This window comes from Gossypium hirsutum, chromosome A06 (genome assembly GCF_007990345.1).
Source record: "Gossypium hirsutum isolate 1008001.06 chromosome A06, Gossypium_hirsutum_v2.1, whole genome shotgun sequence".
Classification (NCBI taxonomy): Eukaryota; Viridiplantae; Streptophyta; class Magnoliopsida; order Malvales; family Malvaceae; genus Gossypium; species Gossypium hirsutum.
Window position 1 is genome coordinate 30,903,323 of NC_053429.1, and position 72,089 is coordinate 30,975,411.

The 72,089-nt window shown below is 32.9% G+C and overlaps 3 protein-coding genes and 1 pseudogene across 11 annotated transcripts; 1 reads left to right on the forward strand and 3 right to left on the reverse strand.

The window, feature by feature from the left end:
* Positions 1-11,546: 11,546 nt before the first annotated feature.
* Positions 11,547-13,659, forward strand: LOC107963009 (ferrochelatase-2, chloroplastic-like; annotated as a pseudogene).
* A 1,219-nt stretch (positions 13,660-14,878) lies between these two features.
* On the reverse strand, positions 14,879-19,475 carry LOC107961657 (far upstream element-binding protein 1). Its single transcript, XM_016897728.2, has 6 exons — positions 19,095-19,475; positions 18,562-18,845; positions 18,361-18,450; positions 18,207-18,278; positions 17,892-18,008; positions 14,879-16,130 (listed from the first exon to the last, which is right to left on the reverse strand). The coding sequence occupies exons 1-6, from the start codon at positions 19,408-19,410 to the stop codon at positions 15,009-15,011; spliced, it is 2,001 nt and encodes a 666-aa protein (XP_016753217.1). The 5' UTR covers positions 19,411-19,475; the 3' UTR covers positions 14,879-15,008.
* A 1,982-nt stretch (positions 19,476-21,457) lies between these two features.
* Positions 21,458-27,955, reverse strand: LOC107961658 (NADH dehydrogenase [ubiquinone] iron-sulfur protein 7, mitochondrial). The gene is made up of 2 exons (XM_016897729.2): positions 27,418-27,955; positions 21,458-21,978 (listed from the first exon to the last, which is right to left on the reverse strand). Exons 1-2 carry the CDS (start codon positions 27,798-27,800, stop codon positions 21,744-21,746), a joined length of 618 nt encoding a protein of 205 aa, XP_016753218.1. The 5' UTR covers positions 27,801-27,955; the 3' UTR covers positions 21,458-21,743.
* Positions 27,956-30,982: 3,027 nt separating this feature from the next.
* On the reverse strand, positions 30,983-37,792 carry LOC107961659 (serine/threonine protein phosphatase 2A 55 kDa regulatory subunit B beta isoform). Of its 9 annotated transcripts, XR_001701341.2 has the most exons (17): positions 37,248-37,792; positions 36,174-36,277; positions 35,946-36,044; positions 35,710-35,829; positions 35,352-35,537; positions 35,120-35,211; positions 34,713-34,831; positions 34,268-34,391; positions 34,011-34,134; positions 33,786-33,854; positions 33,581-33,672; positions 33,414-33,491; positions 33,217-33,284; positions 31,877-32,142; positions 31,525-31,571; positions 31,285-31,398; positions 30,983-31,157 (listed from the first exon to the last, which is right to left on the reverse strand). XR_001701341.2 is itself a non-coding variant. In XM_016897730.2 (14 exons), the coding sequence occupies exons 1-14, from the start codon at positions 37,360-37,362 to the stop codon at positions 32,000-32,002; spliced, it is 1,533 nt and encodes a 510-aa protein (XP_016753219.1). In that variant the 5' UTR covers positions 37,363-37,792; the 3' UTR covers positions 31,036-31,999. The 9 variants fall into 9 exon arrangements, 1 of the variants encoding a protein (XP_016753219.1); XR_001701339.2 differs by having other exon boundaries at positions 31,285-31,571; XR_001701340.2 differs by having other exon boundaries at positions 31,525-32,142.
* Between the last annotated feature and the right edge of the window lie 34,297 nt (positions 37,793-72,089).

The window sequence follows — 72,089 nt, forward strand, 5'->3', positions numbered from 1 at the left end:
GTAACCAAAAATGGCCTGAAAGTTTGATGTGAAAATTGCTGAAAAGCCTAGAAAATTTCTTCTTTTTGTATTCAAGGGCACTTTTGTATTTTCTTTTATTATATTATTTCTATCCTATATATAGACACTATAAGGGGGAGACGGTGCATTTCTGCTCTCAACTTTATTTGGTTTTGCATTTTATTATCTTTATGGCTTGTTAAACTCATATTTTCTAATCGAAGTAATATTCGAGGTTTGATTCTATAAAGCTTGTGAGATCGAATTATTCTTAATATTTTCTTTATTTTTTTGGTATTTGTATGTCTTTTGGTTTAATTACAACTACTCAGGTTTGTTAAATATGTGGTCAATATTTGATAGTTTGGAATGATTGCCTTGTCAATTAGGGATTTAGTCGATTGATTGATTTCTAATATTTATGACAACTACATGATTATTTGTGTAGTGTAGGTCTAACTTAAATAAACATTGGTTGTGTGTTTGTTGGTAAGAACTGAGTCTCTTTTATTCTTAATGCTATTAATAAATTAAATTCCTAAGCAATGATTAATAATAATGGTCTTCATTATCGAGAAGGTAAAAAGAGATTAGGTTACTAGGCGATCTTCGGTAATTATAACTAATTTATTAAATAACATTGAAATTCATATTTGAATCAATGATCAAACCCTCGAATCAAACGGATAATTTACTTTGACTAGAATTTCATCTCAATGATTTTTCCCAAAATTTTGATTATTGCTTTCTTTATTTTTCCTAAATTTTAATTTTTTAAGTTTTCTTTAAAAAACCCTCAATTCCCTTTTTATTTTATTTGTTTTAGTTGAAGGAATAAAATTTCTACCAATCATTATGGATTTAACCCTACTTATCGCTTCTATCAATTATTCTTTTTCAAGTAAGTTTTATTTTTAGAGGCTTCGACAACCATACAAATTTCGGCACCGTTGTTGGGGATCGATGTCGATAATTTTTATTTCTTCGTTATTTTTCTTATGTTTTCATTTTATTTTTAATTTTTAATTTCTTTTCTTTACTTTATCTTTATGCCATTATCTTCTCGTACATGTGAGCTTGTATACGATTCGGAGATTGAGAGAACTGCAAGAAGGTTGAGAAAGGAAGTTAGTATCAACTGAAACCCATTGTTTTCGAGGACAGAATCTGATATCGATAGTAACCATATTTATCATCTAGTGAAATCGAGATAAGTTAAATAGAATAAGTCATGGCTAATAATAGAACTTTGAGAGAATTGGTTGCATTAGTAACTCCTTATATGTCATTGGGATTGGCGTAAATTGGAGTTTCTCAGCATTTTGCTTCGAACCAGATTCATGTCTTGATGAGCCTTTGGTTGGCTTACAGTAACTGATTTTGAGTACCCCATATTTGTATTATTCACCTCATTTTCCTTTTTCCGCTGGGCTGACCTTTTGGTATTCACCCATGCCTCTATCCTTCCAATTCTTATTGCGTTCTCAATCATTTTTCCAATCATTACCACGTCTAAAAAACTTCTTGTGGCACTTCCCAGCATGTGGGTGATGAACAGAGACTTTAGAGTATTAATAAAGAGCATTGTGGTTTCCTTCTCCACGAGCGGTGGCTGAACCTGAATTGCCACTTCCCTCCATCTTTGTGCATACTGTCTGAAACTCTCATTTGGTTTCTTCTCCCTATTCTGTAGAGTAATCCTATCAGGAGTCATATCCGTCACATGGCTATACTGCTTCATGAATGCTTGTGCTAGATCTCTCCATGAACCAATTCTGCTACGACTCAGCTAATTGTACCATTTAAATGCTGCCCCCACTAAACTGTCTTGGAAGCAATGGATCAGTAGTTAATCGTTGTTAACATACCCAGTCATTCTTCTGCAGAACATGGTAATATGAGTTTCAGGGCAACTAGTCCCATTGTACTTTTTGAATTCTGGCATTTTGAACTTGTAAGGAAGTACCAAGTCTGGAACCAGACTTAGATCATTAGCATCAATTCCATGATGACTATTAGCGCTTTCCATTGCCCTGAACTTTTCCTTCAACCATTTACATCGGACCTCTAACTGCTTTTGTGATTCTGTTCTTTCCCTTTCCTCTTCCGCAACTTCATCCAAATCAGGAACCATTGGATTAATTGAGTTATTTCCTAGGTTAGAACCTGAGCTGACTTGATAGTTAATTGGCATTGAAACCCCAGCCTGGAACTGTTGCGGCTTGATTGTAACAGACGGCCTTCGTGTTTGCATATAGGGTTGCGTTTGAGCATTTGCCGGGGTGAAACTAGGGGGGTAGAGAAGTTTTTCATTGACGGATGGCCTTCACGTTTGTATTTCAGGTTACGTTTGAGCATTTTTTGGGGTGAAACCAGGAGGAATTTGAGGTTCTTTATTATTCTCTCCCATATTTCCCATGGGTCTTTTTTCCTTTATCCACCCCAGCCAACAGTTGTGTCAATTGAGTCATCATGTTTCTTTGGGACTCTAGCATTTGGTCCTTCATCTCCTGCTGAATCTTAGCTAGTTGCTCCTGCATTTATGCTTGCATTTTCTCTTGCATCTCCTTTTGCACTTGTTCCAACTTTAATATTTTGTCAATTGCTTTCGTTTTCCTTCTTGTACCATAAGAGTGCGTACTTGATGGGTTTTTGTTGGTTTCCAGATTACTAAAATAATTTTTAGTTAATTAAGCTCCTTTTGTGGACTTTAATGCATATGATGTAATATAACGCAAATTCATGAAATGAATGCAAAAAGGCTTCGATTCTGATTCAATTCCATTTGGAAAACTTTACTAGAAAACAAAATTCTCTACATAAAACGGGCTACAAATAAGGCTTTGCCCTAATGCTCAAAGATTTAATCTTCTTAAGTAATGAAGCTAGTTCCTGCCCTCGGTCTGACTCCAACTCATACTTCACGCTCAGTACATCTACCTACACTGCCAAAGTATGTATATGATCAACCAACTCTCAGATCTGGGCTACAGCCTCAGCTATAATATAGTCTTTATTTCTAATTTGATCTTGAAATCGATGAAGTTGCTCGTTACACCATTCATTACTTGCTTCAAGAAACTCAATCCAGAGCTCACTATTTTGCAGCCCAATTTCAAGTTCTTGAACCTTTCTCCTTAGTTCTTCAATCCTATCTAAGCTCACCTTTAGCTCTATTACAGAGTTGCGGTTACGATGTTGATGAAGCGATCTTTCTAACTCAACTATTCTAGCCTTTAACTCGATCTTTTCATCTTGGGCTTCTGACAGACTCTTTTCTAGGGCCTCATTTCACGTTTGAGCCTCTTGAAATTTCTTTTCCCACCAATCCGCTTTGATCTTTTCCTCTCGAATCTCTTGACGCCACTGTTTTAGGGTTTTTCCCAACCTGGCAGTTCTCATCGATAAGCGTAGCTTCTTATAATCTGTCTTCAAACTATCCAGATCCTCCTCGGCCTTATTTTTCCCTTTTCTTAACTTCTTAGCCTTTGACTTTTAAACATCCACGTCTAATTTCAAATTCATTTTTTCTTCCTCCAACTGCTCAATTCTCTTCCCAAGCTCAGAACTCTTCCTTTCGAAGTCTTTCCTTATAATCTCTAACTCTGATGGGACCACTTGCAAGTATTCCTCCATTGATCAAGTGCCCTCTAAACTCGGCCCAGGGATATTATCATTGATCCTTTTACTAAACCATCTATTGTATTCAAAAGTAGTCATTGAACCAACAGCCAATCTCTTTATCCAACATTCTGTTTCCAAGCATCAGACGAGTATAGATGGATATGTGATTTCCTGAAATGAATGAGGTCTTGTATTTGTTGCTGACAGGATTTAGCTCAGACGAGTAATCCTATTGACCTCATTACAGAAAAGATTTAGCCCAGACGGGTAATCCTGATATAAGTCCTCTCGAGCATATGTTATGAATTAGAATTAGCCCAGATGGGTAATCTAGATCAAGCTCATTAGAGGATATGTCATAAAAAGGATTTAGCCTGGACTGGTAATCCTGTTGTATACATGTGTGGCTCGAGAGTGTACTCTCTGATATAATACCTATGGGTACCATTAGACAAGAATTGACGGATCATGATTTGTACTCCTCGATTGTACTACCTGCGTATCCATCAATGTACCGAACAAATTTAACGGGTGAAAATTCCAGACATGAGAAGACACAAATAATAAAATGAGTTATTACACGTATTCGTCTGAAATACAAGAAAATGATGATGCATGACAAGTGATATATGAAAGTATGAGATGATGATATTTGTACAGGGAAATTGTTTGATGAGAATGTTCATCCTTAATTATAGCCTTGTACACCTTGGGTGTACTACTACTCATGTGACCTTGATATTTCGAATGATATGAATAAAGTTCTGACATGAATAAAGTTCTGACATGAAATAATCTGAACTCAAGATTAACTATTATGAAAATATACTTGTAATATAAAGAGATAATTTATACATGTTAAATAAATACATGTTGTAGAAAGCATATGTGCATGGAAACTTGATTATTGTTGAGCCCATATATGTTTTGATGTTATTATGGAATATATGACTAACAAGGGAAATGAGGATGTGTGTAGGGCTTGAGGTCAAATTGATTGAATATGTCTTACATAGTTACCTCAAAATAGAATGAATGGTAAGTTAAGTATCATGTTATACGAACTTACTAAGCATTTTATGCTTACTTAGTTTTATTTCCCTGTTTTAGAGTAAATTGGAAGCTCATTGGACTGGAAGCTTGGCGGCTATCCATCGAGCCCATGTCGGTACAATATGGTAAAACAATTAGGCTTTCAATGGCATGTATAGGTTATATTGGCCATATTGGCATGTAAATGATAATGATGTTTGTAACCTAGCCATTAGAATAGCTAATAATGGCATGTTTTGATGTACTTGTAATGTCACACTATGGTAGTTTCAAAATGTTAAGTAGTTGATCAAATTATGTCTAACATGTGGACTAAACTAAGGTAAGATTGTGAACATGTACGCATGCAATTATGTGCCATATGAATGATGGAATTTGCTTAATTTGAATACTTGAATTGGTTGGTTTATAGATGTGAGTTTTAGTGCAGGACATGAGTGTGATTTTGGGTGAGAAATGAAACTAGAAATGGCTTTATTTTGTCTACAGGGGTGTGTGTTTAGGTCGTGTGTGACACACGACCAGGTACATGGGCATGTAGTTATGCCCTATATTCCCTGCACCTTAAATTTGAGAAAACAGAATGCTCAGAATTGAGCACACGAGCGTGTGTCTCAGCCGTGTGTGCTACACGGCCCAGAACATGGGCGTGTGTCTTGGTCGTGTGAAACCTGCACCTAATTTCAAAAGAATTTAATTAACCACACGGCCTAGCACACAGGTGTGTGGCATGGCCATGTGCACAAGTCAGAGAGTTACACAGGGTCGAACACGGCCTGTAGCACGGATGTGTTCTAGGGTCACAGGGGCGTATCCCTCGGACCACACGGGTGTGTGTGCCCTGTAACTTGGAAAAATTTTAAAATTTCGTGAAAAATTCTTAGAGTTTTCGATTAAGTCCCAACTCGATTCTAATGCTCGTATTGGGCCTCGAGGGTCCATTTAAGGGATGTTATGAATAATCTCAGAAAAAAGATTAGTGATTGACATGATTTATTTGTAAATGTTCTGAAAGTTCAGGTAATGCTCCGGAACAGGGGTTCCGGCGATGGATACGGGTTAGGGGTGTTACACTCAGGCATCATACAAGAATTGTAGAGATTCAGTGGGAATATATTAGACATTTTGGGAAAACCCACCATAGGTCTCAAAAAATGGAATAAGAAGGTTTATGGACATATTGGGGCGCGTAAATGGGAATTACTATAGTCCTTGAACCAGATCCAAAGAGAAATGTAAAGGTCAAATTCGGACATGATAGCTAAAAGGGAGATGGATATAAGAGAGGAGCTCGAAGAGGTGCTAAATCATGAAGAGTTGTTATGGAAAAAAAAAAGTCAAGGTGTGATTGGCTCAAACTAGGAAACAGGAACACAATTTTTTTCCACAGTCGAACATTGCATAGAAGAAAGGCCAACCACATTAACGCCCTGCTCAATAGAAATGGTAATTGGTTGTATGAATCAGATGAAATTCAATCAAAAGCAGTAGCATATTTTCAACAGTTGTATGGAGAAAAGCCAAATATGATGGGGGGTTTACCTTCCAATTGCTTTCCTCAGTTAGAACAAAGTGACATTAATTTTCTAAGAAAAGAGGTTACAAATGAAGAAATTAAAATGACACTATTTGATATGGCACCGTTAAAAGCTCTCGAGAGTGATGGGTATCACGCGATATTTTTCCAGAATCAGTGGGACAGTATTGAGGGGACAATTTACGAGTGGGTCAAAAGAGTATTCAAAGGAAAGCTATTGATCAAGAATTAAACAATACACTTATAGTTCACATCCCAAGATTACTCAGCCTGAAGAAATTTCGCAATTTCGACCTATTAGTCTATGCTCCATTGTCTATAAATTGGCCATGAAAGTTATAGCCAATAGATTCAAAGTAGTATTCCTAAAATTATTTCACAAGAATAGGTTGGGTATATTGTTGGCCGAGGTATCTCTAATAATGTCCTAATTTCTCAGAAGGTTATTCACTCCACAAAAGGAATGAGTAAAAAGTGGATGGCCGTTAAAATTAACTTAGAAAAGGCATATGATAGGGTACAATGGGACTTTATTGATAGCTCTATAAAGGCAGTAAGAATACTGGAATCCTTACAAAAGGTGATTATGTCTGGCATTTCAACATCCACTATGTAGGTTTTGTGGAATGGAGTCCCCATAGAAAAATTCAAACCTACTAGAGGAGTACGTCAAAGATGCCTTCAGTCTCTTTGTTTGTTTTATGTATGGAATGGTTAGGGCACGGTATCAAAGCAGCTGAGATTTCCAGTGAATGGAGTCCTATTAAGCTTGCACGGACAGGCCAACTTTATCCCACTTATTTTTTGCAGATGATTTAGTAATCTTTTCCAAAGCAGAAACAAAACATGGCGTATTACTAAAAAGCATTCTAGATTAATTCTGTAGTTTCTCATGGCACCGAACCAATGTACAGAAAACGAATGTGTTCTTCTCTCAATGAGTTGACGAAAATCTTAGTAACCAGTTAAGCAGGCTACTAGGCTTTCAGAAGGTCCAAGAGTTGGAAACATACTTAGGGAATCCACTATTCCACAAAAGAGTCACCAATGCAACCTTGGGATTTTTGATTGAGAAGGTCAGAGCTAGACTATGTAATTGGGATGCAAAAAACTCTTTATGGCAGAAGATTCACTTTGGCCCAATCTATTCTTCTCACTATTCCAAATTACTTTATGCAATCCATGCGAATCTCAAAAGGGGTATGTGAAGAGATTGGGTGTCCGACAAGACAATTCATATAAGGGTCTAGTATAAGGAAACGTTGATTAGGGCTCTATGTGCTAGCCTCATGCTTGTGGGGGTTTAGGTATTAGACATTTATGAGATAAAAATACTTCCTTCTTGCTAAAATTATGGTATAATCTCGTCACCAATGAGGAACCTTTATAGGTTAGGGTGTTGCGATCAAAATATGGGATGAGAGAAAGTATCCTTGAAAGCATAGCAAGAGGAAGTTGTTTAGTTGTTTGGGGAGGGATTGCAAAGGTTTGGCCTTTACTGAGAGAGAATTTATGATGGTCCATTGGAACAGAGCCCTCAATCTGCTGTTTGGAGGATTCTTAGTTCCCAAAAGTAAGGTCATTAAAAATGTTTGTCTCTTCCATGGATCAGCCAGTCTCGAATGTTTTATTAAAGACATGGTTGCAGAAGATGAAGTATGGAATTTGCTGGCCTTTAAGGAACGTTTACCAAAAGAAGTTATCAAAAACATTGCAAACATTCCTCCTCCACACCCCCTAGCAGGTCCTAATAAAATCTTTTTTACGCATACAAATAATGGAGGATTTTCGGTAAGACGCACATATCAAATGATTAAAGAAGACACATGGAATGCAAGAGATGTTAGGTGAAAGGTCATTTGGAAGTATCAAGGACTGCTTCGTATTCGTTTCTTCTTATGGCTTGTTTGCAAACAAAGATTTCTTACCAATCAAGAGAGAATTCGAAAGGGCATTGGACAAAATATGTCATGTATAGTCTGTCATCATGAGATAAAAGATATTTTACATGTCCTTAGGGATTGCCCAGTTGTTAAAGATGTTTGGAATTATTTCGTACCAGGAAATTGTTGATGCATTTTTTCTTTGGGAATTTTTTAGATTGGATTATGAAAATTTTAGAGAGTCCGGGATGGACATTAAGAAATAAGGTTCTATAACACCCCTTACCTGTGTCTTACGTCGGGACAGGGTATAATGCATTACCAGACTTAAACACAAACAATCATGTAAAATCGGGCCATAAAATTTCATTTAAATTAAAAAATTAATTATACGCATGCATATCGTCCCTTATTTGGGTCTACGAAGCCCAAAACATACATTGGGAGAGGTCCGGAACTAAACCAAGAACTTTGGAAAGTTTTGGGAAAAACTTAGAAAATTTTTCTCATGAAACAGAGTCACACGCCCATGTGGATATAGGGGCACGCCCGTGTGCCTTTGACACACTCGTGTCCTCAGGCCGTGTAACTCTCTGTTTATGACGTCAACAAAAAAATTGAACCACACGGCCAACCCACACGCCCTTGTGCTAAGGTCGTTTTCGCCACACAGTTGAGACACACGGCCATGTCTCAACCTATGTGGCCAACACTTAGGTTATTTTCCAAGCCTTTATGTTACCCTTAATCTTTCAGATTTATATACACACCAAGGACACATATCATGACATTATTTTAATGATTTAGCATCTCATATTAAGACACATTCACAAGCATTAGAACATAGCATAGATAGATAGGTTCACAACAATAATCCATATGAGCCACACCTCTTGGCCATATACAAATAACTCAATATAGAGCAATACATTCAGCTAATCATAATAATACATATCATAAAAACCAAGCCCTTATACATGCCACTCACTTGAAAACGCTTAATATATATATTCCAAAGGTGATGTCTTGATAGTGTGGTGCTGCCTCCGACAATCTCCAACCCCGAGCTAACCTGTCAACACTAAAGAAAAGAAAAGGAAAGGAGTAAGCTTTATAGCTTAGTAAGATCGTATGAAATTAATAAGCAATTTATCAACTTGCTTCTCAAGGAAATACCACAATATTTGTGTTTTTGCTTATGTTCAAGTCAAGCTATTTTCTCGAGTTGTAGTTACTAAATTATTTATATCTAGAGCTACAGAACTCCAAATTAAGATCCTCTAATTTTTCTAGAAACTATATTCACATATATTTTTACCATAAAATTTCCAGAATTTTTGGTTTAGTCAATAAGTACAGTTTATTCTTTAAAGTCACCCCTGTTTTGCTGTCTGATAGTTTCGACTTCTCTTCACTAAAAATTAATTATCTCCTCAGATGGGATTTACATGATGTTTCCTTTTATTTCTTTTAAAAATATACTCATTAAGGATTCTAATCATATAAATTATAACCCATAATTATTTTTGTATGATTTTTAATGATTTTCCCAAATCGGAACAGGGGATTTCAAAATCATTCTGACTCTGTCTCACATCAATTCAAATATCTCATAATATGAACTTCTTTTGCTTACACTGTTTCTTTTATATGAAACTAGACTCAATAATATTTAATTTCATATTTTATTCAGCCTCTAATTCAATTTCCAAAATTTTTGGTGGATTTTCAAAGTCGGACTGCTACTACTGTCCAAAACTGTTTCAATGCTAATTTTACCCTTTCGTAATTATCTTTAAATAGGCTTTTATGCCAATCAATTTCTCTTTTCATATTCATTTGGCCACAAGGTGAAGGGATAAACATATCATGTCCCAATTTAATTCGACCTAAAAGCCTCACACATAATCATCCATCAAATTTACCACATAATTATACACCATAGGTATCGACCTAATATTTACAAGGATGTCACAAAGTCATTCTCATAGGTATGACTTACTCATTACATTCTTACCAAAAATCCAATATACATCGAGCTCATCACTCATGAATTTCTAGTACATACTTGTACCCTTTCAACATGATCATAAACATAGCTTATTCCGACATAAAACATAAATTTCCCGTTGAACTATTTGGAATACTACAGGATATTCAATAAGCCTCAAGCACAGGGTAAGGTGCTGACGCCATGTCCCGGACATGGTCTTACACTGGCTCACACATCAAAGTTGATGCCATGTCCCAGACATGGTCTTACACTAACTCTCGTATATCGAGGCAGATGTCATGTCCCAGACATGATCTTACATTGGCTCTCATCTATCGGTGCCAATGTCATGTCCCAGACATGGTCTTACACTAACTCTCATATCTCGAGGCCGATGCCATGTCTCAGACATGGTCTTACGCTAGCTCCCATATTCGAGGCCAATGCCATGCCCTAGACATGGTCTTACAACTAGCTCTCATATCTCGAGGCCAATGCCATGTCCCAGACATGGTCTTACACTAACTCTCATATATCCGGTCTATTCCTACGGTTCAACCGAGAGTTTCCCTTATTAATCTCATTATACATTACTCATAGCCACATTCAAACATTTTATGCAAAATCAATCATTAAAAGCATAATAATGATAAAGTTGTAATATTTACGCACATCTTACTCGTTTCAATGGAACATCATATTCCATCAAATTTCCAATGTATTCAATCATCATATAAATGTTATTAACATCTGGCATCACTTTCTCATACTCAATATCATCAACATATAATTCAATACAATCATAGCAAGATAAATTTCAAGTATATTAACAATAACATGGATAACATGCTTATTTAGTCACACGGACTTACCTCGAATGCAAAAACGGCTAATTATTCCCTTTTTGTCCTAAACCATGTACTTTCTCGATTTAAACCCGAATCTCAATTTTCTTAATCTAAAATAATAAAATTTAATCATTTAATCATCACATTAAATTAAGCGTTCCACAATTCATACTTTGGCAAAATGACCATTTTGCCCCTAGACTTTCACAAAAACCCCTAGGCTCGTAAAACGATTTTTATCAAATTTTCTCATTAACCAAGTCTAGCCGAACCTTTATTACTCTTGTAGCAGCTCAAAACTCCAATTATTTCACACAATTCCCATCCATTTAACAAACTTTACAAAATGGTCCATATAAGGTGTTTTCTTGAAAATCCTTTTACAAAAGTTGTTTATTTTACAACCATTACTCATTTTCTTCCATAAAGTTTCAGCTAAAAACAGAAATACTCTCATGGCATTCATCTAATGGATTCAATGGTGTGAATAAACCTTCATCTAAAGCCCTTATCAAAGGACCTTTTCTTAGTGATGGCCTAATCTAGAGGAGAAATCTGCATTTGCAAGCAATTTGAGGGGTGGGGATTTACACCTTCGGTGAAAATGATGTGTGGAATCTCATCACTCACATGCCATGGAGGAAAAAATTGGGGTTCTTCTTTTGAACCTTGGAGGGCCAGAGAGACTTAAAGATGTTCAACCTTTTTTATATAACTTGTTTGCTGATCCTGTACGTCATTTTGCTTGTTCTTTTTTTGTTTTGTGTGTGTTTATTTCATATGAACATTTGTGGGTTTCAAGTTACAATGGTGTTGAGGTGAAGATGTTTCTTTGTGCAGGATATAATACAGTTGCCTGGGCTGTTTAAGTTACTTCAACGGCCATTGGCGAAGCTAATATCTGTTCTTCGAGCTCCAAAAAGTAAAGAAGGGTATGCTGCCATCGGTGGCAGCTCGCCTTTGCGTAAAATAACCGGTGAACAGGTAATATCAAGTCCCTTGATTGTAGAAATTTGCTTGTTACTTTGTCCTGAGCTAGTGGCTTGAAAATGAACTATTGTATTTTCATATGGATATTTTTTTCCAAAACGAACCATGTTGTGCTTTGGGGAAACTGGCAAGTATATTTATAGTTTAAAGAACTCGTTCCAGGCAAATGCTCTTCGAATGGCTTTGAAGGCAATGAATGTGAATGTCAGTGTGTATGTTGGAATGCGATATTGGTATCCATTCACAGAGGAGGCCATTGAGCAGGTTCGTCTCTTAATAGCCTAACAAATTTGCGTGTGTTTTGAACTTGTATGATACCATATACGGAGAGTGAGCTCTTTCTGTTGTGCTTTTGGTGATATTTAAGGTTGTTGTTTAGTTGATTAAATCCTTACATGAGGGATACTCTTATTTGATTATGCCTTTGAAGAACTTTATACTTAATATATTAATTTGGAATTCTCCGTGTAGCATTGAATGATCTATCTTCAAATTCAATTCGGGTTATATACTGATTACTGATAAGCATTTATTATGTGCAACACAGATTAAGCTAGACAGGATAAAAAAGCTTGTTGTGCTGCCATTATATCCTCAGTTCTCCATTTCCACAACTGGGTCGAGCATCCGAGTTCTCCAGCATATTTTCAGGTTAGTGTTGATATTTTGTGTTATAATTTTCTGCTTGACTTCATCCATCAGTGTTCCCCTCTGTGAATGGCTGTAATGCAAGTTATATTTCAGGGAAGATGTATATTTATCGAGACTACCTGTTTCTGCCATCCTCTCTTGGTACCAACGACAAGGTTATATTTGTTCCATGGCTGACTTGATTAAAGAAGAGTTGGAGAGATTTGAAAAAGCCAGAAGAGGTTTGTTTGCTTACCGTATGGTCTAGTCTGTAATCTTTTATGCCTAAAGTCAAGGATTAGGATAATATGTATTCATTTGAACTTCAGGTCATGATATTCTTTAGTGCCCATGGGGTAGGTTGAGGATGCTGGAGATCCATACAAAGATCAAATGGAGGAGTGCGTCTATTTAATTATGCAAGAGCTGAAATCTAAAGGAATTGGAAATGATCATACCCTTGCTTACCAGGTTGGTTTTAGAACAAAGCTTCGGCTGTCACTCGTAAAATAAGAAAAAAGTAATAAAAACTGTTATGCTCAACTTCTTCTTCATGCTTCCATACCAGAGTCGAGTTGGGCCAGTGCAATGGCTAAAGCCCTACACAGACGAAGTGCTTGTTGAGCTTGGACAGAAAGGTGTGAAGAGTCTTTTAGTTGTTCCGATAAGGTACATGAGTTGTTACTGAGGTAGGTGTGATTTGAAATGCATGATTATGTAAGGGAAAAATATTAACTCTAGATCCATCTCAATTCCAACTTTGTGAGTGAACACATAGAAACCCTGGAAGAGATTGACATGGAATATAAGCACTTAGCTCTTGAATCTGGAATCAAGAATTGGGGTCGTGTTCCTGCCTTAGGTTGCACCTCTTCCTTCATCACGGATCTAGCAGACGCGGTAGTTGAAGCTCTACCATCCCCAAAAGCACTGTCAGCATCAAGGGAAGCTGCTGAAGAAACCAACTACGAGCCAGTGAGATACCTTGTTAAACTGTTCTTCTGTTCGATCTTGGCTATTGTTTTGCTACTATTAAGACCAAAGGTGGTATTTGCATTTAGGAATCGTCTCCTTTGATGAAAAAAATCATAAAAAAGGTTTAATTGAAAGAGGGTATAGATAAGAATGAATTACGGAGATTTGTTTGATATACATACAATAGAAAGAGTGAAATAATAGTGGGTAGGCCATCCTCTAAATATTTGGTTCAACCATGGCTGCCATTATCTTTTGGTATGAAGAAAAAAGCAGTGTACAAGCACACTATATCCTGGTGAAGAAGATAAATCTGCCACTATTTACTTCAAATTTTTAAACCATGTTTCATGAATCGAGTTATATAGAGGGATTAAAGAAGGTTACTTCAGTCTGGAACATATTTCTAATACGTCTATTAATTCTCAAGAAGCCTCGTGTACTCGGATGAGATGTGGTTCGAGTTTAGTTTTAGGAAATAAAAATCATTTTCGTTTCTCCAAAAACAACGAAAATTATAAATCAATAAAATATTGTTTTCATTGTTCTCACTAACATACAAAATAATGATTTTGAATGAATCAACTCAATATAAACACAAAAATATCTTTTTTTCTCAACAATTTTTCAAATATTAGATACCAGCCATGTTTTCATTGTTGATAACATTCTTTTATATTTATTTACAAAATGTGTTTTTTAATTTTAAAAATTAGAAAGTAAAAATTGTTTTCTAAAAATAAAAACAGAATATTTTTAAAAACCAAACAAAGCTTTATTTTTTAAAACTATTTACTAAATACAGACTTAGGTACCCAAAAAATAAGTTAATCAATTCAAATTTAAATAGTAGTATTTGAATTAATTCATATTTGGATTTAATATAAATAAACATCGTCAACAACAATGACTAGTCCTCCCATTGTGAGTGCTCTTTGAAGAGGTATATGGTTAATCATAAAATATAATTCATTTTTATAAGCGGAGATCAAGCCCTTAACAATATGATTATGAGGTGGATAACTACCACATCACAACTAACATTCTTAGATTTCAAATTGAGCAGCTACCAAAAAGAAATTGCCTCAAATTGGGAGAAAATGGAGGATCTTTATAACGAGTTCAAGCAAGGCAGAAATAGAATGATAGAAGCATTTAACATATAATTGGAGATGTTGCTATTTATTTTATATAGTTGATGTTCTGCCCAAACAATTGCATTTACGTACAATATCCACTTTGCTTGCCTTAAAGAGGTGAATTTTGGATTCAACCACGATATAAATGCATCATCTCAAATAAACCACTACTAATAACCACCTTGGATTTATACCAAAAACACAAATAAACCAAATCCAATACTATTACCAGCACATTTAAATATTCAAGTAAAAACACTCAACACAGCATTGTCCTAAAAACACTGCAAAAACAAGACCACAAATTCAAAATTATAAAACCATCGTAACGCCAAATCAACTTTTGGGGGATGCCTTGGCAACTCCACCCTGTTCAACAGTTTTAGATGCTGGTGCAGCCTCGTAATTTCCATTAGTGCTCCCACCAGCAATGTTGTCGGCAGGATATGTTGGAGGCTGTGAGTAACTACCACCATAAGAGGTGTTATAAGGTGCTCCATAACCAGCTCCATAGGTTGGGGCTCCATATCCAGGCTGGGCAGATGTCGCACCATAACTTGGTGGTTGTGCAAGTTGTGAACCTGTCTCTGGTTGACCATAACCAGAAGATGGCGGCTGTGAATGATATCCTGGCTGGCCATAACTTCCTGGGGTGCTAGGCGACTGTTGAGCCTGCCCATACATCTGCGGATTGGCCAAAGGTTTCTGCGTTTGTGGTTGTCCATATCCAGCTCCATAACCAGGCTGTGCTGGTGGCTGATTCCCATAGCCAGTTTGGGAAGGCGGCATTCCATAACCAGATTGAGTACTTCCTGGAGGTGGATAACTTCCAGGGTTTGGGTTAGGCTGCTGACTAGTATTATACCCTTGTTGGCCTGTTGCAGACGGTTGGGTAGACGTAGGTGCCTGACCTGAATCCCCTTGACCACCTTGAGTTGGATTTGTCACGTTACCGTAGCTCGAAGCAGAACCATAACTTTGTTGCTGATCGTATGATGATGGCTGCCCATAACCAGATTGATGGTATCCACTATAGCCATACTGAGAATAACCTTGTCCTGGTTGCATATAGCTAGAAGCTGGAGGTTGACTGTAATTGTAACCACTGTTATCAGCTGGAGTTACCGAATCACCAGACGTTTGCTGCTGCTGCTGCTGTGAAGGCTGTTGGTTATAGTAATCATAACCACTTGCAGCAGAGGTTTGCTGGTTTGGTTGTATAGATGACTGGTCCCAACCAGAGGCATATCCACCAGATGAAGGTTGGGACGGGTAGCCCCCATAAGGAGGCTGCGACATGTTGTACTGCGATGATGGGCCAGGATATGCCCCAGGCTGCATATAACCATAACCAGGCTGTTGCATTGGAGGAGCCCCTTGGCCCCAGCTTGAGGCTGGTCTTGCTTGATAACCTTGCTGTGGAAATCCTCCAGCCATTGATGGATTTCTCATACGGTTCTGCACAAGATCAATTCCTCAAATGACCAATATGTACTTTCCGATGATGATAGCACATAAACACATACAACATTACAGAAAATGCATATATATACAACAGGCATATACAATATCAACTCAGCATAAAACTGCAAAAATAAACAAAATGTGTTCAGTGGATTTAAAGGATTTGTACTACAGCATAAACTATGAAGAGTATAATGCCTACATACCGTATGGTCGGAGGAATTATTGAGTTTACTCCAGCAGAAGCCCATCATTTCCCTATTTGAAGTGAATGGGTGCAAAAAGAAAAAAAAGAAAAAAAAAAAAGAACCCCACAGATACTAACAGAAGCTTTTACATCATAGCAAAAGGAACTATGAACCCAATTGCCATATACAGGCAAGAAACTCCCACAGTTAAAAGTTCACTCTATATCATCTATCCAATAATCCAATTGATAAATTTTAGAAAACAGAATATCAGATAAGGAATGCCAACGACCTAGATAGATCAACCAACATGCATTAAGCAAATGATTATCACCTAGAACAGATCCTAGAATTCTCTAAACCAAAGGGGGGAAAAAAGCATTATAGGTATTACACTTGTAAAATGAATATCTGCATTTAGATAAGGCGACTGACTGGTGGTCACAGTCAAGTTATGTTAAGATATCAAAACATAAACAAGGACTTCCCCTTTAGGGTGATAAAACTTCAATATTTTTATCAAAATCTTAGCACAAATCTTTAGGAAGACTGAAGGACAATAACCATCAGTCTTCACCAAATTCGAACCATTCAGTTTGACCTCTATCCGAATAGTAAATGACCATTTACCTTAATAATGTATAAGAAAGCAACTGCATGTGAAGTGCTTGACGATTTGAACTTAACATGTAAAATTATTACTAAACCCAAAAGATTTGATTTCAAGGGTCCCAAGCAGTGAACAATGAAAACCGCCACGTTATCCAGTTCCTAATATTAAGCTAGATCCAGAAGATTTTGATACAAAACAGCTATGAATCTCTTACAAAGTAGAGGACCTGCTCATCTTCCATTGGTCATTGGACACCTACAACAATTTCTCAACCAGCTGCCATAGCAACAAGGGTCACCACCAAAAAAAGTCTGTAACTCTCGAGATTTTACAAGTGGAACAAAGAGAAGAAGAGAAATAGATGATAATATAAAATCCAGTCCATATCTCAAAGCGACTGAATAACTACAAAGGGATAGCAAAAGCAGCTATAGAAGAATTATTCAGCATACTACCCAGAAGAAATATTATAACCTGCTTGTGCAAAATAATATTCTCCCTCAACAGGTATATAAATGTATAAGAAAATCTAAGCACTTGTTAAAATATAGGGTGAAAGTTTCAGAATATTGACCAGAAAAATGATTGACAGGTCAGAATACAATAATATATATAGGAAAGAAAAAAGGTTTTGCTTGCAATTAAAAATGTATGGAGCAACTCTACAATATCCCGTACGGTGAAATCTCTTAACCAATGTTGGAAGCCTCAATAAAAGTGAAATTTCAAAAATCCTATCATTACTAATGTTATCAAGACTAGCCACAAGGTCACAATAATCAACATTCAAATAACAAATTAAACTAGAACAATTATGAATAGAACTAAAAGAATCTACTGCAGTAGGCATGCATGTTAATCGTACAAAACAAACACAGGCAATTCTTATAAAAGTGGCAGGCATAATTTACATTGAGGAAACACTTTCCTCCCAACATCCACTTCCAAACATACCTCACTTGTGACCTCATCAACCAATTCTCTTGCATGTTTAATCTGTTCACTTGTCCCATCTATATGTAATGTCCTTTCTGTTGATGTATCACCTGGGGGCAAGTGCAAAGGTATCACCTGCATAATATTAACAGAGGTATTTCCATCACAAATGGTATGTTTAGGTGCAATCACAACAAGATCCAGAAGAGCATTGTATACGGAACAAACTGATTAGAATACATAAAAGTCAGTTAAAAGTTAGCAGATATAGAACGGCCATGCATCCAATTCCTAATAATAACTTCCAAATATAGATGAAACTAAGATTCAAACCTGAATACGAGCTCCAGTTCTAGCTTGCATGTTTTTAATTGTTTCACCACCTTTACCAATCACCAGACCAACCTGAGATCATGCACTTATTAGTACCATCTTAAACAGATTCATTGAAGTTGAAATGTTGAACAATACTTTTACACCAGTATACCTTGTTATTCGGAATCTTCATTTCAAAATGTTCACTTCCAGCCTGTCCTGTCAATCGCCGGGAAACTATGCCAGAACCCCCCGTTTCAGCCTTGATAAAAAATTAAAAGGTATAAATTATATTGCTCATATTCTGCATAGTAGTAATGCATCAATTTGACATAAATAACAATAATTTAAATAAAAAAAAAAGATAAATAACCTCAGCAAGAACATCATTTATCAACTGCTCTGCCTTAGATATTTGTTCAGCAGTACCCACAAGCTCTACAGGCCTAGTCACAGAATTAGGGTCAGCATCCATATCTCTTTGGACCTGAATCTTTGCCCCAGATTGTAGTTGAAGATATTTAATGGTTTCTCCAGCTTTCCCGATTATAACACCGACCCTGTTTTGAGGAATATCAATCTTTTTGCTACTACCATGGTAGCTGCCATACGAAACCGGTATAGCTGAAGGAGCAGAATTCGAAAGAGGTTTTACATCTGCACAACATCAACGCTTTTAACTTCACCACGCTATGGTAGCTGAAGGAGCAGAGTTTGGTAAAGGTCTTTACATTTGCACAACATCAATGCTTTTTAATTTCAAAAATCATGCAAGGAGAAGCAGCCAAAACTCGAAAGCTATTTTACATCATTAAAAGCTCGAAACTCTAAACACGAAATCCTAGAAGCAACTATCCCATTAAAGAAAAAAAATTTCGCTATCAAAAAATAAAAGGAAAGCTATACCAGAAGGAGCGGAGCTAAACCCCTTGTCGTGATCAAAACCACCGCCGGAGCCGTTTTCAAAACGAGGACGCTTGGGCTCGGCGCCAGCGGAGGCGACGGAGGCAGTCAGGCGAGCAGCAATCTCCTGAGCTCGCTGCTTGGCCATCTCGATGCCATCGAGCGGCGGCGGAACGCTGTTGTAGGAAGGAGGAGCCGAATCTGGGGAGGAGAAACCAGTAGGCCTCCTAGCGCCGGAGGGGAGAGGGGGTTGGTCATCGTATTTACGCTTGTTGCTGCCGGCATCGATACCTGAAGAGTACTGTGCTTCGTCTGCCATATCTGTTTGCGCGAAAGAAACCCTAGATTAAGAAAATGGGAGGATATTATTATGTGATATAGCAAGTAGAAATTTTCATTATTTTATATTTATATTATGTCCTCGAGTGAGCTGGATTTTTCTCCTTCGGTTTGCGGTTGGAATGAACCGGATCAACCCATTAAATTCAAACTTAATAATTTTGACCGGTTCGACCAGGGAAGCATCAAATTGTCATCAGTTATAATCTTCAAAGATAAATCTCAAATAATTTTAAACTCTAATTTAGTATAATTATACATCTTAAGAAAAATCTCAAATTTATATACTAAACTTTAATTTTGATTTAATCATATATATTTAAAAAAATAAATACATCAATTTATTTTTATTTTGGATCATTATAATTATTTATATGTAGTATATAAACATAAAATAATGCTATATTAAATAATTGTATTATTAATTTGTGATAATCAGATTAAATCAAAATTCACATATACAATTACACATTAATTAAAGTATCAAAATTCACATATACAATTGCACATTAATTAAAGTTTATGTATAATTTTAAAATTTATTCCTAATATTTATAAATTGTTGTTTAATCATTGTTAAATAAATATTTAATTGATTAAATTGAGAAGAGATAATATAATTTATTTAATTTGGATGTTAAATTTTTACCATTTTTTAAAATTGAATCAGCGATCGAATTAATCAATTTATCGATTCAATTAAAATAAATTTGTTCAATTAATCTATATCGATTTTTAATCTATTTAAATTCAATGACTAAGTCACAACACTGATTTTGTTTCGAGGGTCCTATTATTACTTTTATTTTGCTAGTCCCACATGACACATGACTCAAGAGTAAGAGAGTTGACTTCTGCTCTTGCCTAATTTGATCTCAATCTTTATACTTTTACAAATTTAAAGTTTAATACCTTAAATGTTTAAGCCTCAAAAAAAAATCACTTTTACTTTTTTAATCTCATGATTTTAGATGTTATATACTTTTGATTTAACATCCAAATCTAGTTTGATAACACCATGAGCAATTTTTTTTTTAAAATGTGAATATTTAAATTTAATGAAACTCTTTTCACAATAATTCTAATCAAACTTTAGTTATTAAATTAAAAGAATAAAAATACCAAATTTTAGAAATTAAAAATAAAAGGATTAAATTTAAAATGTGTAAAGAGTACAATGATCAAGACCATAATTAAACCTTTAATAATTACGATTGAATCAATTTCATAAATTTTATATATTTTTAATTATTTATTCAAGGATTTAATCACTATTTGAGGCATGAACTTGGCAACAACTCCTACATAGGGTTTGAATTTTTTTTGTTCAAGTTAATCCCTAAACTTTATAATTATTATTTTATTAGAATCTAAACTTGGTAATTGTTCTCACATTGGAGTTTGAACTCTTTTTTTTGTTCAAATTAATTCCTGAATTTGACAATTGTTCCCAGATTAAGGCTTGAACTTGACAACTTATCTTACTTTGAGGCTTAAACTTTATGGTTTTCAAGGAAATATCAAGAATTAATTTGGAGAAAAAAAATTCAAATCCCAATATGAGATTAATCGACAAGTTCAAAAATTAATTTGGACAAAAAAAATTCAAATCCTATGAAAGAACAATTGCAAAGTTCAAAAATAACTTAGACAAAAAATTCAAAACCTTATATAAGAATATTGTCAAGTTCAAATATTAATTCGCATAAAAAAAAGTGCGGTTTCACCTTTTAATTAATTATTGTAAAATGAATAATGAAATGAAGCGAAAATCAATAATTTGATATTAAAACAAATTGGATGAGTCCTCAACTTCAAGAAATGGGCGACATTCTATTTAATTTCCATTAAGCTCATTTTGTGGATTGTTTAAACAAAACATCACTAAGCTCCTTTAGTATTGATTTAACATTATTATTATTGTGGTTAATTTTTTAATTAAAAAATCATCATGTATTAGTTTTAAGAACACCTCAATTCCAAAAAAATAAAAATAAAAAATATTGAAAAAACCATCGACAAGCATCTTCCCACTCAACCAACCAACTTCTTAGTTGACTTCAAAATCACTTTCTAAAAACATTTTTCACAAGCTTAAACATTCTTTGATCAATAGCACAAGTAGTCAAATACAAGAAAAGAGTCACCAAAAACATGTAACACAAGCCTGATTTGTGGAAAACTCAAGCGGACATTATATTTAAAACCAGCTTAACAATCATCTCCATCTACATTTCATTTCAGCAGAGAACTAGTTTATTTGTTCCTAACAGTGGGGTCCAAAAAAGTAGTCCAGAAGCAACTCCTGATACTTTATTTGGACCACCAATGGAGGAAATCCTTGCGGCGGTTGATCTTTTTCTGCAATTGAAGAACTCCGTACAGTAATGCCTCGGCAGTGGGTGGGCAACCAGGGACATAGATGTCAACAGGGACAATTCTGTCGCAACCTCTAACAACGGAGTATGAGTAGTGGTAGTATCCTCCACCGTTTGCACAACTTCCCATAGAAATAACCCACCTGGGCTCTGGCATTTGGTCGTAAACCCTGCAAAAATTACAATAGGGTGATCAAATTACCAAAGCTCAATCAAATTTGTACAACTGAAACAGGAAAATAACAGGAAACAGGAAGGAAGCAGTAGAGAGAAGAGAACGAACCAACAGCATTGGTAAAAAAATAAGGTGTTTATTTGGCACAACACGAGAGGAACAAATCAAAATGCCAAACCACCATTGAAACAACCTTTGCATAATTCACCATCACACATTAAGCCTATGGTCCTAATCAGACTCAACCACGACTCAAATATGACAAGCTCTGCCAAGGTATTATGTAGCTTTTTACGACTAGACACACGAGAAACTAGTTATATAAAAGTTCAATAGAGCAAACATCAATGTTAAGTAATCTATTTATAATTTGTAAACCTAACTACTAACATAACAAACCAGGTAGATCACACAAACTTATTCAAAACCATTCAAGGTAGCTCCATATTGAACTTCAGGCTTTACAATTAAAACTTTAAAATCAATGTTCAGCCAACCAAGATAAGGGCTTGAAAGATCACAGATAAAAATTGTTGTAATCATAGTTCTTCATATTCTTGACTCTTGAACAAGTTCCTCAAAATCAGAAGGAAGCTGAAAAGTTCAATAGACTAATACAAAGCCGGAGTAGCAACCACAATGTTTTATGTAAAGAAGCACGAAAATGGCAATGTATAGACTGAATAAGAAACAAACTCAGGTGGATTTCATATCATTCTTATTTTATCTACCATATTCCCAAATAAAAATCCGTAAATTCAGATATTGTAACACCCCTAACCCGTATCCGCTGCCAGAACAGGGTTTCGGAGCATTACTACCATTTGCAGATCACTTAAAAAAATTTTAAATACTTACCGATTCAATGCATCATAAAAATAAATATATTACCATTCAATCAACAGTTTGGCACTTGTATAAGCATCAAACAACAATATTGCTAGTATACTTACACATATCTCATATAAATTCAACATTGATATATCTATTTTCTCGACATATCGTACTTGAGTTTAATAATAGTCTCAACTTACATAATTTCCTTCTATCAGCATATCAAAGTTAATCATATATGTACATGTCATGAAACATATCATGCTATTACCGTTTCTTCATAAGCATATATCATTCATTTCATTATATCAATATTTCATGCTCCATCATTTTTATATATTTTATGTATATTTATTCCGGTAATAGCTTATATCTTAACATAAATTATATTCCATGTACTTATACTTATTTCGTTTATCTATCTTCATAATTATTTCATACAACTATTTTGTACATATATTTCCATATGATCAGTTCTTGTAAACATTTCACACAACCATTTCATATAATCATTCGTCATCTGATACATATTACCTAAATATCAATTGTTCAACAGATGTCATAGCGTCTCCCATCCACGGCCTTATTTATCTTTGACATGATGCCATAGTGCCTTTCAACTATGGTTTTACTCATTTTCTGTCATGTTGCCATGGTATCTTTCAACCATGATCTTACACATTTCATATCAGGTTGCCATGGTATCTTCCAACCATGGTCTTACACATTTTATATTGCCATGGTATCTTTCAACCATGGTCTTACACATTTCATATCAGGTTGTCATGGTATCTTCCAACCATGGTCTTACACATTTCATATCAGAAAGCACACTCCCGCGAACCTCATCCTTAAAGTGGATTACCAGTCCAGGCTAAATCCCTGTAATATAACTCATAGAGTATTGTCGGATTACCAGTTCAGGTTAAATCCCCTGCAACGACAATTACTCTAATGAGCTTGGATCTGAATTACTAGTCCAGGCTAAATTCAGACCCTAATTTGGATTACCCGTCCAGGCTAAATCCATTTTACATATATTCTTCGGGAGGGCTATATCAAGATAAGATCACCCGTCCAGGCTAGATCCTTTTTACCGTCAATTCTTTTTCAGGGATCCATCAAAATTTCATTTCATTTAACCAGGATTTCTTCCCCTTTTTATCAAATATATCAATGTTTCATTAATTTTCATACAATAAACATTCAAATCATATTCACATCAATAACATACAATCTTAAGCATTTAAGAATATAATTCAAGTTACACGAACTTACCTCTTTGCTTGTTTGTGTTTATAATTTCATTAATCCGATATCTTTTTTTTTCCACGATTAAGTCTCATATTTGAGTCGTCCGGATCTTTATAAATAAATTTGATCATCATTTTCATTCATTTCATATTCTAATGCATTTAATTAATGCTCTAGGAAAAATTACCATTTTGCCCCTAAACTTTTAATTAATGACGATTTCATCTTTAGGGTCAGGAAAATAAAATTCTTGCAATTTAATCCTTATTTTCAGCTATTATTCTCATATATATTGATAACAGTCCATGAATTCTATAAAATATCAGAATTTTCCATAATTTCAACACTTTTCAATTTAATCCCTAAAACATGTTTTCCCCCGATCTTGAACTAAATTAATAATTTCATTTAAATTTTGTAATTTAAATAATAAAATAATCCATTTCATGCAATTTGGTCATTTCTGATATTTTTACAAAATTGCTCATAAAGTTTTACTTTTATTCAATTTAGTCCCTAAGCCTAAAATATACAAATTAGCCATGCTAGATGAATATTCATACATATTTTTCCTCCTTCTCCTCTGCATTCCACATCCTTAATGTAGATAACACACTTGCAAGTAACATTATCCATAATTTTTATTATTTACTTTTATGAATATTCAAGCTGTCTATCTACGTCATAGTCACTAAATTATTTATATCTGGAGCTATAGAACTCCAAATTAAGATCCGCTAATTTTCCCTGAAACTAGACTCATATATATTCTTACCATAAAATTTTCAGAATTTGTGATTTAACCAATAAGTACAGTTTATTCTTTAAATTCATCCCTATTCTGCTGTCTGACAGTTCCGACCCTTCTTCACTAAAAATTAATTATCTCATAGTACAGAACTCGGATAATATTCCTGTTGATTTCTCCTGAAAATAGACTCATTAGGGATTATAAACATATAACTTTAAGCCTCTAATTATTTTTCTCCAATTTTTGGTGATTTTCCAAAGTCAGAACAGAAGAACGAATTCATTCTGACATTGTCTCACAAAATTCATTATATCTCATAATTTACAATTTAATTGCTTACACCGTTTCTTCTATAAGAAACTAGATTCAATAAACTTTAATTCCATATTTTATTCATCCTCTAATTCAATTTTTACAATTTTTGGTGATTTTTCAAACTTATACTACTGCTGCTGTCCAAAATAGTCTTAGTGCAAAATGTTGATTTTCTACTTTTAATTTCAATTTAATCCTAACTAAATTCACTTACTTTTCTATCTTAATTCATACTTTATTTCTACTCAATTTTTAACCAAACTTAGATATAATTATCTATTTTTCATCATAAAACCATAATTTTGAAATTCTTTCAATTCAATCCTTAAAGCATAAAACTTATGAATCACTTTACAATTCAATTCTTATTTCATTTCTAACTTGAATTTCTATCAATTTAGCCCTTAATTCATCTTTTTGTTCAACTTAATCAACACATAAAAATTCATTAACTTCCTAACTTTTGATATAATTCATGTAGTACTCTTCTCTAGAGTTCCATAAACATCAAAATTGGAAGAAAAGTGATCAAATTGACTTACCTAGTAAAGCTTAAGGCTTCAAAAAACCCCAATTTTCCTTTTTATTTTTCTTTCCTTCCTTTCTCTCATTCTCTGTTTCTTTTTCTTTCTTTTTCTTTTGTTTTACTTTATATATATATAATATATAATAACAATAATAATAATGACTTTATTAAATATCTACTTAATATCAAATATTTATTTTACACTTGGGCATACATATATTATTACATTTGTATTTCATCCTCACCATACACTTGTCATTTTACATTTATTTATCATATAAATATATTATAATATAATTATTTATTTAATAAATATCTTTCACTAAATAATAAATATCCATTTAATATCAAATACATATATTACAAATGTATGTATTTTTTTATTAATACATTTGTACCAAATCATTACCATACACTTGTCTTTATTTAATCTATTCATCATATAATATCAATTTAATAATAATAAATACATTAATTATTTACTTAAATAATAAGTAAATACATACATGTATTACAAATGTATGTATAATACTTATTACACATGTATTTTATTTTTTCCATACACTTGGCACTCCTTTGGCTTATTTATTTATTTAGTCCTTTCAATTTTTTTATCCTATAATTAAACTTTCACACTTCATTCAATTTAATCCTTTTATTTAATTATCTTTATTTAAGCTAATTTGCTTCATTAAACTTTAATTAATCACTCTCTTAACTTCGTAAATATTTATAAATATTTACGAATCTATTTTTCAGAAACGGAGACCCGGAAATGCACTTTTTTGATAACTATAAAAATTTTCAGGGTATTAATCTTTCAGTATTTGAAATTTGCTCCCAACTTGAATCAAAGGAAAGAGTTAGCATCATTGGAATTCAGTCACAAATCAATTTATAATTTTACATGATTAAAAAGATAGGATCATCTAAATATTTCCTTCACAAATGGAGTTCTCATGAATTAAAAATTGCAATTAAGCCTGTATTAATTAGCCCAAAAATGTAATGAGATAAAACAATTGTTTGGACTCCACAAAAAAGAAAAACTAAGGAGCTTCCAAACCTAAAATATAGAGATGGAAAGAAAAGGACTATTAAATTCTTAGATTGCTGTTGAAATATGCTGCAAATCCCTGTATTTGAATGAATTTGAGACTTTATTCATTTACCTACAAAATTGAAAATTAAATCTCTTACCTTTTTATTTAAAAATCCTAATATAGTTTCCTTTCCTATCAAAACTTACCATCAATCCACTCATATTATGAACTTAACAACCATACTAAATTACAATAAAATACAATCAAAACCCGTCGGAATCAATCATTACAAGTACTAATTGGAATCAAATCGACAAACCAGAACACCCACACGCATGGTAGGATAAAAGTAAACTTAATCATTTACTTAAAACATAGAAATTAAATCTCTTAATTTTTATTTAAAAATCCTAATCAAATTATTGATAATTTTCATCAAATTTTACAATCCATACACCCATACTATAATTTCATAAGCAAATTGAACTCAAACTAACAAACTAAGTACACCACATGATAGAATTTGAAACTAGACCTCAATTTCCCGATACCTTGCCATTAAGCCGCCTCATAGGCACTTACTATAATTTAAATAGTAATAGAATTTTTTTAAAATTTTTAACGTTTTAAATCTCAAACATTATCAAACTACAAAGGCAACAGATTTTGAGCTAAATAAAATACTAAGAAAGAGATGAGATTGTAACATACTTGCGGAGAGCAGGGGCCATTTTATTAGTGAGAGTGCCAGCAACGATCATGCAATCGGATTGGCGAGGGCTAGGCCTGAAAATGACACCAAAGCGATCGAAATCATAGCGAGAAGCGCCGGTGTGCATCATTTCAACAGCGCAGCAAGCAAGGCCAAAGGTCATGGGCCAGATGGAACCACGACGGGCCCAGTTCAAGAGGTCATCGACCTTGGAGATCACGTATTCGGCGGTCTTGGAGATGCCAGGGGGAGGACCGGGGGTAGAAGGAGGAGGAGAAGGGCGAATATAAGTGGTTGGGGTGGTGGAGGAGAAAGAGAGAGCCCGTTGTGCAAAGAGGAGGTGGGGGAGGCGATTGGCGGTGGCTCGGGTGATTAGGGACATGGGTCGGTGAGTTTTAGAAATTTGGGAAAGCTTTGATTCGGTGACAATTCTCAATTCTGGGCTCACGTTGCTTCTGCTGCTTATCGTTTGGTTTTAGTAGTTGTTTGAATTTGTTAGCAAGCACGCCTGGGCTGGGCCGGGCTCGTCTCAGATCCGGTAGGAAAGGTGGAGAGGTTAAATTTATATAATTTTATATTTATTGATTTCTTTATAAAAATACTAAATATTAAAAAATTACTAACTTTTTTATAAAATTATTAATTTAAAAATAATTACTGAATTTCTTATCATGTAAATTACTAAAATTCTTATAAAATTATTAAATCTCCTACAACTTTGTAATTTTTATTTATTTTTGTATTTTTTATAGCTACAAGTACCGTCATTTGCCTTATAATCTCAGTATTTCTCAGGCCGAAAGTAATATTCAAAGTGAAATTATCTCAACCAATTTCTTATCTAAATATCTAACAAAAATTTCCATATATTTTAAATAAAATAAAAGCTTCAAACTATTATTTTTTGCATTTTTTTTAATCTTATAAACCAACATTTTATTTAATTAATTACTTATATTTCAAATTTTGTATAATTATTGTATTCACATAAAACTAAAAAAATTATTTTTTATAAATTTCATAAAAGGAAAAATTAGCATTTTTGTAAAAGATTAAGAGAAAGTAAAATCTTAATATTTACAAGTAAAATCTTAATATTTACTTGTAGTGTGTGTTTTTTTTTAACTTTTTTTTAAGTAACAGTACTTGTTTTTTTTTTTTTTTGAAAAGAAAGTAACAGTACTTGTTGTGAAGTAGAGAAAGGGAACGTAAAGAAATATTTAAATTTATTTTATTATTGAAATAAAAAAAATGGACATAAAATATATCGTTTTAATTTTTTTCAAAAACATACAAAAAGGTTTTTTCCACTTATTGCTTATTTGAGCTAGCATTTTTACCAGGAGCAGTGGTTTCTTGAATGTATTTGATTGAGTGGAAAAATAATAAGATAAAAAGAGAAAATGTAAAAGTGTAAAAAGAAACAAAAAAGAATAATTGGTTGAAAAGAAAAGTGAGGAAATAAATAAGCGAGATTCAACTTTTCATTTTAATGGATAAAAGCAAATTCTCTTAAATTATAATGATAAAAATGATAGAAAATAGAAGAAATGTGCATATCAATTCAAAATTACACATTTTTCAAAAGCTTCATATTTTTTCCTCTCATTTTTTAACAATACCAAGCAATAGCAAAAAAAAACCATTTTTTTAGAAAAAGAAGAGAATAAATTTCTCGTTTTTATACCACATATCCTATTATTGATACCAAAAACAAAATGATTTTTAGAATTTTTAAAAATCAATTTTTTTTAGAAATTCACTTTTAATAAGATTTGAGTATTTTTTTTTAATTCTCTCACCTTTCGTATTAAATATAAATATGAAAAGATAAATTATATTTTTCAAATTTCTTGTTTTGTATTCCTTCAATTTTCCATTTTTCCACCCTTTCCACCCTACTTTATTCCAAGTCTTTTGGTTGAATGGGAATGGAACATATTGTCCTAGTATGTGCTGCAAACGCTAGCAATGCTTGTACAAAAAGGCCAGAGGCACGAAATGTACATTTTACTGTTTGGTTGAAATTAGACTTAAAACCATAAATTATTATTTAAATTACACAAATTTTTAAATATAATTAAATTAATATTTATTTATTTTTATTATAAATGATACTTAATTTATACTTCATTATTCTAAGAAGTAATTTTAATAACCATATAATTTGAGTAGCACTTAAGAAAAAAATAGTTAGATAAACTACACTTAAAGTCACTAAACTATTAGTAAATTTATGTTTTGGTCACTCAATTTAAAAAAGTTATAAAAGCGGTCACTAAATTATTCACAAAAAATTATTAAATCACTGTGATGTTAAAATCATTGTTGTATGATATTCTCTATTTGCATCTCTTGTGCCAATCAAAAACTCACACTCTTATTTTTTTACAGTTTAATTTTTTTCATGAAACAACTTTGAACATCACATATCTAGAAACCAAAATCCAATTAACTTTCTTCTCCAATATTCGACATTGACCATCAAATCTATTCGGATTTAAGGTAAGTTATACTAATTGATGGGTACTGATCTACCGTACCAATCGCCAAATCATCACTTAAAACTCGTTAGCTGAACTTTTTTAAAAAAAACTTACCAACCCAGTGACTTAAATAATAACTTCTGAATAATTCAATAATTTAAATGAAAACTTTCAAATAATTCATTGACCATTTTGTAACTTTTTGAAGTTAAGTGATTAAACATAAACTTACTAATAATTTAGTAACTTTAGATTTAATTTACCTAAAACAGTTTAAAGACTAAGATGTAAAAAAGACATAATTTAAATAGTATTTTGTGGTTTAAACCTCAAAATTATTATATTCTAGTAATATTTATTTAGTTATATAATATATAAGCTTTTAATATATAATTTAAGCCCCATTTGGGGGTTTAAGCCTCAAAATTGTTATATTTTAGTAATATTTATTTAGTGATACGAGCATAAAAAAGTTCCATTCTTTTAATAATGAAACTAAAAAAAGAATACTTAACTATACGATCCTTTCTTGCATGGGCCCAACTTGCCTAAAAAAACATGTATTTGTTTTGGGTAAATAAGATTAATGCTTTACTTCTTATTACTGATTATCATAAATTTAAAAGGACACTAGATACACTCGATATAAAATTATTAGCAATAGAAAAAGAACTTTTTATTGACTTGAAGCTCACATACCCAACTTAAAAGAAAAAAACTTATCAAACCAAAAAACTTACCTAATGACTTAAATAATAACTTTCATGAAAACTTTTTAAAGTTGAATGATAAAGTATAAATTTATTAATAATTTCATAACCTTAAATATAATTTATCTAAGATAAGTTTAAAGACTAAAAAAAGAAGAAGATATATTTTAAGTACCAGTAATATATAAACTTTCAATATATTTAATTACAGCCTGCATTATTTATTTATTCATTATATTATATAAGATCTCGCAATTTCAATACATAAATTATATTTACAAAAGAAAACATTACGGAAAAAAAATAACTTTAATTGAAATTATACTTTAAGTTCAAAGATAAAAAGACACTCTATATGGCATTTGATATTTTGTAAAAAAATGATTTTTAATCATTTTTCAACTGAATTAATATCAAGAACTAAAATATAATATAAAATCATAAATAAATAACCCGGGAGATAACGTGGGTCAGACAGAGAATGGTTTTTAACGAGAGCTTCTACTTCATCCCAAAACCAACAGAAAACAGCAAATTCTATGGCTACGGAGGAAGAGAAAGGAAAATAGTTAGAAATTAAAAGAACAATAATCATAACACAAATTAAAGTTGAAATAGTACAAGATTTAAGCACAAAGGGCTAAAATTATATCAAAGAGATTTGATGCACCTGTATAGCTCTTTTTTCCCCTTGGAATTTGGGTTTAAGATCCCCATTGGTCTCCAAAACCCAGCAACATTTTCCTTGTCATCGCCATTGCCATTTCCAGCATAATTAGAAAAGCTGTTGTTTAAGTGTAGACGGAGTGCTAATCATCATATTTTCTCCCACTAAACAAAGTCAGACTGGGAATACCACTGTGTCTATCCCTATAAAGAATATTAAATGTGTATGAAAGGACCAATTTACCTCCTCCACAAATCAACAACAGCAACATTGGACTTCTGGTGTTGCAACTTGGAAGACATTAGACATGACAGAAAGTTAGCTTAAATATAACAAAAGGTCCCCAAACTAAAACCAAATGATCATTCAAGCCCACATCATTTTATTGCAGTTAATTAAAATTTCAAACATCTATTTCCATCAAATTGAGCCCTAGATTAGAGGTGTCATCAGTTTCCATCCAATCTAGAGGTCAATTAAGTAAAAATAGATGTTTAATTGATTGTAATAAAATGATAGGGGCTTGGATAATTATTTAATTTTAATTGAAGAGATTTTTTTTTATACTTAAGCCTAGAAAATTTCAATAAATCACCAAGAGTATTGTGATAAACCGCTGCAGCTTCAGCGTCATTAATTAGAGAGGAAGGCGCAAAGCAAAAAGCAATCAGCAAAAGCCCTGCCCGGGAAAAAAAACATTAGCTCCATTGGATCATCTTCACGCATAGTACATGTATAGACTGTTTGATGCGGCACAAGCGATGGAGTTTTCAGTTGGATGCCATGCTAGGTGTAGCAACTTTGTTGTGAAATCAAAAGTATTTCCATTTGCATCAACTGCTGAGTTATCTGCTCCTTTCCCTAAAAAATGAGACGAGATATGGATAGCTGAAAAAGATGTGAAACAAAGCTCAAGTATAGCCATAGGGTGTAATCGAGCCAAGCTGAGCTTGAGCTCGACTCAAAACTCGGTTCAAGCTTAACCGAACCCTATCATTTGAGCTTGAACTTGGCTTGAAAAAAAATCAAATTCTTTGAGCTCAGCTTGATTAAACTTGTTTACACAATTTATATACTCGAGATTGAGTCCAAGCTCGTTTCATATACAAATTTTATCTTAAAATAATGAAATATGAAATGCTAAGAATTCATGGGAAAAAGGATTAGCAATCAGTGTTCAAACCGAAGTTATTATATACATTACTAGTCAGTGTATTGACAAAGATTTTTTCCCTGGAATTACCAGAACTACAATAAATAGTTGAAACCAAACCAAAGCTACATAAAAAAGTAAAAGCAAAAACACAAAATACAAATAACAAAAGCAAAATACAAAGTTGAAATCAAATCTGAGTATCAGCAAAACAAAACCCAGATCTGAAAATATAAGAGCTTAAGAAAAAGAAAGGAAAGAAAGTAAATCATTGTAAATAGCAGCAATCAGTATTCAAATTTCAAAAGTAGGAGACGCAGACTTGTTGAGAAGAAAAAGAGGTGTTACAGGGGAATGAAAAAATGACAGATAGCTGTTAAAGGAAAAAATAGTGAAAAAGCGTAGGGTCTGGATTTTAAGTGCATATATATGGGGTAAGATACTAATTTAATTATAAAATTTAAAAAATATATAGTATAAATAAAGCTCTGATTAGGCTAGCGAGCAGCTTGAATTGAGTATTAACAAAATTCAGTTCGCTCAAGCTTGACTCAACAACAACTGAATCAAGTTAGAAATTTCTTTTTCAAATGGAAGTTGAATAGCTTGCGAGTATAAGTGTCTCACTTACAGAAGTCAAAAACAATTGTTTGGAAATTGGATACTTTGCGGGAAAAAAAGAAGGCTATAATCCTAATTCACTAATGATCAAGCAAAATCACAAATCGATGATTAAAACATCTCAAACTTTTTGGATTCTAAGAACAATGTGAAATGCATACCTCGTCTAACAACACCAGAAGGACTACCAAGAGATCTTGAAGGTCTTGATGCTGTCAGACCTTGTCTTCTGGAAATTCATTACAAAAATAAAAATGTCATTCTTTTGATTCAGGATTTTCCAAACCAAGAAAGGTCAAACAAGTTCCTTTAAAAGCTACTCAAATCATTCCACCTACAACAGAATATTGGAACATACCTCATGGGGTTTTTGTTGGCTTCCAGTGTTGTTGCTTTCTTGCTACCTTCAGAACAACCAAACACCCGAAACAGATTGCTGGAATAACAGAAACCACTAGTTTATGTATCGTCCAGGTCCTGGCATATTTGACTCTTTATTTGAGATAATAAAAAGAAAAACTGTACCTGTAGGAACCAGTAGCCACTCGAAGTCCATCTCCACTTAGACAACACTCAAATTTATCAAAGATGGAATCATTTTCATACAAATCACAAAGCTGCTCAAGGTCCCAAAATAATAACAGAAAAACATCCATCATACGGGTATATATAGGGTCTCTTTTTAAATAGTATCTAAACAAAATAGAAGAGCCTTAGAAGTACACATTACCTTAGGCCTAAGGTATTCATGAACTTGGAAGGTTGCAACTGGACCAGAATCCATATTTATGTCCCACAGCTGACACAAAGAAAACCTTGTTACCAAACAATAGAAAAGGAGGAAGGAGAAAACAAATATAGAAACTCAGCTTTTATGCAAGCATCAGATGCCTACGACACAAGGGCAAAGTGTTATTCAAGAGGAGAAGAATTAATTCCATAAAAACATATCAACCTTAAGGGTCAAGTAGTCACGACTTAGTATGTGTCTTCCATCCTTGGCAAACTTGATGTCTGAGATTGATGCTATGATATCTGTGAAAAAAGACCTGGAGCCTGGAGCTTCTTGTTCCTCAAACCTGTACCATCAAGAAACTTCAAAAACCAGAAAAAAGAATACAAGGAAATGCGACAGAAGTATCATACAGCAAAAGATGACAGTTAAAACGATAAATCAACCAAGAAAAAACAGAAATACCACGGGTCACTTACAATTTAATGTGGATATCACACAACGCAGACTGTCGCATATCAATAAGACGAATTGAACCCTTTGAACTACTGTAAGCTAACATATTACAGTGTATAGGATGAAATTCTGCTGAAGTTATCACCTCTGCAAGTATATACTCAAGCAAATGAATCATGCAAACATGAAAAATACATAAGAGTATTATATTTTACAGAGAAAAACCCATAAATTGATAAGAGTAACATTGTGAAACTCAAAGAGTGAGATGATGATAGTCAACTAGGAAAAATAGCAGGGTGTAGAAAAGAGGAAGAAATTTTTGCAGATGGATAACCAAAAACAGAAGGAAAGCAAGAAGGATTAGGATAACAGAAAGAACAGACCTATCAACCCATAAGCAATAAAGGAAATGTATAAAATAAATATATAAATCCATGATGTCCAATTAGAAAACTGATTCCCCACCAGTCAAATCCTCCATGTTTGCAGGTTTCACATCAACAATGTTAAAACTTTGGTTGCTAATTTCCAGGTTCCAGAGATTAATTCGCAGGTCGTCAGCCGAAATAAAAGTTTCACCATCACTACAAATAAAGAAGAAAGGAATAATAAGTATTTCATAAAATCAGGAGCTAGCTTTGAAGACGAAGTATTTCAGGTTCAAAAGTTGAGAAATTACTCTCCCAGTTTATGATCTTTCTAAATGCACTCCCCACCTCCCAACCAACAGACAGCAAATGTAAACAATTCAACTCAAGAAAGTAGAAACTCAAAGGAAAATAAAACAAGATATACATCATAGTCCATATACAAGGAATAAGAGGGAGATGGGGGCCAGTTGTGGCTAAAATCAATCAAATAAGTATATAGACCTGTTATTGGATATGGAATTAATATGATAGTCATGCGCATGAGAATATATTCTTCGACATCTGGCCATAAGTTTTGTCTCAAGAGTAGTTACCTAATTACAACATAAGCACTATGTGTCAGATCAACAAACCATATAAACAACAATTTGGCGGATCAGACACAGCCTAAACATTAAAAAATGACAAAAATAACATAATAAGTTCTTAAGTATTCATGATAGACAACAACTACCATAGGCAAACGCAAAGATGGCAAACCCCCATTTGGCAATGAAAAGTCATTGCTTGTACATCCTCCATTTGCCATGTATTGTTTGGAGCTTGTTGATATACTTGAACCAACAATAGGACCATTTCCCATGGCTTTGGTGGAATCCACATTCAAGTCACATACTTTTTTGACCTGCTTCTCTTGTACCTGTCCAAGTTTGAAATGACATTAGAAAGACCAACCGGATAGCAAGGTTAGATGAGTAAATTTGTTGTACTGCCACTTTTGGGACATAAATGTTGGAAAAAGACAATAAACACTAATCTGTGTACAACTTTATAATTGTAAAATCTAGGATATAAAAGATGCCTTTACCTACCTTCCAGAACTTGATTGTTTTGTCATTTGTCGACAAAAGAGAAAGAGCACCGTAAGCCGACTGGCACCACCTAATTTTGTTAATTTTCTCCTCAATTTCCAAGCTCTTGAGGTAGTCAAACTGTATTAAAACAATATCGTAGACATTTCAATGAAATTCAAGTCCAGAAATATTTTAGCATGTAAACAGTAAACCCAAACATTCATTATGTTTCTGGCATAACCAAACACAAATACCTCAGGTTCATGGCTCTGAAACTCTGTTTTATAGCGAAATAAAGGGTGCCTATTAATTGGATAATCCATCTTCTCTAGATCTCTCCGTTGCCCAACATGCTACACATTATTCAGTTTTGTCAAAGAACAAACCACAAAAGATGAGAACAGAACACTGGAGCAACACAGTGAGTGAAACAAACAACACAGCTTCAGAAATATAAAAGAAGGAAACAGTCAGCAACATACATCTAGAGTGTCTGTCCTTTCAAACAAAACCACCCGACCTCCTCGATCTCCGGTAGCAAGGTGATCTCCAGTTCTATTAAATTCAATAGCGGAGATGATATCAACTGAAAAAAAGAAGCACCATGTAATGAAGCGAGCAGAGGAATCAGAAATGCAGGACAAGCAAGTACCAAGTACAGCATACCCATAACTGTTTACTTCACACAAGCAGAATCACCAAGCAAAGAGCATCAGGGAGAATTATATCACCAAATATCAATTTAATCCCTCCTAGCATTGAGGACAATGAAAGGAAGGTGTCGTAAAGAGCAAACTTAATAACAGCGCAGCTGAAAATGCTTCACACAAAGATATTATATGTTTCCCACAGGACAAAAACAACAGTAATTCATGGACCTAGTCACTTACATGGAAAGATTCTAAGTCGGACAATTTGATTAGTTCACTTGGACCTTTTTCCATTTTCTACAACTCCTCCGAGATGAGAGACATAATGCAATAAACGCTAGTATACTTTGACAATGACCATGTTAGTCCAGAAATCACAACCTAAAGTCAAGTGCATCAATCACGCAAGCAAACTCAGTCACTTGCCACCAAAGGCTTGTTAAATACCTTTTTTCCCTTTCTTTTTTTGGGCACCAAACTCCAAGACCCTAGTAATTAGAACAACTTGCGGAAAACAACGGCCAAGCATATATGAAATAATATTTTATTGATTAATTATTTCAATCATTTAGTCAATAACAACTAACCTCAGCTGAAACTCAAGCGATAATTATAAAACAGGAACAAATTGATAAACCACAACTTACACACCGTTGTTTCATACCACACTTTGAAACAGTTGTGAAGCTAGACCTAGATCCTAACATTATAATGCAATCCAGCCGAATGTTATATCAAATTGAAGTCACATATTACCAATATAAACAATCGAGAAAAGAAATAGCAATGAGGAAAAACGACTAAATAATAAAACTTGTAGCTATTTGGATTAAAAAAAATGAAACTCTAAAATCAATAATGAATAACTCTAAGAGAAACCGAATCGAATAAATCCAAATATTGTACCATCCTGTATTTCCTCTCCGGCAGTTCGCTCTCCGAACACCTGCGAGAATTTCCACTCCAGTGGTTGTGGCCCTCCCACCGGAGCCACGGCTGCTTCAGCGCCGCCGTTGTTCATCGTTGTCTCAAAAAAAAAACGATTCCACCTCACGAAATAAAATAAAAAGCAAACTCAATGCATCAACGAGCCGATCTGGCACTCAGATTCACAACAAAACCGAAACACTTCATCGATTTAAAACAATCTCCATTTCAAAAATGCAAAGCTTCTCGATCGATCATCTATATATTCCACAAAGAAAATTCATCGGTGTTCCTTTATCACTCTTTTTTTTCTCTAACCGGTAATGAACATCGATTTGATATATTTTTAAACAAAAATAAACATCGACGAGATTCCACTCTATCTCCTTCAATTAAAACTTTCACAGTTTACTCTCTTATGTTTCTTTTAATTCGGGAGAGAAGAAAGAAAGAAAAATGTAAATTGGAGGATGATGACAAAGCTGGAAATGCGACGAAGCTTTTTGGCCGATTATTGGACCCACTCCCCTCTCTCCTCTTCTTTCTGGTCAATTTTTATGGAAGGTCCCTGTACTATGTTTTTTTTTAATATTAAGCACTTACTATGTGCTTACTATGTTTTTTTTTAATATTAAGCACTTACTATGTGCTTTGATATTTTTATTTGTTTATGTTTTTAAAATGTGTATTTTCAATTTTGAAATGATTTTTTTATCAAATAATTTAAAAAAATATTTTTGAAAAATATGACATCTATAAGTTAATATTTTTATATAGTTTGATAAATATTATCATGGTTTGAACAAGATTAGAGAGATTGGAAAAAAAATTAGATTCGTTTAAAATATAGGTTGAACTTAAGCTTGAACATTTAATGCTAAAGTTCGATCCAACTCAGTCTGGTTTTTTAAGTTTGTAATGTTTTATATTATTTAACTTATAGTACAAAAAAATTAAATATATAATAATATATTATTATAATGTAAGCATTAAAAAAAATGTTAAGATAACTATATATAAAATTTTAATAAATAAAAATATATGGAATTATTAAATATTAAATTGAAATGATATAAATATATATTTTTAAAAATTAAAAAAACTGAATTTAAAATAAGTTTGAGTTATCCATTTATAAATATAGGTGGACTTTAACAAAATTTAAGTCTCATATTTCGAGTTGAACCAGACTTAAGCAAGGATAAAATATGTTAATATCATATTTAGACTTGATCTATTAACACTTTTAGTTTGAACCTATTTCATCTAGTTGTTAGACAAGAACTTTGACCACTACTTCAAACAAATTTTGATTTTTTTTTAAACAATAACTAAGTGTATATATTACTATTGAAGTGTGCTTTTTTAAATAATCAACATCAAATTATTTGATAAATTAATAAAATAAAGTCTATTGTAAATCTAATTCTGAAAAAAAATTCTCTAATTTTTTAATATTTAGATTTTAGTCCATTTATTTTTAGTTTTAAAAATTTAGCTCTTTTACTATTTAAATTTTAAATTTCGAATATAATTATTAACATCGTTAAAATTTTTTTAATTATTTCGTTGGTGCGATATTTTGAATAAAAAAATTATTTAATAACTATATAATAAAAATAATATTATCATAAACTTGAAATTAACAATAAAATTTTAAGGTGTTACATTTTTAAATCTAACAAAGTAAAAAGACTGAATTCGTAAAGCATGTTTTAACTGAAATAAACATGGCAGAGGAACTCTTTTAGAATTTGACATATTCTTTTTCTGGATTATATTTTGGTGATTAATTTAACTGATTTGGAAATAGTCGATGGGAAACTATTCCTATTTGGTGATAAAACGACGTCGACTTTTGTTTTCTCAGCTTTATGGATGAGGTTGAGGGCATTGCTATGTTTAGCGTAGATTACAAGGCTCTCTCCTTTCTTTATTTTTAATTTCTGTTTTTCTTTAATCAATGGCCCTAACAAGAAAAACTCAAAAATAAAAAATATCAGCAGGAAGAATCTTCGTCTTTTGAAAGATCTTTTAGAATGGAACAAAAAATGTATAATTTATTTTATTGAAATTAACAAAAATGTGGAAAAAAATTTCTTTGTGTTTTTGAATAGGTAAAATGAGCTAAACATAATATTAGAAGGGTTCATGAGACAGGGCTGGGCCAAACTAAAGAATTATGCTGTTTGTTAAGCCTAGACCCACTTAAGAAATAGGTTTAAATTTTTTTTAAAGTTTGGTCCAGATAAAAATATTAAAATTTGGGTTCAACTCAGTTCGATCGTATTAATTCATTTTATATAAATTTTAAATATATAATATATCAAAAATACTAAAACATTAAAATAAATATTAAATATATATATACATAAATAACACTAAAATAGATACAACTTAACAAGCAAATACCTCTAAAATAATAACAAAATTAACAATAAAACTAGTTTTATAAAATATCCAAACAATATAACAAAATAGTAGTAACATAATAGTGAAATGATAGCAAAATAAGGAGAAAACAACAAGAATATAACATTAAAATAACAAAAAAAGTAGTAGATTTGTTTGTATTTCTGTGAATTCGGATCGGTTCGAGTCCGACCAAAAAAATGTCTTACCCGAGGCCTGACCCATTTTTTAAACAAGCATTATTTTTTTTATCCAAACTCATTTATTAAGCTTATATTTTTGTCCAAAGCCTTTCACTTTTCAAACCGACTTGTGATCAATCTCAATTGATATTAACCAAAGGATTTGAGTTCAAACCCAATATCATTTTTCTAATTAAAGTAAATAATATATCCTTTTACTTATCTAAACTGGTTTATTTCTTATAAGTTAAAAGCTTATTTATAATTCATTTAATTATATTTTATATTTAAATTAGTAAAAATAACTTAAAATATTATAAAAAAATGAATAAAAGAAGTAAAATGTAAAAGAAAAGGTATAATCTTTGCTGTAAGTTACAAGATAAAGTTGATTTTGTCTAAAGAAGGTTAAAATATGAATGGAATATTTTCCTCTTTGGTAAACCATGTAACATTTATGAATGGAATCTGTGGAGCTGTTAAATGACTGGAATATTTTACTTGTAATTTTCAAGAGACTTTGAATGAAAGGTATAGGACGGCATATGCTTTAGATAGCATTTAGGTTCTTTATTGAAAAAAAAATTAATTTATGTGCATTAGATGAGTGAATAAAACAATTATTCTATTATAATTTAGTGTTAATAAACTTTTTAAAAATCAATTAAATCTTTTTAAAATTTAAAATTAATTAAAAATTATAAAAATTATAACCAAAATTTATTAAAAAGATAATTTTTTATGAAAATAATAATATCAACCCAATAAAATAAAAGATTAGGGGTCAATTTTTTTTAAAAATCTTATAACCATTAGATTTTAATGGGTCACTATTATTATTTTTTAATAAAATTTTTATAAAATTTTAATGATTTTTTAAATTAATTTTTAAATTTTAAAAGGGCTTAATTGATTTTTTTAAAATTGTTACTAAGGTCTTTTTGACTCTTTAACTTTATTAGTTTAAAATTTTTCTAATTTACTTCTAATAGAAGAGTAGGGGTTGAATTGAATAAATATGTAAAAGTTGAGGGCTAAATTTGTTATTATACATTATATATATAAACACCAAATTTTAACAAATGGGTTATTTTGCTCACTCATCTAAGTCCAATTTCTTAGCGGAGGGGCTAAAATGCAATTCAATGTATAATACAGGGGGCTTTGCAGTACTTTTACCTATGATTGTTGTGAGAATTTTATATTTTGAAAGTCGATAATTTTGATTGGTTTAAACAAATTATCTTGTGTCATGTTGTTTAAATTGGATCAGATCGGCCGATTAGATCAATTAGATTGAGAATCAATCCATCCGCGAGAAAAATTGGAGTAGTTGATCCGCAAATCACTCAAACTAAGTTGAATTGAGTATTGGTGGTTGAACCGATTTTCTTTATTTTTTTAAATATTTTTTATTTTAAAATTTTTCTAATTCTTTTAATAATTTCTTTAATTTATTCTAATGACCGATCGAACTGAAAACTGATAAATTGATTGATTCAACCACTGATCTAATTTTAAAACCTTAAAGACAATAATGTAATATTATTAATAGTTCCAAGATTTGGTATTTAATATGAAAGTAGTCTCAATTTTGTTTATTCCTTAAGTAATGTAATATTTCGACTGAAATATTATTTTTATAATAGTTTTATTCTTATTATTTTATCAAATTTTTATTAGAATTTTACATTAATAAAAATTTTATATTCCAACCAAATAAATCAAACATAATAATATAATCTATTTCAAGTAAATTATTGGTAAAATTTGTACTAATTTTAATCCACAAGTATCTTCTAATTATGAAAAAAATGACAAATAAGAAATCACAGTACAATATATTTTCTTTCTGTGTTTTTAAATAAATAAAATTTGTATTTGATAAACCGAGATACAATCCACCTCGTTAATTTTTTTAAAACATATTACATTTAATAATCTATATTATTATAATATTTTTACTAAATTTTGTGAACCTCACTAACTCACTTAAAAAATCAAAAAGCCAATAAATAAGTAAAAATATATTAATATTACTTCCTATTATTTATAAATTTAAATATGTCAAAAGTTTTATGCTCTTCTAAAATTTAAACTTTAATTTTACGACAATAAATCTATATTTTTTATTTAAAAATTTTGATCACTCCATCATTTCATAATAAAGGTAAAATAAGGGTTTGTTTGATTGGTTAACTTTATTTCCTAGAGCACATTTTTATAATTTTTGGTGTTTGATTGAGTAAAACAAACCCAGCCAATGAAAAATAACATGTAAGTCAACGGAAAAAGTCACCCATTTTCAATAAAATGACTTATGGAGTAAATTTTCAAAAATGCCATTTTTGAAAAGAAATTATTGGATTAGAATATTTTTTTATGAAAATTCACGGGATTAGATTAAATTGACGAAAACGTTTTTAGATGCTTTCAATTGAAAGTATTTTTAGTGTATTGACAAAAAAAAATGCTTCCAATTGGAACCACTTTCTGCCCTTAATATTTTTAATTTTTTTGATATTATCTCTTGTAAAAATAAAATTTACAAAATAAGTATTTATATAGGCTTCAAGTCTTATTTCCTTTATTATTTTAAGCGATATAGGATTTGGGTCTATATAAATTAATAATCATTTGTAGTTTGTTTTTAAACAATAAGAGATTGCTTATTCTTTTAACTAGTAACATAAGATTAAAGACTATACTTAATTTTTAAAAATTAAAGATAAAACTTTGTACAACATTAAACTCTAACAAAATGAAACATTATAAACTTTTATATAAATATTATCGTTGTAAAAATAGTCCAATAAAAAAAGAAAGACAGACTTACACGTATAGTAACACATAATATTTTATATATAGATATTAAAGTATAAAAATTAATAGAGGTTATATAGTGACACATATTTTAGTTTTTATTTTTGAATATGTTAAAAATAGATATTATTTTTTCAATAATTATATATCTTTTTGTATTAATCCGATATGTTTATTTTTACATTTCCCTATATTTCTAAAAGTAAAATGTACATTAGTCAATAAATCATTCAATGACAAAGAATTTGTATTATTATTTAGTCTTCTATTAACATATAATTTTAGATTCAAACATGAAACAACTTTACCTCTCTTCCTATAAAAAATAAAATAAAAGAATAATGTAAATTTAGTGTCGAGTTGAGACTAAATTAATCAGGAAAATTACTTAAATAATTTTACATATTTACAAAAAAATTATTATGAGAATATTTTTATTTTTTTTCTTATTTGTAAAAAGAATTGCAAGTGTAAATAATATTTTTAAATATAAATTAATACATGATTATAAACCAAAAAATAACAAAAATATGGTACGAATGTATAAAATTTTCATGATAAAAAAATGAAAGAAAATAAAAAATTATAAAATAAATAACATGAATTATTTACCCGAATTACCCAAAAAACAATTTAAAGATAATAATTAGTTATTTAATGACCAACCTCCTCAAATTATAATCTAAACAATCTTGAACAAAAGGGTAACATTTAAAGATAACAAAATATATTTTATTAGAGTTTAATGTTGTACAAAGTTTTGTCTTTAATTTTTAAGAATTAAATGTAATATTTAATTTTATATTGTTAGTTAAAAAAAAGTATTTAAGGAATTATTAAGGAAAATTGAAAGATTTGTTAGTGTGCTGCGAGGAACCAAAAACAAGGTGTGGGTCCTAAACTCATAAAATTGTTTGAAAATGTTAAATATCATGTTATATTTGATAAATTAGATTGCTGATTGGATTGGCTTAATAGCCAAATTATTGATTTTGTGAGTGGCTGAATCAGGTATGTTTCAAGCCTTAAAAGATTGACATGTTGGCAAAATTACTAGTTTGATAGTATGAATGTTTGATTAAGTTTGTAATTGCATATGTGAATTATGAGATATGAGAATGTTTGACTGAATGATATAATGTGTTGAGATATTAAGCTTATGTATGATTTAAATGCATGAGATATTTATTATATTGTGTACTGAAAAGAATGCTATTTATGCACAATGAAAATCTGTAAAGTATGTGAAATTGAACGATATTAATTGTAACAGCCTAATTTTCAGTGGTATTAGGAATAGAGATTTGAAATCAATAAATTCGACGGGTGAGTTGAAAATTTAATAAATTAATACCTATAAGTCAAATGTGAATATAAAAGCATTTTTGAATTAGTGAATTTGGTGATTTAAAAGAATTAATTAGGTAAATTGGGTCGAGAATGAGGTATCGAGACCTCGACTTCATAAATCGAGCCATAAATATTTTTAGAAATATTTATGGAGTGTTGGTCAGGTAGTAATAAAATTTAGTCAGAAAATTTTAACGTTTGGGTGGTTAATTAAATAAAAAGGACTAAATTGAAAAGGGTGTAAAAGTTTCTAAAAGGATTAAATAGCTCAATTGTCAAATGAGGAAGGACATAAAGTGAAAATAAGCCCAAATGAGATATTTTGGGCGGCAATAGCTGAGAAAAATCAGGAAACGGGTGAAATAAGGGCAAAATTGGAAAATTGACAAAATTGGCTAAATAAAAATGGGACTAAATTGGAATATCTAGAATTCTCTTCATTTCTCTTCATATTCATCAGCTGAAAAACAACCATGGAGGAGGGTTCAAGCTAGTTTTCATACTCTAGCTTCATGTAAGTTTAATTCTTGCTTTCTCCTTGACATTTTTATGTTTTTGGACTTTTACAATTGGGTCCAACTTACTATTTCATTAGTTTGTGATTCCATGTCTAATTTTTGAAGTTGTTATGGATGGGTGCTGGAAGTATATGATGATTTGGCATGGAATTAGAGCTTTAAATTGTTTATATTCTGATTTTATTGAAAGAATTGAATAGAAAGTTAATGTTTGGGACCTAATTGTAAAAGAGTTTGAAGTTAGAGTTTTATGTGGAAATTATGAATCTCAAAAGTTATGAAATAACTTATAATGTCTAGAAAAAGTATTAATTGAGAAAATTATCTTAATTCAGGGGTTAATTGAGTAAGGACTGAATTGTATGAATTGTGAAATTTGGGGTAAAATAGAAATCAACATTTTGCACTAAAACTGTTTTGGGCAGCAGCAGTAGTTTAAATTTGAAAATCACAAAAAAATTGTAGAAATCGAATTAGAGGATGAATAAAATATGAAATTAAAGCTTATTGAGTCTAGTTTCTTATAAAAGAAATTATGTAAGCAATGAAATTGTAAATCATGAGATACAATAACTTTTGTGAGACAAGGTCGGAATGATTTCGGGTTCCCCTATTCTGAATTTGGAAAATCATCAAAAATTGGATAAAAATAATTAGAGGCTTAAATTTATATGTTTAGAATCCTGAATGAGTCTATTTTCAAGAGAAATAAACGGGGACATCATTCGAATCTTGTACGAGAAGATAATTAATTTTTAGTGAAGAAGGGTTGGAACTGTCAGATAGCAGAACAGGGGAGACTTCAATGAATAAACTGTATTAATTGGCCCAACCAAAAATTATGAAATTTTTATGGTAAGATTATATATGAATCTAGTTTCAGGGAAAATTAGCAGATCTTAATTTGGAGTTCCTTAGCTTCAGATATAAATAATTTAGTGACTATGACACGGGTGAATAGCTTGAATAATCACATAAGTAATTAGTGAAAATTATGGATAAGGTTACTTACAAGTGTGTTATTTATACCAAGGATGTGGATGTAGAGCATGAGGAGGAAAAATATATGAATGACTCGTGTATAAATTGATCACATGCCCGATTATAATAAATAAGTGTTGGATTAGAAAAGATATAATGTTTTATTTGGAATATTTATTATGAAATTATGATTATCGTTATAATACAAAAATTTTATATGGCTAAATTTTAGTGATTATTTGTTAATTTTATGAATTTCATGATGTGTTGTTTCATATGTGTTGATGATAAAATCGTGAATAATGTAAAAGCATGAAAATTGAATAAATGATCAAATTGAGCATTTCAGTTCAGTGACAAGATGAATCGAAGGAAAAGACCATGGTTGGACCATGGCAACAAGTGATAAGTGATAGCCTCGGCTACACTTATCTGATCAAGGAAAAGTGAAAGTGATAAGTGATAGCTTCGGCTACACTTATCTGATCAATGACAAATGACAAGTGAAAAGTGGTAGCTTCAGCTACCTGATCAGTGAAAAGTGGTAGCTTCTGCTACCTGATCAGTGAAAAGTGGTAGTTTCGGCTACCTGATCAGTGAAAAGTGGTAGCTTCGGCTACAAGTGACAAGTGACAAGTGATTTCCGTATAAGACCATACTGGGATATGGCATCGGTGTGATATATGCTACTGTATAAGACCATATCTGGGATATGGCATCAGTGAGATATGTGATACGTGTAAGACCATAACTGGGCTATGGCATCGATATATGAATATGTGAAAGACCATAGCTGGGCTATGGCATCATTATTTAAAGATGTGTAAGACCATAGTTGAACTATGTCATCGAGAAAACGAAGTACTCAATTTCGTAAGACGTTCACTAATTTGACAAAGTTTGGTAAGTGTTACATGGAATTATGTGATACAAGGAAGTACGAGTTGATAAGATACGAGTATAGAACTTGGTTGATAAATGAATTCATTTGTGATTATATAATTGTTCATCTTGAATGTACTGTCCATATGTATTGATAATTCAAACGTTTTAATGAATAAAATTCCGATATGGAATAGATTGAACACGAGACAAATAATTATGAAATTGAACTCAGAATTCATGAACATAACGGTTATTGATATATGGAGATATGAGACATTGATATATGAATATGGAAAATGTTTGATAAATGTGTTTATTCATAATTATAGAATTATATACCTCATGTGTACTATTTGCATAAAGATGATATTTCAAATACTTTGGTTATTTAAGCTTAAATAGGAAATAGTCTGAAATCAAGATAAGTTGTTATGAAAATATATTTAGATTACAGAGATATGGCTGATATATGTTGTATGATTACATAACGTGAAATTGTGTATATATATGAGAAATTGAATGAGAATTAAGCCCATACACGTTTCTTGTTATTTATATGAAGTGTACGACTGACAAGGGTGATGAAGTTATAAACAGAGAGTTACACGGGTTGAAAACACGAGAGTGTGACTCTCCAAAGTGTGAAAATTTTCTAAGTGTTGCAAAAGTTTCATATGTTTACGGTTTGGTCCCGAACCACCCTGAATGTATGTTTTGGGCCCCGTAGGCCCATATAAGGGATGTTAAACATATGTATGAAAGTTTTTAATTTAGAAAAAAATTTTATGGCTGGTTTTTTTTTACATGATTGATCATATTAAGTTTGGTAATGCCTCGTACCCTATTCTAGGCTCGGAATACAGGTAGGGGGTGTTACATTAATTGATACCAACACAATGGTATTTTGAAAGATTGGAACACTATTTCCATTTACTGAAAGTATGTGATTATTGAGGATATGCTGAGCATGTCAAATGAATGTGAAAAGTATTGAGATGTGATTATATATGAGATTGTGTGACATATTGCATATACATTGGGTTGGGAATTGCGGTTGACGAAGAAGTTTCGTGGAGTACCGGCGGCATATTAAGTCCGCATTATTTGTAGTTAGTGTATTGCACATGGAGTACCGAGGGGAATGATGATTTATCGCAATTTTTATTGGCAGCTTGTCTACATTTTTACTAGCAGAATTTTCTACATATTGTTATCGGTGGTTTTAACCACAACGGGCCTAAGCCCATAATGTTTTGGAGTTCAGATGACGGGTTCTAGGGAACTCGTTGTGTGTAGCGGATGGTATGGGTAGGAATGTAATAGCCCATTTTCAGTAAAATCGAAACAGTAATTTCAAAACCATAAATTCGAAGTCATAAAATTTATTTTAATATTACTTTATTGCCTACAGCATGATATTAGTACCGTATAAAAATTTAGTTAAGAAATTTTACTGTTTACATGCTCAATTTGATAAAAAGGACTAAATCGTATAAAGTGTAAAAGTTTAGTTCTAATAGCTAAATGTACTAAATAGCTATAGAACTTTAAAGTGGAAGTCCTTATATGGTAATTAGACCATTAGAGTTGTTAGTGGATGCACATGGTTTGGCAAATGTGTAAATATTAATGTTTTTAAAGGTTAATTAAGTAATTAAGTAATTAAATGATAAAATAAAATAAAACAACAATTAGGTTGTCATCTTTAACATTTCTTTCAATCGAAAATCAAAGAAAAAGAAAGCCATGGAAGCTTAAGATTCGGCCATTCTTGTTTCCCTTGATTAGGTATGCAATTTTGTCCTATTTTTAATGATTTCTATGTTTTCGAGATCGTTGTAGCTTAATCTAGCTAGCTTAAGGACTAATTTGTGAAACTGTTAAACTATTAGGGTTTTATCATTGATGCATGTACATGAGTTTTGAAGTTTGATGTTAGAAAATGGATGGTTGTTGTTAGATAAACAACTTTTGTAAATAATTTTTTGGTAAAATTGTCAAATAGGGATTAAATTGAAAAATAGAAAATTATATATGATGAAATTGTGAAATAAATGAAATATAGGGCATGCTAGGGACCTAGTTGATATTCGACCATAGTGGGTTATGGTGAAATTGCATGAATTTCCATTTTTATGAGCTAGGGGCTAAATTGTAAATGAATTAAAAGTATATAGGCGAAATAGTAATTTTTCAAAATATGTTTTTGGCCTAAATTGAATGAATTTTATATTAAATTAAGTTAAATTTATTCGTATAGATCAAGACAGACCTCGTACGGCTTTAGATCAGGGAAAAGAGAAAATCTCGGATTAATCGCTTCTGTATCTACGTATAATTATTGAGGTAAGTTCGTGTAATTAAATCGTTTTTATATGTCTTTAACTGAATTATACATGTGTTGGGAAATGCCATACAAATATACTGATTGCATATCCAACGACGTACGATGATTACTGAGCCTGTTTGAACCTTAGGATTTTGTAGGATACAAATGACATGTCATTAGGGTTTACATGATTTAGGTGCTAGTCCTGAACGTCCTACCGATGGCTAAGGTCCGGCATGTGTTGCGAATTCTCCACAGCTCGTATGAGCAGCATCGGGTAGCTATGTTCCGACCCATAGCTCATGTGAGCATGCTGATTTACTGCTCGTTTGAGCATATATGTACATGATTTGACCGATTACAATTATATGATTTAACATACTATTTGTGAGTTATCCCGGGTATCCAACAGTATTAGAAACGGTTCAACGGGCTAAATTCTTATACGAAATGGTAAGAGTTCACTACAGACCATTACCAAGACACATGAATTACATGAAAATATTATTACATGGTATATGGAAGCATGAAATCGATGATACATGTATATAGAACTTGATCAATTGTTGTGTTCATCCATGTTTATTGGCTTATATATGTATTTACATGGCTAACATGGTTGGTGTATATGTGCTTAGGCATTTGGCCAAATTGTGTTGGGTTATGCTTTGTTTACTTACTTATTATATGACTAAATGGTAAGTTAAATTCTATGTTATATAAACTTACTAAGCTTAAATGCTTATACTGTATTATTTTCCGTGTTTTACAGTGTATTGAAAGCTCGTTCAGGTTGGAAGGTTGTCAGATCTATATCACACTATCTATTGGCTCTTTTGGTACATTCAATTGTTTAGTTTTGGTTATAATGACATGTATAGGTATTTTGTCTATTATTGGCCTATATGTTTTGTTGTGAATATGACCATTTGTTTTGGCTTGTGTTTTGGAATATTTTGGTATGAATACAAGTAGCTTTAAAATGGTTGATAAATGACTTAATATGGTTGATTGATGGAAGATGGGATGATAGATGAATATGCATAATATATGTGGCTTGTGACTTGTTGAGAATTGGTACTTTGTTTGAATAGCTTAAATGACTATTGATGCTAATTATAGAATAGCATTTTGGTACCAAATGGTTGTGTTTTAGTAAGTAAGTTATATACTATGTATTGATGCAAATATGCATGCAAGTTAGTTGATTATTGGGTCAAATTGAATACATGGTTATACATGTTGCATATTGTCATTAAGATGCCTAAGGGCATATTGGTTGTATGATGTTATACAATATATATGACTTTTTATGCTTGATTTGGATGCCTTGTTATGGCTTGTAATTATGTGTAATGTTGTGTGTAGGTACATACTAAATTGGGTGAGAAAATGGCTTGTAAAATGGCCTATTTTCGTCCGTACAGACGTGTGCCTCAGCTGTGTGTGACACATGGCTAGGTAACATAGTCGTGTGTCCCTTGTAGTTTTCAAAGGGTTGCAAGCCAGGCTGTTACATGGCCTAGCACACAGCCTGACACACGGGCGTGTAAGTTTACTTTGAAGGGTACACGGCCTGGCACACAAGCGTGTGGCTTGGCTGTGTGACCAAGTCAGTGAGTTACACGGGCACGGGCACTGGCTGGGACACGACAGTGTGTCCCTACTTCGAATGCCCACATGGCTTGGCTACACTGCCGTGTAACCCCCGCAGTGTTGAAAATTTTCAATGTTTTCTGAAAAATTCTCTGAGTTTCCGATCTAGTCTTGATTTGTTTCTAGTGTGCTTTTAGGGCCTTGAGGGCTTGTATAAGGGACCATATGTATGATTTGAATTGGTTTTAATATGTTTATTGATATGATATAAAATTTTTGAAATTTTTATCTGTTTGGATTGTAAACTCCGATAATGCTCTGTAACCCTATTCCAATGACGGATTTGGGTTAGGGGTGTTACAAGGAACATTTTTGCATTGCATTATGCTCACGACATATTTGAATGTTATTGATTTATGATATGTGTTGTATTGTGTTATATTAAATGGTATCGAAATTAATGATTGTTACTTAAATGAATGATGTCCCATGCTCATACATCGTTTGACATCGATATTGATAATTACTATGTAATGATATGGAATTCCTATGATGGTTCTGTTTCCTTCTGTTAAAGCTAACCTGTTTTACTGTATTCGATTTTATGTTTGTTTAAATAGCTATTCGAATCACACTGAGCTTTTCATAAGCTCACTCCCAATAGTGTTTAACTTTTTAGGCAAACCTCGAAATTAGGGTCGGACTCAGCATTTGGAGAATCACCTTGAACCTCGGACTATTTTTTAATAAGTATTAATCAGTCTCTATTGGTTTTGGTTTGTAATTTTTAATGATTACTAGTCTGTGGTTTGGTAACTTTTCTTTTAGGGATTTTGCATGCATGGATTACTCAAGCATAATAACCGGATAATGCATGATATCGAACTTAAGAAAAATTTGATATTGTTCCCTAGTTTCCGCTGCATTGCAAAGTAATTGTTTCTGAAAAACAAATTGATAAGGCAACTAAGTTTCCAAAATGACTTGAAAAATGATTTTTCCATTGCATTAGTTTAACATCGAGTTTTTTTAAAGAAGAGCGACAAGCAAACGGTTTTTCTAAAACAACACTATCAACAATAAAATAAATCCTAAGTATATACGACCTAATTTAATTATTATTAAATTTTTTTATAAATTTAATTTAATTAATATAATTTTATAAAAATAATATATCTAGAAATTTTTAATTTTATAATTAAATATTATAATTTAGTAACATATAGTATTAATATATTTAATAGAATAAATTAATATATTATTTATAATAATATGATTTATTTCTTAATAACTTTATAAATATTATGTCAAAAAATAATATTTGAAAATAAATAATTTAACATTTTATATTTAATAATAAAAATATTATTTAACAATAAATTTAATTTTTTAAATTTAAAAATAAATCTAAAAATCATATTTAAATTTATTTTATTATATTTAAATATTTAGAAATATTATTAAAAACCTACGTATAAAAGTATACAATTTTATTTTAATATCACTTTTATCTCTTTCTTTTCTTTGGAGTTATCTGGTTCTCTCCTCTCTCTTTTTCTCTGGTCCCCTCTCTCTTTTAGGTATTTTTCTCTCCAAAGCTTTATATCCGCCTCTTCTTTAAAGTCATCATCTAAAGCTTTATCTCCACATCATTTTTCAATTTTTTGGTTAGTTTATCCTAAAAGCCCACCAAAACCCATAGATCTATACATGCAAATCTCCACTTTGTTAATCTCCCACCGTCCATCATAGTTTTTTTTATTTGGGTTGTTTTATTTTATTTTCTAAATCTCCCAACGTCCACCTTGTGTTAAACCTGTAAAAACAGTATTGTTGGATGAAATCGAAGTTGGGAAAGCATTGAATCGAATTTTATTTAATGATTGGGTTTTAATTTCTGTTTCTTCTTGATTTTTCTTCCATGGCTATAATCCATCGATTGAAAATGTGGGAAATATGATGTTTTTGGTTTGGGATATTTTTGGGAAAAAATTTGGTGGCTATTCAGTGAAAGTCTGAAATGGCTATTCTTTGGTGGTAGCCATAATGGCTATTCGTGAGAAGTCAAAATGAGGTCGTAATACTATCCGGTTGTTTCACTCATTCCGTCAAACCAAACAATGGAATAGGGTTATTGCGCTAAATAAGGCATGAATGGAATAGTCATTCATGCCAACCAAATGTATGTAAGTGATTTTCAGAAAAATTAATTTTTATCAAGTAAAATTGAATTAATCAAATTAATATGATATTTTTGAAAATTAATTTTCAAGTTAGACAATTGATCCAATGGGTAATTGAACTTGAAAATTAGACCTGAGATCGAAGATTGGGCCCGAGAACCAATAATTGAGACCGAGACCCAAAATTGGTCAAATCGAGCCCAATATGTGAAACCAGATAGACTGAGCCGGATCTGTCAGGCCAAATCGATTGGGCCGTTACTAGCCTAGACCAAATCGGCAACAGCAGAACTGGCTCCAGGATGCTGTGAGGGTGTTGCTCCTATAATGGCACTACTAGACACAATGGTGCTGACAGTTGTGACGGAGACATTCTGGTGGTAGGCGGATGGTTGGCGGCGGCGGTTCTTCGATGATTGAGAAGTAGAGGAATCACACTGCTACTGAGACTCTATCAGATAATTTGATTTATGATTAACTATTCCAAAAATAATATTATTTTAATAGATTACTTATCTTGAGAGTATTTTATTAATTTAATTTTAAAGTTTTTATCTTAAATTTAATATTTATCTTGTAAATAAATATTCTTTTAATTTAATAGATTTAATTTTAATTTTAATCTAATATTTATCTTGATAATTGAGTTTGGACTCCAATTGAGAGGTAACTAGATGTGTATGTGAGAATTAAACCCTGTGTAGAGTTTTGCAAGATATTGACATGAATTTGATACATGTTTTAGTTATTGAAAGTGTCAAACCTGGATTCCTTTAAACCCGAAAAATTTAGAACATTTAGGGTTTAAATTGAAAGAGACTGCAAATTGGCGGTCTCTATTAGAAAATTGAGAAAAGAGACTGAAATTTGATAGGGTTAAGAACCAAGTCTGGTTCGATTGATATAGAACCAACCGGTATCTTATTTGGAGACAAAATGATTATGGATGAATGGTTGAGATACGGTTAGATACCGCGCATGAAGGGCTATAAATCGTTAAGTGATGACTTAGTGGGAGACTTTTTTTCCAGTCTATTTTGTTTTCCTTTTTCAACTTCTTTAGTAGCTCCTAGAGGAGATGGTTACAATAAAGCTCCACATGGAGCAATGATCATGAGGTTTATGTCGAAAAAGTAGAGAATCTAGTAAGCTGGCAAGGTCCTGAACCCTTTAGTGTATGTAAGATTTAAAAACCAAAGTTAAGGGCTTCCAGAAACCATTTTATGGATTCTGTATGTTTCTGGAAAACTAAGTTTTAAACAGGGATTACTAAGTTTAACCTATGAAATGGTTGTCATGCTTAGCTGCTACTAGGAGAACGAGAGCCCTGGCGTTCGGGAAAGCTAAGCTGACAGGGTGAATAAGCATCAGGTGAGTTTCTGTACTCCAACCCCAAAAAAGCTAAATAAGAGCATATAGGTATATGGGTGTCCATCATGCAATACTACATGCATGAATCAACCATGTTTCATGATATTTCATCTATGAAATGCATGTAATGCATTTTTATAATAGTGAACATGTAAGGGAAAAATCGTCAGGATTAGATGAAGTTAGGAATGGAAAAAGAGGATAATTTGTCAAATACCACCATACGGTGTTGTTGTCTGCACCTGTGTTGTGTAAAGCTTTAGGCATTACGGAGGTAACACTACAGTGCTTGAGCATCAAGGTTAGGAATGACGAAATGGAGGAAGAGATGAAATGTGACAAGGAAGGTGAATAAAAGATCATGGGTAGGCCATGGGACCAATTGGAGGCTATACTCCTAAAATGAGTAAGATCATAGCTGAAAAATGCTATGGCATCAGGATAAAAATGAGTAAGACCATAGCTAAAATATGTTATGGCATCATGATGAAAATGAGTAAGACCATAGCTGAAAGACGCTATGACATCATATGAAAACACGCCAGAATGGCTGAATAGGACTAAGACCATAGCTGAAAGACATTATGACATCCTTTGAAGGTCTTCTGGGATGATAAACATGGAGTTATATTATGTAAGACCATAGTTGAAAGATGTTATGGCATCATAGTTGGTCTAACGAGACATTTGACACGGGATAGTCTACCGGGATACTGAAAATCGGACAGTCTGACGAGACACTAAATACATGATGATCTACCGGGATGGTAAAGATGGGGTTATATCGTGTAAGACCATAGTTGAAAGACACTATGGCATTGTAGATAGTCCACCGGGATGATAAACACGAGACACTGAAGTGAAGATCTATAGTTAGACTATGGCAAATAATGGATCCCGCCAGGACATTAAACATGGGAGGGGTATACTGTGAAAGACCATGGATTGACTATGGCAACATAAAGAGTTTGCTAGGATGATAAATGGGTTAAAAATCAAAACAGAAATTGTAGGACAGCCCACATTAAGGAAAATTTGTTATAAGGAAAATGGAAGTATGGGAATGCATTAGATAACCATCAGGTAAAAGGAGTTTGCCGTATATAGAAAATGTAATAAAAAAGAAGAGACAAATTGCGAGAATAGAACCATGAAAGACGACAAGGCATAGGGGTGGAAACACAGTATGAAGCGGTCAGGAAAAAGAGATACCAGTACGTACCAAATGTACAGGCAAATAAAAGATTATTTAACCAAGGACCACAACCAAGGATCCACCAATACGGTATGCCAGGTATTGCTTAGAGAAACTTGGTAGGTCGGGGGTTCAATTGTAAGTACCTTAGATAGTCTATCGGGTAAAGAGGGATAAGTTAAAACCCATTGTTTGGAAGAGATAATAAGGAGGTAAATCCATGAGACAAATTTGTTTGTCAAGATTATTCCTCTTTGAAGGGAAGGAATTGTGTAAAATTACCAACCAAACAACTAATTTGGTAGGGAGCAGATATGTAGGGAAAATTATGAACTTAGGTTGCCTCTTACTTAAGAGTCTATTGAGTATCCTAGGAAAAATAGTCCATAAAAGCACATGTCACATTTAAAAGTAAGGTATCGCGAACAAAGTAGGTTATGAGAATATAAATCGATCTCGATTTGACCCAAGGGGAAATTAGTCCACCCGGGTGATCAGAGACCTCGTTAGCTTATCCTAACAGAGGAAAGTCAACAAGCCTTGCGAGACTATGGAAAAATAAGAAGTCAACCCTGGGCTGTACAGGTGTGGAGTATCCGTAAAAATGGACATAACTAGGAGAACCTTCAGCTGGTAGGTCAAAGGACACCCTAATAGCTAAATGGTGTGTAGAAGAAATCCACTTTGGTGATGAATGGAAGAAAAAAGATGGAAAAAAAAACAAAAAAAAAGATATGGCAAGACATTTGGAAAAGCTATTAGGGCTGATTAAAGGTCGATAGAATGGCGAGAATGTGGCCACTCAACTATTTGTCCACCCATTGATAGGTTCGAGAATAAAATGGTCCGCTACAATGAGTTTAATGGAAATGTTCCTAAGAGTTGGGAGTTTTTTCATTTATTACTATTTGAACCATGACAAGGCAGGGAATATTTAGTACAATAAAGAAACTTACTAAGTTCGTTCAAACTTATATATGGTTTGACTTGTGGTTGAAGGAATTGCTAACAAGGAACTTGAGGAGGGACCAAGCCAAACCGTGTTGAGTCAAGGGACATTGAAGGAACGTTTCATGCATAAACGATGGTACCTTTAGGAATATCGCCAAGAGGGAAATCATGTAGTATTTGTCTAAATTTCCTCAAAGCCCTAAAATTAAGACAATAAAATTTTAATTAAATTTAAACTCTGTTGTAAGTTTTTATTAAATAGGTAATACAGTCTAACTTTAATGTAGTAAGATTTTAATAGGAGCAATAGCCTATTTTAGTTGGGGTGCTCACACCCGAATCTGGTGATTGTGTCGGATGAGGGTGTTACATAAAGTTTCGTGATAACATGAATATCCTGAATCCTAAAAAATTGCTCCTGGTAGCACATTCGTGCTCCTATTCCTGTTAGCACTATGGTGCTCCTGATAGTATATTCGTGCTTCTGTTTGCATTACGATGCCCTGACTACACATTTTTGCCCTGTTATGCACTCCGGTGCCCTGACAAACACTTCGGTGCTGCTATATGCACTCTCATGCCTTATTTAACATTGTAATGTTTCTCGATATTGTAATCTGTCTCTTTTACTATTGTTTATCGGGCTAATATGGTTATATAAAAGAGTTTAGTGACCTATTAATATGAATTAATGTTGAGTAATAGTACTGAATTGATTGAAATGTTGTATTGATTGACCTATTATATATGATTTTAAGAAAGATTCACTTGTTTCTCGTGAAGTGAATTATCAGAATTGAGAATGCCATGAAAACTTAATTGTATAAAATGTATTTCTTATTGTCAAGGCAAGTTATTGTACATATTATTATATGAACTTACTAAGATTTTTATAAAGCTTACTCGATTTTGTTTCTTGTAGTTGACATTTTGCGAAATAAGACTATTGGATCAACTCCCGAGCTCACACTATCAAGCTTTTGTGTTGGTAAATTTTGAGATAGTTTTTAATTTGATTATGTGGCATGTATATAGGCTTAATTGTGATCATATGTTTTGAGTTCAAGTGATGATGTTACAACGGTTAAGGAATGGTTATGATGTAAATGTTGGTTTTGAAAGTGTATAAGGTATGTTTGGTTGATATAAACGATGTATGTATGTCTAGTGGTTGTTGTATATGGTGTTGATATATTTAGTTGATATATGTTCAATCTTGAATCATGTATAAGTTTGGCAATTGGTAATGTTTGGATAATAGCTTGAAATATAGGTGCTAAATGATAGTTGAAGTGTTTGGACCTATTAGGTTAAGTTGGTTTTGTGATGCGGTAGGTTTTGGCATGTTTAAATGTAGTTGTATGATTAAGGCCTAAACGGTCAATTTTAGTTGGTGTAATGGTAAACATAGGCAAGTTTTCTTCGATGTTATGTGAGGTTGAATTATAGGTAATATGTTTTGTAATTGAAATGATATTTGGAAATATTCTACAACTTGGTTGTGATGGTGTCAAAATGAAATATTGGTTAGGCACCATTAGGAAGCTTTTGTGATATGTTTTGGCTATAGCATTGTGGTGTTTTGAACATGGTTTCAAGTGTTTAAAATGCATTTGAAGTTAAATTAATGGTAGGTTAAAATTAAGATTATAAATGACATGTTTTTGGTTCGCACAATTTTAGACACGGCCGTGTGTCACACATGGCTTGGTGGCATGACCGTGTGCCATTGGAAAATAGGTTCTAATTAGGTCACACAATCATATTTGGTTACATGGCCTATTCACACAGTCGTGTCACTTATGTTGAATTTTTTCACTTTGATCTACATGGTCTCAGTAAGATACACAGCCTAGTCATACGACTGTGTGACTCCTATTTGGCAATGTTGCCCTTTCTTTTCTGAAATGTTTCAATTCAATCCTCAATTGTTTCTATATTGATTCTAGAGTTTTAGTAAGCTTGGTCTTGTTTGAAAAAAATATTTTTGTTTGAATGATAGAGATTTAATGAATTTTTTGATGAATCTTGTTTTAAATTCACATGTTCATGTTCTATTTATTATTGCAACATTTTGTTACCTGATTTTGGCGAGAGAGACGGGTGAAGGGTATTACACATAATATAACCCATACACATCACATTCTGTACAAATCTCATATCCTACACCAAATGTGTTGTCTATTCCTATTGGCATGCCAATTAAATCACGACTAAGAACCACCAAAATACTAGGGCTACTAACAATTTTCCGTTGTTGGTGTGTAGGGATAAAAATAAACTTATGAGAAATTAACAAAGGATTCAAGGTGTGTATCAATGCCACTTTCTTTAACCTTATATTTTCCCCAACCTATATCATGGTGTGTAAAAGAGTTATTGGAAAATGAACCTTGAGGATTCAATAAAACTGAATGGCTGTCTACATTTTGCACTGATGGAAATAGTCCATTGAGCACTGAGCGGAGCATAGCAAGGATGTTAATTTCTATAAAGAATTTCTACATAGAACAATCTAGAAATATAAAAGATTGTGTGAGAATAGAAAGAAATTTTGTTTCTTTATTTTTAGGTGTGTCATGCAAATGAAATTTCACTCCTATTTATAGGAGGTCTCATGTCTCTTCATAGGGACATAACTACCCAAATAGATAGTTATATCGTTAGCAATAAACATAATAATTCAATAGATGTCTACTTGAATAATTATAACTATTTGTTAATAATTAAGTGACATAACTTTTGGTTACTTATAACTTTTTGTTTGCAATTATTGGAACACTATATATATATTCAAAATGTTTTAACAATCTCCCCTCCTCTATTTTCAAAATGTTCTAGATTTTGATGATATTAAAAAACAATTGCATAAATGAAGGTGTCTTAGGATTGAACTTTCACTAAGTGAAAACATGTTAAAGTTAAAAAAAAAATCATGGTAGACTATGCTTTGAACCATTTATTCCATTTGATTAATCGAATACATCACACACAATGATTTCAACACCAGTTAATGCACAGTATCTAGGGGCACTATTATGTCCATATGTTTGTAACCTCTTTTCTTGAGTGCTGTTAGAGTGAAGCCCTTGAGCTCCTAGAAACGACCACACTTCTACTCACATAAATAGATCCTATTGAGAGTGTTCCCATAATTATAACACTCTAACATATTTATGTTATGCATCTATTAAGAGTATAATACTCATCTGTCCCCTTATCATTACAGGCACCTAACACGTTTTACCTTGGGATGACATATTATATTATATTTTATAGTTCTACCAGTTACATACTAATGATGTTCTGTCTCATTGAACTCAAGACTCGATGTTATACCAAGCGTTGAGTTTCCATCATGGATGACTCAAATATTATAGACATGTACCTCATTCTTAAATTTCCAAATTTTCAACATAGCTATGTTAATTATCTATACGAAATGGTGAAACTTTATATTTAGTTGTGTCTTGAAAATTCACAAAACAAAAACCCCATCATGTTTAATTACCTATTCTTTCACAAAAGAATGCTATCGAGGATATCATTTCTAGTATTGTTACATTACAGTGATCACGTTATATTTTCTTATCATGACAATTTCATATTTAGCTATTTTCTTTATTTCTTGATATCTAAGAAATTAATTTCACAATCACCAAATATATGAAACCATACATCATGTTTTTTTCCCTAAGTAAGTTATTGTAAAGAAGTTGTAACACCCCTCGCTTGACCTAATTGGCAGGTCCAAGCTAAAAGATGCTACAATCGATAATGAAATAATTAAGGAAATTTAATGAATAAAATGATTCAAAACCCAATAATTTGAACCATTAAATACAATTTAAAACTTTTCCCAAGTCTCATACGAGCTTACGTAAGCTTTAAAGTTGACTCAGGATCGAATAAGGACCAAATTGCAAAGAATTCAAAATTTCAAAATGACATTGCGACGTGACTTCCCCCACGCCATGGCGGCACCAAAATAGTATGTCATGTCACGACATTAGACCACTTGACATTGGGATGTCACAAACTGTTGGCCATCGTCGTAATGAGGTGAGTTTGACGTCAGGACGAGGAATTTGTTTTGTGCAAAAATAGGCTATGTAACACCCCTACTCGACCCATTCACCGAATCCAGGTACAGACGTCACCAGCGAATCGACTTAATGCACATACTTAGCATACATTATTTTAAAATCAAAGTATTACTTATTTCTTGAATAAACTTACAAAAGAGACAAAATTTCTGAATAAAGTTTGTTATCATTACTCCAGCCTAAGTGAACTACTTAATTACAATATATTCGCCCCCATGGTGAAGTTCATAAAAGTGCCCCCTTTCTATGTGCATGACTCTACTCAAATGAATTTCCACCCGATCAAGCTTGGTCCTTCCTCAAGTTCCTTGTTCCGTGAGTCCAGCAAAACACATGCCACACTTTGATAAGTTTGAATGAACTTAGTGAGTTTCTTCATTTCACAAAATGTACCTCACCTTGTTAGGGTTCAATTAAGTAATAATAATACAGCAATTCCCGCTTGTTTGGGGTATTTCTTTCAAACCGTCGTAGTGGCCTTTTCTTATTCTCGATCCTATCCACTAGTGGATAAATCATTGAGTGATATCCTTCCGATCATTCTCTCAGCTTTCGTTCAACCTTTGCAAACTCTCTGCATATCTCGCCATCTTTATGACATTTATCCTTTCTTTTAACTAACTTCTTTCTTCCACTTATCCCCAATATAGATTTCCTCTTCCCACCATTGTGACCTATTAATATATCCTTCTGGCTTACCTTTCTAAAGGTCCTTGGTGAGTATCCTCAATCTATTTAGTTTGTGGGGGACTCTTACCTTATATTAATCCCGTTTAACTAACTTCTCCTTATCCTTACTTTTTACAAATAGTCCCAAAATTCCTAAGCTCTTTAATATGTTAATCTTGTACATCCAATGGGTTGGTTTCTTCCTAACGTAGAGTAGCTAAGATCGCCCACTAAATATTTTTACCTTCACATTGGTGAGGTATTGAGATTAACACTCAGATTTCGAAGTTCTACTCTAATGGTGATGAAAGCTTATCAGCCTTTCTCAAAAAGACTTGTCGCTAAACAACCTTATGACTTGTTCTTATAGGCAAGGGCTAGTTGATATTCCTGCATTGGGAATCATAAATGATTTCTCTTCTTCTTATGCCAACAGGTGTTCCTCATATATTGGTGGCTCCTAACAGTTACTTACCATCCATTAAATTTCCATGACTTCCCTTATATGCTTTGGGGCTATAAATAGACTAGAACATTAAGGGGAAGTTCATAAGCCTATCGTCCTCTGACTCAACCGATCTTCTGACTACCTTTCACCTCTTTTCTTACTATCGTCTTTTTTCTTGTCCATATACATTCCTAGGGTAGAGTTCCCTCATTATTCCAAAATTAAGATCTCTAAAATAACTCCTCCATCTTTCTGTCTTCCTTATTGGTCTATTAATTAAATCTTCTATACTATAGGGGATACATGCAAGACATTACTTTTTAACTTACAAGGATACACCCATTGAATACAATATGGCGGTTTACCTACTATCCTGGAAGTCCGATTTGCTCACCTTTTGTTCTTGGTGTGGGTTAAACGAAAGTTCATCTAGGCGATGCTGATAACTACTTCGTTTGCTCATAGAGAAAATGTTCCATTGTAGGAGATTATACGTCTATTTCTTTTATCAACTTAAAAAAAGATAGGTTCTTACCTCAAAAATTTGGGAAGTTCCTTTTCTCAACTTCTCAGTTTCTCCTAAGGGCTTAACTCGTTACAACTCCTACTATAACACTACAGGGAAACCATATCAGCATTGCTCAATACCCCATCACATCAACCCTAATTTTTCTTCCAATCTTCGACAGGATGGCTACATTCTTGTCTGCCTTTCATAGTGGAAGTGAAGCTAGGTGGGTTGATCCTAAGGGGTCACCCATTTTGGCGAATTGCATTACATATAGATCCTAAGATTCGTAGAAGTTTTCTGATAGAGTTAGGCGTTTACGTATGCTCACCCTTAGCTCTTATGGGGTGGTTGACAGGTGAAGCCCGACAAATTCCCCTTTATCATAGTCCAACTCACATTTATTTCTTCACCCCCTTTTAGAGGATTTAGGTGGAAGCGCCATTAAGGCAGCCACTCACTCAGCAAAAGCTTCAAATTTATTGTATCTCTACCTTAATATTATATTTACTTTTTTAGAATTTGTACCTTTCAATCAATATATCTACTACTTCTTACTTTCATTGTATTCCTTTCCAGACTCATCCATTTCTACTGTAACCACCATTCGCCTATTCGGGCGAATTCATTTACTTGTATCACATATCAACTTAACTAAACAAGGACTCGTAGGACTAAACCAGATCAATCTTCATGTACATAAGGGGCATTCCTCTAATTTCCTAAGTCCAAAGGACAAACTAAACTATACTCTAATTACCACTAAAATTGTAACACCTTTAGCTAACCTGTTCACCAGATCCGGGTACAAGCATCACCAGTGAATTGAGTTAATGCACATACATAGCATACATTATTTTAAAATCAAACTATTTTACCTATTTCTTAGATAAGCTTACAACATAGATAAAATTTTTAAATAAAGTTTGTTATCATTACTCCACCATAAGGGAACTACTTAATTACGATATATTCACCCCTACGGTGAAGTTCTTGATAGTTCCCCCTTCCTATGTACATGACCATACTAAAATGAATCTTTGATTCCATTCAATCTAGCTTGGTCCCTCATTATGTTCATTGTTTCGTGAGTCTTGCAAAACATAGGCCACACTTTGATAAGTTCGGATGAACTTAGTGAGTTTCTTTATTTCACAAAACATACCCCACCTTGTCGGGGTTCAATTAAGTAGTAATAATACATCCATTCCCTGCTCGTTTGGGGCATTTGTTTCAAACCTTCGTAGTGGTGTTTTCCTATTCCTGATCTTATCCACTGGCGGATAAATCATTGAGCGACTTCCTTCTGGTCATTCTCTCAACATTTGTTTAGCCTTAAAAAAATCTTTGCATATCTCACAAACTTTGCGGCCTTTATCCTTTCTTTTAGCTAACTTTCTCACAAACTTTGCGGCCTTTATCCTTTCTTTTAGCTAACTTCTTTCTTCAACTTATCCCCAATATGGAATTCCTCTTCCCACCATTGTGACCTGTTAATTTGGCCTCCCAACTTACCATTCTAAAGGTCCTTGGTGAGTATCCTCAATCAATTTAGTTAATGGTAGACTCTTTCCTTATATTAATTTCGAGTGACTTGCTTACCTCCCATCTTTTGGCATGACTAATAAGGTCCTATGCCTCCCTAGCAGATTAAATCATATTTAGTTTAAACAGTGGTCAGACTACTTCTTTGTAGTCCGTTTAATCGAATTAGCATACCATTAAGCGTAGTAGGCCCTTTTACTACGGCCCTTAAATCACAAGAGGAAGCCTTTTTCTTAAACATTCAAGGAAGGACTTTTATCCTTGAAAGAGGCTTTGACCCTTCTGCCTTATATTGCGAAGAAATTTGGGATTTGATTTGTTTTTATCAATGGATGAATCTTGTGGTGGTGCCAACTACACCTGCGATAATACCAACAGTTTTGGGGTTTTACACCAATTTAAAATTTTCTAGAAAGAACAATCTGTATGTTCGGTACAAGAAAGTCGATATCTCCCTACAAGCAATTAGTGATTATTATGGCGTCCCATATTATGTTAGTGACAGGTTGTCCTCTGTGGACCTCGAGAAGCTTAACAATGTTGATATGGATGGTGTTTTAGCGTACCTAATAGAGGGTAGGGTTGAATAGAGGTATGAAGGGTATAATAATTACCCCCTATCTTTTAAACAAGCTATAATGTTTCCAGTTGCTAAAATTTGGATGCAATTTATATGTACTCATATCTCACCCTTACTTAACACTAATACTATTAATGTGTTTTGCGCTGCTTTGTTGTATTATAGTTTGCAACGAAAAAGAGTTAGCCTTGAGACTTGGGTAAACAAGGGGATCAAAAAGTGTATATCAGGTAAAAGTCAACATATATTTTCCTCACCTAATCACAGATTTGTGCCGTAGAGCTGGAGTGGTGATAGAAACCACCGAGTAATTTCATCACCCGGCTACGATCATTATTGGAGATACCCTACTCCGCCAATTCAAGGAGTTGCATAAGAAGCAAATATAAGAATGGAACTAGCGACGCAAAAACAAAATGGAAGTGCCTCTAGTGGTGAAGAAGAAAAGTGCCAAAAAGCACACTAATGATGAGCCTATATAGTGGGAATGTAGGCTGAGCAGAGATGTGCATTACAATATGAAACTACTGGAGGCCATGAAACCATTCGTGGACAGCTTCATGGCAAGCCAAGGGGCACATATTTTACAATGGCCCAAATAATCAAACGATTCATTTGAGGGCAATACAGTCATGAAGGTGTAAGAAGAGGAAGTTGAAGAGGAAGAGGATGATGAGATGCCTAAGGATGATGACTTCACATCCTGTGACAATAATTTCCAGTGTGCTTTTGCATCCACGCAACGACCCACGGGGGGCCTCGTCAATCGTGAGACTAGTCACAGACCTGAGATGTCTTCTGCATGGTTAGTTGTGAGGGAGAAAGGCAAGGGAATTGCGGGATCGAGTGAGGTTCCCGAGGATGACTTGTATTAGGTACATGTTTTTGCATTTCACTTTATTTTTATTTTTATGTGGCATGTAAACTATAAACTACTTTTGGATTTTTTCTTGCTATTTTTATTTTTCATATTCTGTTTGGTTGTTATTGTTTTTATTTGTGTTTTTTATATGCAACGAATTACCTTGAAATACTACACAACATTACGAGCTTCAACGAGGAGGTGGACCCCCGAGCTAGTCTGACGTTCTATTCTAGGGAAGTCCAGTAGCCTCTTATTTTTTTGGGACACATTGGGGATAATGTGTAGTCTAAGTGTGGGTGGTGCACATAGTTTTATGTGTTTTATTTTTCTTGCTTTTATACCATTTTGTGTGTTATTTTAATTTTTTGCCTTTTTAAAAAAATACAAAAATTCCAAAAATATTTGTCATTTTTATTTTGTGTAGTTGCAAGGTCTTGAACTATAACTAGGAAATAAGTTGCTAGTTGTACATATTGAATAAGTACATAGAATTGCCAAATTTGTAAATTTTGAATGATATTAAATAATTTCTTATTCTTAATTGTAGACTAATTAGTTCAAATAGTTAATGTGTATAATGAATTAGAGGTAATAACCTAAATGAAAATGTATAAAGTGTACCATAGGATGAATAAAGTATACAAATCATAGGATGTGAAGTAGGATGAATAATAGGATGAATCTTTGGCATTGCTTGAAATAGCCTAGAGCCTAAAAGCTTACCTGTTGCTATGCAGCCCTAGTTCCTATATATTTGAGCCTCGAGTACCCTTTTCTTGTAAGCCTTAATAATAAAGCCTCGAGCCTAAACGAGTCTAGTCCTCAATCATTCTTTGTCCTATTATTTAAATGCACTATGTAATGGACATCGACCCATAGACATTAAGGGCTAGGTAGAAACATTATGGTGGCATTGTCTAAAAAAAGAAGAAAGGATTACATGAATTAGTATGTTAAAAAAATGGGTGAACAAAAGAGTGAAAAATAAAGAAAAAGAAAGATAAATCAAAATTAAGCTCAAAAATGAAAATATTTCGATTCACAATTATAAATTTTGTAAGTACTCATCTCGTGTAATACCTTCTAACATTTTGGAAAAATAAGGTAGGCAATAGAATGAGAAATAAAGAGGTGAGCTTGTAAATAAATTAGGAACAAGTAGGGATCAATATAATGTGCTTGACCGTTTATAGTGCTTGAACCTATTTTGAGTATCTATTGTTTGAATTCCAAACCATCCTAAGCCTCAGAATGTTACAAGCCTAGAAGACCTTTGGCACTCGAATAATTCCCTAACGTAATAATTCGTGAATAGCTGCATTTGTTTGAATAAACATGAGCAATTCTTTTTAAATATCTATGAGTGGTCCGCATAATTTATTTTGATGGATAACACTTGTACCTATGTTCATTTCCATTGCCTCTACATCTATTGACATTTTAACTTAGTGAACTAATTATGTTTGCATTAGGAATAAACAAGTTAACTAGATATCACTCTTAAGTTGTATGTGAGGTACTTCTCATATGAGTTTGATGTTTTACCACTATCTAACTTAATTGTCTGATTTAGTCCAAGAGTTGTCTTGTCTTTTGCATGTTTGATGTGTTTGCTAGAGGATAAGCAAAGAGTTAAGTGTGGGGAGTTTGATCTACATCTTGAGCAAAGTATTCTTAAGGAGCTTATTGTCGAGCAAAATAGCATCTTTTTCATAGTTTTTCATAATTTTTAGATTTTTAGTTAATAAATGTAAATGTTTCATTTTTACTCATTTTGTAACCCAATTAGGCTAATTGTGCCATTTGGGGGGCGTAACATGTGGTTGAGTAGTGTAGAGACATTTTGGAGGTTGAAAAAGAGCGAAAACAACACGAAAAGAAAGGGATCACGATATCCATACCTTGGAATCACGATACTTCCAACAGTATGGAAGATTAAAGACCACTCTTCAGTGGTACCGCAATATCCACTTTGGGTACTGCAATATCCGCCCTGCAAAGAAGACCCAATGGTTCGAAACTACCTGAGGTATCGTAATATCCTTTTCTGGGTATTGCAACACTGACATCATGAAGGGGAAAAAATAGGACAAAAGGGTAGTCTTTGTTCACCAGATCCACCAATCACCCAAGGCCCTTGTAGGGGCAATTTTGACAACAAAAATTCATCAGTAGTCAACCTAAAACAACCAATTTTTGCTAATGAGGAGAGAGACACATTAGTTTAATAACCTTAGTTTCTCTAGGTTTTCTTTTAGTTTTTTTCTGTAACTTTTTTAGAGTTTTCATTTTCTCTTCTTCTTTATTAGTTTTAGAGTTTATTTTTCTGCATTTACTTCTTTTTCTTAGTGTTATTTAAGTTAGTTATCACTGTAACTTAGGTTTATTTACACTTTCAGTCCTTGTAACTTGGTTGTAAGACATTTTTAGTTATGGTTTAATGTATTTCAGTTTCTTTTACTTTAAATCAGCTAAAGTTTATTCCTTTTATATTTTTTGCTTTAGATTTTCTTGTTGAATTTCTTTAGTTTCATGTTCTTTAAGTTTTATTGCATAAAAATCCAAACTTTTATATTTTTCTTGTAATATCCCGAAATAGGGCCTAAACGAAATAGTGTTGTGAAACCACAAATCCGAGGTAGAAAAATTTATTTTATTATTATTTTGAGGTTCATGGTATGATTGCATGATTGTCTGAAAATTTTGTGATGAAATTCTATGCATAAAGTGCTTAAGTTGAGGTCAGGGACTAAATCGAATAATTTGCAAAACTTGCATTCTAGAAATTTTTAGTATGAAATTACTTTGGAATATTAATTAGGAGGGTTTAAATAACAATTTGACCAATTTTAAGTTCATGGACAAAAATTAGGACATGGAAGGAATTTTTGAAAGTTTAGTAAGGAGGGGTAATTTGGTCATTTGGATATTAAATGAATTAAAAAGGGAAAAATAACACAAAAATGGTCATCTTCTCAATTAGTTTCTACCGATTTTTGCTCTCCTCCATAGCTGGGGTTTCTTCAACTTTCAAGCTTCATAGTAAGTGATTCCAAGCCCCATTTTTAATGATCTTTACATTTTTGGAGTCCCGGTAACTTGATTAAGCTTATTCTAGCAATAATTCAACCTAGGGTTCATATTTGGAAAAAAACCCATGGCTGAAATTTGTGTATTTTGGTGTTTTATGATAGAATATGAGGTTTTAAATTATGTTAAACAACTTATGCTACTCGGTTTTAAGTGAAAATGAGTAAAAGGGCTTAAATTGGAAAAAAATACCATTAGTCATAAGTATATGTTAGAGTGTGATTTTGATATTGCCATAGAAAGTAAAAATGATCAGCATGTCATAAAACATAAGAAAATAGGATGAAGTTTAATTTACGAGCCTTGGGGCAAAAGTGCAAATATGTGAAAGTTTAGGGGTAAAAATATAATTTTACCAAAGTTTGGGTCAAGGAATGTTTTAATAAATGTGAATATTAAATAAGTTAAATTTGCTATTATAGATCAAGAAGAATGAAATTCAGGAGTAGATCGGGGAAAAGAAAAAGTAAAGGACTAAATTGTAAAGTTTAGTCACATTTTGTATCAAGGTAAGTTACAGTAAATAAATGCAATATTCTTTTATTTTACATTATTATTGTCAATTTCCAGCATTTATATATTTATGTTATGAAAATATTTAAAGTCTAATTTAAGGTGAAGTGACAGAGGAAAAGTGTTAGAAAGCCCCGTTGAACCCTAGGAATGTTAGGATATTAGGGTTGACAGGACAGAACAGAAATGAGCCATGTAAGTCCATATTAGAAATATGGATTTGGAGACAGGATTGAGCCATGTAAGTCCATATTATATATGGCATTGGAGACAGGAATAATTCATGTAAGTCCATGTCAAAGACATGGCATTGGCAGGATATTGATAGACAGGAACGACCCTAGTATCCTTAGTATTCTGAGTGGTTCAACGGGTCAGGATACGAGTTAAATTACAGTGAATTAACAGCAAAGGAAAAGTAGATTATACTTATGAAAAAGGAAAAGTAGATTATACTTATACGAGTTAAATACGAGTTAAAGAAGGTAAGGGAAAAAAGAAGAAGATAGAAATTGAGAAGTAAAGAAATTTATGATGTTAGATGATATTATGCATAATTATCCATTATGTTGAATGTTGAGATTTATTTGCTTGTAAACTTACTAAGCCTAGTGCTTAATCTCTTTATTTTCTTATTCTTATAGTACTTATCTAGTCACTCGGGGATCAAAGGAAACGTCGGAGGCCGATCACACTATCAAAGAAATAACTCAGTATAATTAGACCTTTTGTTTTGGGTATGGCATGTATAGAAACTTAGCTACTTTTGGTATAATATGAACAATGAATGATGTGTAAATACTTGCTAGTGATTAGCTAATAAAATAGCCGATGATATACATGTTTAATAATATGTATGATTGAATGGTGATTATCACATGAAAATTATGAAAAATGTGAAAGTAACCTAAAAACAGATTCAAGTAACAAAAATGACGTAACTTTGAAAAATCACTAGAAATTGTAGAAACATAGTTTGAATATGAATAGTATATGAAATTAAAGTTTATTATGTATATTTTCTTATGGAATAAGCAAAATAGGTAAAGGTATTATATTTTATGAGATATCTGAGTTTTAGTGAAATAGGGCAGAGCGATTTCTGGATCCCCTGTTTCAAATTTGGAAATTCACCAGAAATTCTAAAAAACTAATTAGAAGGTGTACTTTATATGGTTAGAATTGTTGTTAAATCTAGTTTTAATAGAAACAAACATCTTAGTCATATGAATTTTTTACAGGAAGAAACATGGTTCGTAGTAAGAAGAGGTCAGTGCAGTCGAGTTTTGAAACAGGGGAAAATTTAACTAATAAACTGTACTAATTGGCCAAGTCAAAAATTCTAGAAAAAATTAGTAGATAGATATATGAGTCTAGTTTTAGGAAAAATTTACGGATCTTAATTTTGAGTTTTGAAACTCGAGAAATGAATTTTTAAGCAACCATGATGCAAAAAAATAGTTTATTCCAAAAATTAAAATAAGTGGTTTAGAGTTGTTTAAAAGGTAAGATAAGTTTAGTAACACCTCAAGCTTGACTCCGGTGACGGTTTCGAGCGTGGGGGTGTTATATTTATTGGTATCAGAGCTAGTTTTAGTCGGTTCTCGGAACAGTTAGTGTGAGAAAAAGTCTAGCTATACATGCCATACTTGTATTTTCATAGTGTGACGACTCCTGACGATTTTTAAATATTTTGTTTTATAGTAATGGATCCCGGACGTGCTGGTGATGATGATGTAGAAAGTAATGCGCCTGCTCCCGCAGAAGGGGTAGCGCCATCTGAGAATAGGCCAGTAATAGTTGATCAGGGAGGAGTGACTCGAGAAGTTCTCTTTCGAGCTTTGAATGATTCTTTTGCCAAGTTCGTTCGTACGAATCCGGCAGTTAGACCTCCACCCCCTCATGATTCCCAGGCTACCCATGTAGCTCAAGCTTCCCCAGTCACAGGTACAGTGGTAAGAGAAAAGCCACCAGTTGATAGAATCAGGAAACAAGGGGCAGAAGAGTTCCGAGCAACAAAAGATGATAATGCAGAAAGAGCAGAATTTTGGTTAGAAAATACTATCAGAGTCTTTGACGAATTATCTTGTACACTCGAGGAATGTATGAAATGTGTAGTATCCTTCTTAGAGACTCAGCCTACTACTGGTGGAAGACACTTGTATCAGTTGTACCAAAGGAGAGGGTCACTTGGGATTTCTTTCACGAGGAATTTCGTAAAAAGTACATCAGTCAGAGGTTTATTGACTAGAAGAGAAAGGAATTCCTGGAATTGAAACAAGGTAATATGATAGTGACCGATTATGAGCGCGAATCTGTCAGGCTTAGTAAATGTGTGTCCACAGAGGCTATCATGTGTAAAAGGTTTGAGGATGGGTTAAATGATGATATCCGACTGTCAGTGGGTGTCCTAGAAATAAAAGAGTTCGTTATTTTAGTTGAGAGAGCCTCTAAGGCAGAGAAGCTGTTAAAAAGAAAAGGCAAAGTTGAGACAGAGACACAAGATACAAAGACGAGACAGATGAGAAGATCATTTCAGGCTACATCCAAGAGGCCCAAAAAGTTTTCTACCAGATCTAGCTTTTCGGCAGGGCAATCTAGTCAGAATAGAGGTAGCAGACTTAAGGATCCAAAGGCTCAGACCACCTCGACTACGAGTGTAGGTAATGTCAGACAGCGTAGATCAGGGTGTCCACGGTGTGGTAGACTTCATTATGGTCCTTGTCGGGCAGGCGAAAATGTTTGCTATAAATGTGGTGCTCCAGATTAGTTTGTACGAGAATGTCCAGAAGTGGCTAGCCGAGAGGTAACACAGAGTGCTAGATCCGGAAATGCTCCTACTAGAGGCAGATCACCGAGGCAACCAGGAGTAGGAGCAAGTAACAGAGGTACCTCTAGAGATTCGGCTGTGAGACCAGATGTTAGAGCCCCTGCAAGGACTTATGCTATTCGTGCACGCGAAGAGGCATCCTTCCCCGATGTGATTACAGGTACATGTTCTCTACATGATATTAATGTCATTGCTCTGATTGATCTGGGTTCGACTCATTCTTATGTTTGTATGAAATTGATGCCTAGTATAAGTATGCCTATAGAATCTACAGAATTTGTGATTAAAGTATCGAATCCATTAGGCAAGCATGTATTAGTAAATAAAGTATGTAGAAATTGTCCTTTAATGATTAGAGGCTACTGCTTTCCGGCTGATCTCATGCTATTGCCATTTGATGAGTATGATGTGATTCTTGGTATGGATTGGTTGACTACACATGATGTGATAGTGAATTATGGAAAGAAATTCATTGAGTTGAAGTGTGAAAATGGTAAAATTCTTCGGGTTAATTCAGAAGAGTCAGATAGTTTATTTCCCATAATTTCTGTTATGTCTGCTCAGAAATGTTTGAGAAAAGGGTATGAAGCTTATCTTACTTTTTTGTTGAACACTAAAGATCCAGAATTGAAAATTGAATCAGTGCCTGTGGTATGTTAGTTTCCCGATGTGTTTCCGAAAGAACTACCAGGTTTGCCTCCTGTTAGAGAAGTTGAGTTTGGTATTGAGTTGATTCCAGGTACCACGCCCATTTCTATTGCTTCTTATAGAATGGCTCCGTTGGAGTTGAAAGAATTGAAAGCTCAGTTGCAGGAATTAACAGATAAAGGCTTGGTAAGACCCAATAGTTCACCATAGGGTGCACCAGTGCTATTTGTGAAAAAGAAAGAC

Excerpts from the sequence above, each read along its gene's own strand:
- LOC107961657 (XM_016897728.2), bottom strand. The coding sequence starts at position 19,410 with ATGGCAGACGAAGCACAGTACTCTTCAGGTATCGATGCCGGCAGCAAC. Across the intron at positions 18,846-19,094 it reads GTTTAGCTCCGCTCCTTCTG|ATGTAAAACCTCTTTCGAAT; the intron begins GTATAGCTTTCC and ends GATGTTGTGCAG. Across the intron at positions 16,131-17,891 it reads TTGATGAGGTCACAAGTGAG|AACCGTATGAGAAATCCATC; the intron begins GTATGTTTGGAA and ends GATCTTGTGCAG.
- LOC107961658 (XM_016897729.2), bottom strand. The coding sequence starts at position 27,800 with ATGTCCCTAATCACCCGAGCCACCGCCAATCGCCTCCCCCACCTCCTC. Across the intron at positions 21,979-27,417 it reads ATGGCCCCTGCTCTCCGCAA|GGTTTACGACCAAATGCCAG; the intron begins GTATGTTACAAT and ends TAATTTTTGCAG.
- LOC107961659 (XM_016897730.2), bottom strand. The coding sequence starts at position 37,362 with ATGAACAACGGCGGCGCTGAAGCAGCCGTGGCTCCGGTGGGAGGGCCA. Across the intron at positions 35,212-35,351 it reads CATCTTTGCGTTTGCCTATG|GTAACTACTCTTGAGACAAA; the intron begins GTAGTTGTTGTC and ends TGTTGTAATTAG. Across the intron at positions 33,673-33,785 it reads ATGAATACCTTAGGCCTAAG|CTTTGTGATTTGTATGAAAA; the intron begins GTAATGTGTACT and ends GACCTTGAGCAG.